General features: G+C 35.5%; 1 protein-coding gene across 2 annotated transcripts; it reads left to right on the forward strand.

Moving 5' to 3' along the window:
- Window positions 1-2,855: 2,855 nt before the first annotated feature.
- LOC107015337 (cell division cycle protein 27 homolog B) lies at window positions 2,856-25,512 on the forward strand. Of its 2 annotated transcripts, none has more exons than XM_027915784.1 (16): window positions 2,856-3,115; window positions 3,325-3,397; window positions 3,496-3,605; window positions 3,734-3,780; window positions 6,042-6,148; window positions 16,708-17,003; window positions 19,160-19,315; window positions 19,933-20,143; window positions 21,100-21,314; window positions 21,408-21,473; window positions 22,337-22,456; window positions 22,877-22,953; window positions 23,708-23,827; window positions 23,964-24,183; window positions 24,271-24,552; window positions 24,922-25,512. In XM_027915784.1, exons 1-16 carry the CDS (start codon window positions 3,011-3,013, stop codon window positions 24,970-24,972), a joined length of 2,256 nt encoding a protein of 751 aa, XP_027771585.1. In that variant the 5' UTR covers window positions 2,856-3,010; the 3' UTR covers window positions 24,973-25,512. The 2 variants fall into 2 exon arrangements, with proteins under 2 accessions (XP_027771585.1, XP_015071065.1); XM_015215579.2 differs by having other exon boundaries at window positions 2,872-3,115; window positions 6,051-6,148; window positions 24,922-24,998.
- The last annotated feature ends 32,215 nt before the right edge of the window (window positions 25,513-57,727 follow it).

Below are 57,727 nucleotides of genomic sequence, written 5' to 3' on the forward strand. Positions count from 1 at the left end.
ATATCCAAGTCAAATCATTAAATCAAAACTTAGAAAATTAGAAGCAAGAGAGGAGAAAAGAAAAGCTCAAGAATCCTAGTTCAAGAACACCACAAGCTCCAGCAGTTCCAGCCTCGAAACTTAAGTATTTTTCCGTGGATTTCGTCACCAAGTATGTGAGATTTCACTAGTGGGTTCCTTTCACCCATTGGGTCCTTAGTTTCAGTCAGTTCTTGATTCTCTTATCATGATTAAACCTAGGGTTTCTAGAACTTTGATATAACTTCATGAATTTATTAAATATATGTTCCAAATCAGATTATCATGTTATTACTCAGATTATCGCATGAATTTCAGAACCCTAGCTTTGTATTTCTTTAGTTCTTGAATTACACATGCTAGGTCATATATTTCAGACACTTCAGATATACATGCCTCAGTTATAAATGCATAATTACCAGATTAATTGTTGCATTCTCAGTTTGCATGTTCAGTTTCGAGCTATCCAGTATTTACAGAAATTCAGATATAATCAGTTAATTTACAGAATTCATTGGGAGTAGCATAATACCGAGTTGGACTAGGGTTTAGCGTACCCAATAGTCCCAGAACTACTAGCCAAGTAGGTTGTAAGTCCCCTCTGTGGGCAATCAGTTTAGTGATCACGCCAGCATGCCTTTATACCTTTGGCAGGGTATATTGGGTCCTCTCGATGGGGCGTATACATCGGACTCCACATTTAGCTCATGTGGTTTTATTATCGGTTATTAGTAGCTCCCATAGTTCAGTCAGACTCTCTGCATTGACCATTTATCAGTGTATTCAGTATCAGTTTCAGCATGTTATAAATTGGTCATTGCATCCAGTTAGCTCAGAAATCAGCACATCACGTTCAGATTATTATACTTGTTTTTGTGCTTGTTCAGTTATGTTTTATTTCAGCTTTACTCTATCCTACATGCTCAGTACCTTTCAAGTAATGACGCATACGTGCGCTACATCTTCTCGTGATGTAGGTTTAGGTTCTCAGCATCCAGATCACGCATAGATCGATTTCCCGATCTCCAGTTCAGCAGATTTAATGGTGAGTCCTCATTCTCCGAGGACAACAGTCATGAGTTTCATTTCAGTCTTTAGTCATTTAGTTTCAGTATTTGCTAGATTTAGCTGAGGCTGTCCCAGTATTTCTAGTCTAGTTTAAAGGCTATTTTCAGACATAGTTAGATTCAGCTTAGTATTGAGTTAATATTTCTTTTGTATTAAACTCATTGTTTTCAAATATCTCAGTTATAGAATATGGGTATTCCCCATCTTTTCATTTTAAGTATGCTTTAGCTTTCGCAACAGTTTATTATCTTTAGTATGCTCATGATCATGCCAGCAGGGTTAGCTTGAGATCACTTGTGGTCCTAGGTTCCGTGTCCGCGTCTCTGGGGTAGCTCGGGGCGTGACACGACTGCAATTGCTGCTTTGAGATTCATAAACGAAATTGATTGTCCAACAACAATTCCATCGCTTTTGTAACTTTCATATTGCACTTCGCTGACCCAAATTCCTGAATGCCTCAGTAAAATTGATATTCATCATGTAGCAGAAAAAAAAACAGAAATTTATTTGAATTTCTCGTTTTCTCAATGGATGTTCATAACCTTTTCGTCAATGTAGATGATATAATTTTGAAAATTTGATATTTGTAACGTGTTACTCAATTACCTATTAAGATATGGAGTATTTAGGATCAGTTAGCCGTAATTTAAGCTAACTGACACAACATAATTAATTATTATATTTTTCCCTTTTTTAGCTCAACAGTTATTTATTTACTGTGTATCATTTACTATTTATCAGATGGTAGCCATGTATCACACGTCGACCTTTTAAGGGATTTTCTGTAAAATGTAAATTAGTTGGGATAGATTGTAATTCTTATCTTACACTATAGGATTCCTTTAATTTTTACTTGTTTTATTGTTAGTATCAAAATAATCAGTTGTTTGATTTGAAAAATTATTTGACTCATTACTACAAGTCATAAATTATCTGTAAAGGTTAATAAAGAGTCGAGCTCAGAAAAATGGACAAAATTCATACTAAGAGGGTCGTTATATGAGGGGGAGGGGGAGGGATTACATTCCATTAATAAGGAACAATACGATAGCAGGACTTTTTTTAAAGGTAGTATGATTTAATATAATCGTAGAAGATATCACAACAAAAAATTCCTAAAAATAATATTTTAATATTATCTATGCATCGCATCGGTACGTACAACAGTGATGACATATAAATAGAAACTGAGGGAGTATTTAGGAATGACAGTGAGGCGGGGCGAGGTGAAACATTATCACATTGTCACCCACATTTACCCGGCCCCATCTTCACACCCTCCGCCCCGCCCCACCTGACATAAGTTTTTATGTTTTTTCTTCTTTTTTTATTCCATTTTATAACACTGTGTCACTAATTAATAAATTTAAATAGATTACAAACCCTACATTATAATATTTTATAGATAATTAATAGGATTAATTTCTTTTTTAGCTAATTTGACTAACTTAACTTTAGTGATAGAGCTTGTTGTTGATGTAATAACTTTCTTTGAAAACAAAAAATTTGGAATCGAATAAACTTGACCCATTTTTATAGAAAGAAAAAATGATTACATAGTACTAGTATCTATTACAACAAAATTAGTAATAGGACCAAAAACATAATGTATTAAGAAAATAATTTGTTAAACCCGTAACCCGTTTTGGAAAAAATTTCAAAAGTTTATTTTTGAACTCTCTCCGCCCTGCACGTAGACTGCTAATAGGACAGATCCGCCCCGCTTGAGGTGAGCTCTATTGCCATTTTATTTTCAGTTATTTTTATTAATAAAATTTTGGTGAAGGGTGGAGAAAATGTCGCACCCTTTTCTGTCAAATTGAAAAATTGAATCTCTCTCTCTTTCTCCCTCTTCCCTCCCCCTCTCCCTCTCCCTCTCCCTCTCTCTAACCTGGGCTCTCTTTGAATTCGAGTTCAAACATCAATGGAAACCCTACTAACTGAGTCTGTGCAAAACAGCCTCGGCCATTTTATGTACCACAACGCCATTTTCATGTGTGAACGACTCTGTGCCGAGTTCCCCTCTGAGGTACTCCACCCTTTTTTTTTTGTTTTCACTTCATCAGTCTTTGTAAACATATGTATTACTCAATTTATGGTTTATAGAGATTTTAGGTTGTGTTCTTGGACTTCACTTTTTTGTTTCTTGTTGCCCTTAGTGGAATTTGACTCAAGAATGTAAGGGTTTAACGCATTTGTGTTGAAATCTCTTAAGTTGTTCAATTCTATAATGCGCAGACAAATATGCAGCTTTTAGCTGGCTGCTACCTGCACAACCAACAGGCTTATGCTGCATATCATCTTCTCAAGGGTATGACTGCATTTTTGTGTTGCAATATCTCTTTTTTTCCTCCCTATTATCTTCCGATTATGCTCATAATCATCCCTTTTTTAAATTTTTATATGAAGGGACAAGTATGGCTCAATCCCGCTACTTGTTTGCACTATCATGCTTTCACATGGGTCTTCTCACTGAAGCTGAGACAGCACTTTGCCCTCCTAATGAGCCAACTGCAGAGGTAGAGTCGTAAAACCATCCTTCCAAATATCTATCCACTTTGCAGATTTTATGGTATTCTCATCTCCACTTCGTGTTACCCATTGACATTCTTCTTTAATTTATATAAGCTAATTGGTTCTTGTGTAGGTTCCAAATGGTGCAGCTGGGCATTACCTTCTTGGTCTTATTTACAGGTTCATATTTTATATATTATTTATTTAAGAGAAATATTAACTTCTAGCCTTGCTTCTTCATTCTGAAATTGGTTTGATCTATCTGAATAATGAAGCTAATGCTTTACTATGACAATGAATTTTGGTTGTTTTCTAGTTATAAGCATCAAATTGTTAGTGCACATGAAAGATACTTCGTGCTGATAAAGGTCACTATCCTGTATTTGCTATTTTATATGATGGATGAGAATGTAATGGAATAGAACTGTCATCTATTCCTTTTACTTTAAAGTAAATAATAGCATAGACGCTGCATCATCAGATGCTTGAACTATCGCCAAACTTTATTAATTTTAAAACTTGATCCTTCTATGCTTATGTGCAAATTATTCTTGTATTGAACTGTGTATGATGGAGAAGAATGGTAGCATAGACTCAACATCATTTTCTTTTTCTTTTAAGTCAATAATTTTATGGAAACTGCACCATGAAGTATTTGAACAATGCCAAACTTTATTTACTTAAAAGATATTGATTCTTCTATTCTTATGTGAAAATTAACATTTCATTGAAGTGCAGAAAGTGTTGTATGAATTAATATGATTCTTTCATTATTTTTTCTTGAACATCTTTTTGGCTAAATACCTAGATAGCACCTTAAAATTTGCACTTTTTGGAAGATAAACATTTTAAACTTCTCTAGTATCCATCTAGACACTTTTACTTGACTGAAGTGTGTCCTGTGAACACTTGTATTTTTAAGACCAAGTGCATGAGATTCACTTGGCAATGACATGTAGTGAACCAATTACTAAGTGGTCTAGCTAGAAAGCTAGTGTTGCACCGGAAGCATATTTCGATGATCGAATAAAATTAAAAACTGATAGAGATGTAGGCTCAAAATGTTTTAGCGACCTCAACGAAAAAAAATTCCAAAAGGAACTGATCAGGTGGAGATTGTGTTGTGGGCATCCAACGAAAGTGAGACAATTCGACCTCTTTGATAAAAAAAGAACCCCAGTGATGCGAGGTAGATGACTCACCTCATCATGGAGATTTCAAGAAGAAGAAAAAGCTTCTTTGTATTTCTTAGTGAATATACAATCCATGAGAATGAGTACTTATACAATGAATCCTAAGACTAAATTAGGAAAGACTATCACATAATCGATTCCTAGGCAATTACAATCAATTATATTAAATTCCAAATTATTCTACGCCTATAATTAAGCTATCAGTATCAATCAACACTTTATCTTGGACCTTTCTGTAAAATAGTTTGTTTCGCCGGCGGAACATCTTTCTGATCAAGCTCATCACAGAAATTGGACACAACCTTTCTTCCTTCATTTAAATTTGGAAGTCTGTTTTTAAGTTCGAAATACAACAATTTTAATATTTTTATTGCTCTCTCTACACGAAAATATGAAGTGTGTTTTGCTTTTGGTGTTTCCTAGTCTGGAGCTTTGTCGGAAGCCATCAGAAATGATGATGCCGACGCAATCTGCAGAACATTAAGTTCACGACCTTCTAGATTTCTTCTTAGGGAAATGGAACTATGTAATTTGTTTCATTCAGATGCTTGCCGGAATGGGAAAGAGATGGGTTGAAATATTGGGTGTTTTTTCCAGATAATTTTTGGAAAAAGGAAGAAGGGAAAATATACTTGTATTCAAACAATACATTTGGAACAAGTTCAAGTGTCTAATCATTCTGTAACTTTATAAGGCTATCTTACAAAAGGTGTCATGTTAAAGGGGCTCCCCTATCTATGTATTTGGCCATTCTTTTTTTGTTTGAATTTCAGTGTTTGGGACTTGGTCATTATAGTTGAGGAGCATGTTTTTTCACCACAATGCATTCATGTTTTGCCAAAAAAAACCAAACTGGACATTGACATTTTGATGCCCTTGATCTTTGTAGGAGAATAATCTCTACTGCCTTGTAACCACTTTTTTTGTTGGATACATTAGTGTAGCAGATATGCATCTCAGATCATCTAAGAGCGTGGCAGACCTCATAACCCCCTCTTTTTAAGATGATAATTCCTTTTTCACTTTTTCCTTTAAAAACTTTAAGAAGCTTGCCCTCAATTTTTTTTGTGGATTTTATATTATTGATAAGTTATTCCCTAAGGTTGAGTATATTTTTCTGTTTCTTTTTTGCCTTAACCTTTTGTTAATCAACAATTGATGGAGCTTAAGAAGAGTTGCGATGGTGATGTATCTTCTCTTGTAAAAAGCCTGGATTGCACTCCTCCAAGGTACTAATGAACTGGATAGTTATTTCAGGTATACAGATAGAAGAAATAGTTCCATCCAGCATTTCAACCAGGCATTGTTATTGGATCCATTGCTATGGGCTGCATATGAGGAGTTGTGTATACTAGGTTTGTGCCAGAGTAATTTGAGCAAACATTTAAGGTCTATTGCAATATTTTGCTGTGTTTTCATTTGTTATTGCGACAACATTAATAATCAATTTTGTCCCCAAAACAATAGTAACACAATGTTGGAAGCTGACTTGTAGACCAGATATCTGGTATTTAAATGGACAAAGGTAGACGGTTGGACCAATCAGCCCCCGAGCTTTGAAACCAGAGAGTAGACTTCTCAGTTATAAAAACTACTTCAATAATCAAACTACTTCAGTAATCAATTTTATTAACTTTGTGACTACCAGTAGAACTTTCTTTAAATTTCGTAAGCTAGAATTTCTTATACAATTTGTAACTGGATTGCAGAATTTAAGTAGGTTTTAAGCCTCAAGTGCTAAAAAACACTTTGTTAGTGTTGGAGCTGAATTTATGGACAAGTACATCTGTTTGGATAGAAGTGCTGAAACTGACAATAAGGTGTTGATAAAACATTTTGTTTTGTTAAAATGTTTGAGATAACCTTGAGCTATTACTAATCGGTTAACAGCAGACCACTCTACCACTGAGCTACAGTAAAATGAGTTGTAGTTACAGTGAAAAGCACTTTACAAGTGTTGGAGTTGAATTTATGAATAAGCACATACATGTTTGGATAGTAGTGCAGAAACTGAAAATAAGGTGTTGATAAACACTTTGTTCTGTTAAAATGTTTGATTTATCCTTAAAGCTATCAACACTGAAATGTGTTTGTAGTTAACAATCTTTTTACAACAACAAACCTAGTGTAATTCCACTAGTGGGATCTAGGGAAGGTTAAGTAAAATTTACGTAGTCGTACCCCCTCCTTTTTGGGATAGGTAGACTGTTTCTGATTGACCCTCAATGATCCTCCTCCTTTGTCGGGGGTAAGGCAGTTCCCCATAGTATAGCCCCAAGGCAGAAAGACCATCAAAATCATGGGATATGGTGTTAGATGCATGATCCAAATATGTTATAATTATCAAAGAATGTGTGAAGACATTACCTCAATGTTTCTCCTTGATCCTCAATATTTTTCACCTTTTCCCCACAGGCTATGCTCTCAAGATCTTTAAAAATAGTTGTTTGCACTAGATTTTCTTTTATAACACAGATCAATTTGGTATTTTATAATTGTTGCATCTAAAAAATCTGCCCTCATATATTCACTTTTTTTTGCACCCGGTATTTTATAATTGTTGCATCTAAAAAATCTGCCCTCATATATTCACTTTTTTTGAACCGTAACATATCAAATGGACTCATAATTGGACGAAACCACTTTCTATGAGACACAAATAATGAATGGATCCAACCATAAAGTTAAATTATGATTTGGACCACATATTGGTTGTACTAAGGGCCTGTTTGGAAGGATACCCTGGTAATTGGATTTGGTGTAACTGATATAATTACACTTAATTGGTTGGACATGTAATTACTTGGTCAGCCGGTAATTGGTGTAATTGGCAGGGTAATTACACTCTACAATTCACAGGCAGAGGCTGTGAATTGCTGGTAATTACATGGTTTAGTTACCAGCTTACTTTTTAATTTCTTTTTTTTTTATTATTTCTATTTTTATTTTTTATTTTAATCTTTTTACTTTTATTATTTTAAGTTATTTTATCATTATTATTATTATTCTAAAAGTTTATTTTTTATTTTATATTTTAATATTCATTATCTTATTGTTCTCAACCTTGCTTTACGTGATTTTATGCAATTTCGATCATCTATTTCTTTATGTCATGCTTATTTTATCATTAGCATAATTTTATTGGTATTCTAATTTTTTAAATTAAAATATAATTTATTGTTAAGTAAGGTTATAGACTTACGGTTTTTTTTAAAATAAAAATTAATCATATGTTTTATGCTATGTTGAATTTGCTATAAGAGTACTCTTTTTAATTTTTTGCTTTGAATTTATAACTTGTGCTATATTTTGAGTTTCATTTGTTTTAGTAATATTGAATTTACATTGCACATCATTTTTCTATTAGACTTGATAGATTATCTTTTCGTCAAACTTTTAGTAATTTATGGGAATTTATAGATTAATCTTTTCATCAGACACACATTTCAAGATGTTCGTAGAAACTTCATACTTCTTTAGTTTTTATAATCATTTCAATTGAATATATTAATTTGAAAAGATATAAATCAATTATTTTTTCATAATATTAGTTAGAGAATATATGTTTATTAATTAATATAATTTCAAAAAAGAATATATATCTTAAATATTTAATGTAATGTCATTTATAAAGTTCTTATTTGTCTAGTATAAATTTGAAATAATTAATTTTTATTTTTAAAATTTAATATAATTTTATGATTGCAATTATTCATCCAAACAAAACATGTGTGATTACACTGTGACATCCAAATAGGATTGTGTAATCACAATGTAATTACACTATGACAACCAAACAGGTAATAGTGTAATTACTATGCTAGTAATAACTACCCTAGTAATTACACCAGTTCCAATTACTAGGTGGCTTTCCAAATAGACCCTAAATGAGGGGTTGGATTCTTTAATTGTTTCTAAAAATGCTATTTATGCAAAATCTGTTCTAGTTGAACCATCTTAGAGTCTAACTAAATTTTCTAGCCAAGTCCCTAATAGTTATCCTGAGCTAACTTGTAGATCCTCTTATGTGAAATATATGAGAATATTATTGAATTGTGTATCTATGTTACAAAGAGATCTTAGTTATAGACACTACAATACAATCCTTTATCGAGTAGGATACTATATGCTCCCTTAGTCCCATTTTATGGAGGTAATTTGACTCGGGATAGAGTTTTAAGAAAGAAAGAGACTTTTAGAATTTGTGGTCCAAAATGAATGATAGAAATTTGTGTGGCTGTAGCCTGTAAATAATCATTTGTAACTTAAGATAAAAGTGTTCATTTTTTAAGTACGGTTGTATTTGTCTATTCTTATCGAATACTCCCCTCAAGCTAGTGCATACAAATCATATGCACTTTGCTTGTTAGAGATGTAACTAATATGGGGATCGGACAGGGACCCGATAAAGATATCTCCAAGTTGATCATTCGACTTCACAAATTTTGTAACAATATATATCTATAGAGTAGCTTTTCTTTGACGAAATGACAATCGATCTCAATACGCTTACACCTCTCATGAAATCCACTTCTAGTCATGTCAAACTCCTAAATTACTATGCTCAACTTCCCATGCCAAGCTTAAGAAGATCGTTCCAGACTATAGAGTGACTTGCGCAATCGACATATTGGGCTACTAAACTCTCCATAAGCAGCAAATCCAAGTGGTCGCTCCATATAGACTACTTCATCCAGATCACAGTGAAAAAAGTACCATTGTAATCCACCCCAAATATTTGAGTATAACCTTTTGGCAAAAGTGAATCTAAAGCAAAGAGAAAATGCTAGAAAACTCATCTCTTAGATTTTGCACAACATTGACAAAAGTTGAAACTACGCAAATAGATCTGAGTCACCCTAAAGATGCACGATGCTAGCAAATCGGTTAAGAGAAAGTAGTCACCAGAATGATACAGGATGTTATGCAAATTAGGTATGAGAAAGTAGTCATCGAAAAGATGAGACAGTGCTATATAAATTAAATATGAAAAAGTAGTCACGAAAAAGATGGCATGATGCTACACAAATTAAATATGAATAAGTAGTCACTAGAAAGATGACACGATGCTACACAAAAGAAAGTAGCAACCGAGATGACACATAGTGCTACAAAAATCAGATGTGAGAAAGTAGTTACTCGGAAGATGGCATGGTGCTATACAAAATTAGATATAAGAAAGTAGTCATCAAAATGATGGCACGGTGCTACACAGATCAGATATGAGAAAGTAGTCATCAGAAAGATGACACGATGCTACACTAACACAGATAGATATGGGGTTGACACAAAACTCTAGAAAGTCGCTGGGCATTGACGCTTATGACCTCAGTGCTTTAGTTTTGTTCCCTTGAATATGGGGTTCATACGTATATCATTGGCCCTACTTTTGTGAAAATAACCAATTACCAGACATGCAACATATATGGGTCATAGGTGCCCGCTGGCAGCAGAAGTTTTTTTTTTCTTTTCTACCAAGATCATAGAAGCTCCGATACTATGTAAAAATGTCACCTGCGCCTAACTCAACCTATAAAGCTAGCCTATGAGGGGATGTTTGTCCAACTTCATATCAGGAAACCAATTTCTCATCCCTTTGCTGATGTGAGACTTCGTAACACTCCCATGCAGCCTCAACTGGAGCTTGAGCACTTATGAATGGGGGGGCCCAACGTCGGTGAACAACAATTGGGATGAGTTGTACTCGGATACCTTGTGAGAAATATATGAAAATAATATTATTGAATTGTGTATTTGTATTATTACATAGAGACCTTATTCATAGACATTACAATTCAATCATTTACCAAGTAGGATACTATATACTATTCCTATTTTTACTCTAAGTAGGATTTGTATATACCTATTCCTATTCTAAACTCTACAAATGACCTTCATGAAAGGAAGGCAAATTATTTACAAACTACTTGATAGGCAACATTCACAAACTTTTCTCCAAAGTGCTAACAGAAAGGCTGGAAAATGTGATGGCTAAATTGGTACTCTTAACAGACGACCTTCATTAAAGGGAAATCATGTATGCTGGCGTAGTAGCCAATGAAGCAATAGACTCAAGTTGAAGCAAAAGGAATTAGGTATTTTGTGTAAGCTAGACATGGAGAAAGCATATGATCATGTTAATTGAGGATATCTTATGGACCTAATGGAGAGGATGGGTTTTGGACAGAAATAAATTCACTTGATTGAATAATGCATATTAAAACTGTGTTTCTCATGTCTTATGAATAGCCCAGAGGCGTGTCTTTTTAGAGCACAAAGGGTCTCAAGACAAAGGATGGTTAAAACAACAAAATCTGAAAGGATGGCTAAAAGGTTCTGATGTTGCTAGAGCGGGTAGATACAGCGTAGAGATAACCCATCATCAATATGCTGATGATACACTCATATTTTGTGATGCTGAAGAAGAGCAACTTAATTTTTTTTATGGTGATTCTAGAGCTATTTGAAGGAACATCTGACTTGCATATTAATCGGAGGAGTTTCTTGTATCCCATAAATGTAGTGCCAAATATGGAGATGTTGAATGCAATGTTAAGTTGTGAAATTGGTGCCTTACCTTCCATGTACTTGGGAATGCCTTTGGGAACTAAATCTACGTCCAGTAAAATATGGAATATTGTGATTGAGAAGTGTGAATAAATGGCATGGAAGACTCAATATCTATCTCTTGGAGTAGATTGACTCTTTACAAATTTTGTCCTTGATGCCCTTCCGACTTATATGATGCATGTGTTTACAATTCCCACAGGAATTATGAATAGGTTGGATAAAATCAGGAGGAACTTTCTCTGGGAAGAAAATAAAGAAAGAAATGGGTGCCACTTGGTAAAGTGGAGACACTATTAGCCAGAAAGCGATATGAAAGATTGAGAATCAAGAATTTGAAAATACAAAGCAAGGCCAAGGCAGTTGAAATGAAATGAGATACCCGTCAGAGAGAACAAATTGTGACAGATTGACCGGTGCTATGTCAGAATTCTCATTCTTCATTGATGAAATGGAGATGGTTGATCCTCCATTATGTGGAGGCTCTTTCACCTGGAGAAAGGGAGAAATAAAATTGACAGATTTCTATTGTGCAGAGTGGGGAGATAGTTTTACACAGATAATTCAAAACAGTTTCCCCAAAATTGCTTCAGATCATAATCCTATTGTGTTGTCCTGTGGAGATGATGGGTGGAAAAAGTCTTACTTTAAATTTGAAGCATGGTGGTTTGAGGTGGAGGGGATTCAAAGAGAAGGTGAAAGATTGGTGGGAGTCTTTTGGTGTGACTGGCAGACCAGGTTATATTTTGGCTGAAAAGTTGAAATGTTGAAAGTTAAGCTTAAGGAGTGGAGCAAAAATAATAAGGGGAACTGGAGACAAAGGAGGGAAGATATTCTCAATCAAATTTCTAACTGGGAAACAATTCAGGAACAGAGGCCCCTCACAGATGAGAAACTGCTGCAAAGGACACATCTGGGCATGGAATTTGAAGATGTGGCAAGGAAGGAAGAATTAGCTTGGAAGCAAATATCAAGAATCCTATGGTTAAAACAAGGTGACAAGAACACACGATTTTTCAACAGAATTGCAACCTCTCATAAAAGATATAATTGGAAGTAGATGGAGTTGTTAGTTAGGACCAAGCTGTGATCAAAGAGGCTGTGCATAATTTCTATAAAAACCTATACAAAGAGGGAAAGCTGAGTCGAGACTGCAGGATGCTACAATGATCACTGAAGAAAAAAAAAGTATGGCTCCGAGACCTTTTGAGGAAGAAGAGATAAGGGTATGTTTGGACTTATCTGCAAAGGAGAAAACCCCAGGTCCTGATGGATAGCCGATGGTATTTTTCTAGACTTTTTGGGCCATATTGAAGGAAGACATCACCAATACAATTCAAAATTTTCATTCTAATCAGATTTTTGAGAAGAGTTTTAATACAAACTTTATTGCTTTAATCCCAAAGAAACCTAGAGCATCAGAGTTGAAGGATTTTACGCCAATCAGCATGGTGGGGGGAGTCTACAAGATCATTGCTAGATTGTTGGTTGAAAGGCTAAAAAAGGTGGTGGCAAAATTGATCAACAAACATCAAATGGCTTTTATAAATGGGAGGTAAATCATGGATGCAATACTCATTGCTAGTGAATGCATTGACTCAAGAATGAAGGGAGGAGCCCTTGCTCTAATGTGCAAATTGGATATTTAGAAAGCCCATGACCATGTGTATTGGTCTTTCCTTCTAAACACTCTCAGACAAATGGGATTTGGCAGCAAATGGATAAAGTGCATTGAGGTGTGTATAAAAACAGTGAAGTTTTCTGTTCTTGTGAATGGGAACCCGTGGTTTTTTCGAATCAGAAAAAGTGCTGAGACAAGGTGATCCTCTTTCCCCTTTCTTGTTCATTTTGGTGATGGAAGGCTTTGATAGTATGATGAGGATTGCAACTCCAAACGGATAGATTAAAGGCTTTCAGGTCGGAGATAGAGTGGGGGAAGAAAAAGAAGTGTGTCATCTTCTCTATGCGGATGATGCTATCATCTTTTGTGAACCTACAGCTGAACAGATTAGCTACATTAGAGTGATTTTGGTTTGTTTGAAGCAGTTTTAGGGTCGAAGGGAAAAAGTAGTCTCTTTCTGGTAAATGAGGTCCCTCAGATTCAGCAACTAGCAAATATATTGGGAGGCAAAAGGGAGCATTTGCCTACCATATACCTGTGCATGCCCCTAGGTAGCAAACACAAAACAATGGAGATATGGAATGGCATTCTGGTGAAAACAGAGAAGGAACTTGCTAGATGGAAGGTAAAATACTTATCCCTAGGGGGTAGATTGATCCTCATAAACTCCGTTCTGGACTCTTTACCAACCTATGTGATGTCCTTGTTTCCAATCCCAGCAAAGGTGGTGAAAAAACTAGACAAACTTAGAAGGAGCTTCCTATGGAAAAGCATAAGGAGGGAAAGGGTTATAACTTACTCAACTGGAAGAATGTTCTTCTTAGCAAAGAAAGGGGGGGTTTAGGGATCAGAATTTGAGGCTGCAAAATGGAAGTCTTTTGATGAAAAGGCTATGGAGATACACCGAGGAAGATGCAGCTCTCTGGAAGGAGGTTATTGTAGCAAAATATGGAGAATTAAATCCCTGGTGTACAAGAATCACCTCCGAACCATATGGGGTCGGGGTACGGAGGACAATCAGGAACCTATGGCCACAAATGGAAAAAAATATGTATATTAAGGTGGGTAATGGAAACAAAAATAAAATTTGGAACGATGGTTCGATAGACCAAACCTCTCTCAGAGAACTTTTTCCAGATTTGTTTCTAATCTATGAGAACCCTGATGCTAGAGTGAGCGATTGTTGGACAATATAGGGATGGGACATATCTTTAAGAAGACTACTTAATGACTAGGAGGTGGAGAGGGTGGCGCACCGGAAAAACTAGCTGGAATGATTATAACTACAACAACAACAACAACAAACAATGATTATAACTACAACAGCAACAACAGACAAGAGACAAGATCCTGTGGAAACATAGCAAGGATAGAGACTTCTCAGTCCACAATGCCTACAAAAGAGGATTAATGGGGATGACGGGGGGCCTGGAACTACTTTTGGAAGTGTGACATTCATACAAAAGTAAAGTGTTTCACCTGGTTAGTGATAAAGAGAGCATGTTTAACAGTAGAAGTTCTACAAAAGAAAGGCAGACAACTGGTTTCTAGGTTTTTTGTGCAACTTGACAGGAGAAACAAATAACCGTTTCTTCCTACATAGTAGTAAGTTTACTACTCAAATTTGGAACTTGTTTCTCAACATCACAAGCATGAACTGGCATTGTCCAGATTATACATCAGATCTGTTGAGCTATTGGATTAGGAGGGGAGGCAGTAAGAGTCAAAAGAGATGGTGGAAGCTAATACCATCACTGGCATTGTCCAGATTATACATCAGATCTGTTGAGCTATGGATTAGGAGGGGAGGCAGTAAGAGTCAAAAGAGATGGTGGAAGCTAATACCATCATGTGTATGGTGGTCAGTCTGGAAAGAAAGAAATGGAAGATGTTTTGAAGATAGATCCAATTCCATCCACAAAGTTTAAATGGAATTGTATAGTATCTCTACTTTTTTTTTTTGGTGTAAACAACTTTGTATAGATGATATAGACCAGATTATAGATTTGATAGGAAATCTGTAATTGTTCCTTTTTGGAGGTAGCCATTATACCCTTAATGCTGAAGAATTCAACCTTACCAGTTTCACAAAAAAACGAAAGTACAATAATGAGAATCAACTTTTGTGGGGGAAAGAGGAGGAAGATAATACTACACCTTATGGAGATTTGTGTCAGAAAAGGAGAAGCCTATGATATCCACCAGAACATTATGGAATGAACTCATGCCCAACGCCAAGATTAAAGTGTAAAATGGGAAAAAAGACCGACTTCTAGAAGGATGATTGTCATGAGATAGGCTACATGGAATAACTCTTCCCACACGTCACTTTCTAGCCCTACATTAACAAAGGACTATAGCAGCCCATTGAACGCCTCAAGAATGGAGCTTAACTTTCAGAAATAGCTAAATCATTAGGAAATCCAAAGGGTGTCTGGTATCTTCCGAACAATTGAATTGTTCAGTGATTTGAGGCAGGACAAGATGTTTTATGGTGGCAAGGAAGTAATGAGATCTTTCAAGGTGAAATTGTTTATAATAGGTTGAATCACCCAACTCAGCAAGCAATCATTTGGTCCTGTAATTGCACCTTGTAAACTGAAATACCACATAAAGTGGCTTGTTTTGTATGGTTGCTAGCTAAGGAAGCACTACTGGCTCAAGACAACTTGTTCTAGATGTTTCTTTTGTGGTGATAGTGCAGACAGAGTTAATCATCTATTTCTTCATTGCTAGATCATAAGATAGCTGTGGAGACTGTTCTTAAATCTCAAAGGCATATTATGACTATGTCCGTAGTACTTCAGAGCTGGGAGGAAGCAGGTCTGCGGACTGCATGCTAAGAACAGAAGTAGATGGAGAATTGTTTCTACAAGCATTTGGTGGGCAGTATGGAATGAGAGGAACTCTAGGTGTTTTGAGAACATTGTAAATACTGAATTTTATGCGGAGGATCAAACTGAATTGCATTTTGATCTTATGTTTTTGGTTTTATCAGTTACAGATCAAATTGAATTGTATTTTGATCTTATGTTTTTGGTGTAATCAGTTATACTAAAATGATACTGTCTATTATTGATGTTTTAGGTTCACCATAGGAATAAGATTAGTAGAATTTCCAAAAATGGTTTCAGTACAACCCATGAATTGTTTTGCTCATGATGAAATATATACACATTTACCAGTTTCCGAAATTAAATAAAATAGCTATCCTGAGCTACGAGAAGTCTCGGAACATGATTTGGATTTGTAAAACTAAAAACGGTCAGGTCAACACATTGGGATTGTGTAGATTCCATTGTTTTATTTTAGAAAGGTTTTACTATTTGATATAATCATAATGAAATCATGAGAGATTTTGTTTTCAAAGACAGAAACATATACTTCATCTTTAAAAGTAATTGGAAACAAATGTTGTATTTTCAGCTAATTGTTATACTTTGTAATATTTTCTGCCTAATTTTGGGATATTTCTCTTGTTTGCCCGGATTGTGAACTTAGGTGGTTTTGGAGAACTTAGCTATATAGAAAACGAACTTGACTGGTGTTTTGTCCTTGAAAACTTAGCATAAATTTCCATTGACTTAACAATGACTGAACATACATTTACTTTTTTTCCAAATAATATTTCGGGTTATTTTCTACTTCATGAAGGTTATATTGATTGCCATTGTTATTTAGTTATGATTTTATATTTTGCATCCTTACTGTTGGGTGACATACCAGGTGCTGCAGAAGAAGCAGCTGCAGTTTTTGGCGAAGCATCTTTACTTTGCATTCAAAAACAACACATAGACCAAGGGAACCAATCTCAAAATTTACAAGCATCCGCTGATGATCAGAATGTAGCTTCTAAGAATATTGTCTCAGACGACATCAGCCCTAGGCAATCAAAACATACACACAGCAATAATCTTCGAGAAATTTCTGGAAATTATAATGGAGCAGCTGCTATCCAGAATTTAGGTGGGGTTTCTACTAACATGTCATTCTACAACACTCCCTCGCCAATGGCATCACAGGTAATTTGATACCGACTTGTAAAACAGTTTTTGTTGTAAGCCCTTAATTGATTTTAAACCATAGCCAATTATTTTCACTTGAAGAGTATCATAGTAGAACTTTAAAATGGTTACACCTTAATCAGAATTCTCACTTTTTGATACTTTATAATAGTCATGTCTGAACCTTCTAACTTGACCTCTTTCTGGTACGTCCTTTTATACATGAAGATACCTTAGCGTGCCACAACCAGGATAACAACTTCTCCTTTTGTTAACCCTAGAGATAGCTGCTATTTACTCAACAAATCAGGTGATTGTCTTACTTTTTAAGATTATGCTGCTGCTCATCGGTTGCATTCTATCTGCAATCAAAAATCTGGTCTCTAGTTAACCAGTATTTGTTCCAATTGGATCTCACCCGAATCGCCCCATCTATATTTTTCTCTACATTGTTTATATAATGCGGTTATTAGGCTTACATCCATAGTTGTTAGTTTGTCTGTTCAATGACATTTTATCTTTTGTCTTTTATATATGGGAAATAGGAACTCTTTTCTTCTGGTGCTAACGTAAAAAGGGTCATTGGTTGTTACTTGCTATCACTGTATGCATTGCAGTGAAGATGCTTAATTTTTATTATTCTTTAAAGATTGCATAACTTTTTCCCCTTGAACTCTAATGATGTAGAATTAGACATAGACAAATTTATATATATATATATATATATATATATTAGAGCAGGGCCCATCTCACCCGATATTGGGGTTCCCAAGAATCAAAATTGTCCACGCACCAGATGCTAAGCACTGGGCGTGAGGTGGGGTGTCAAAGAATGATAAAAGTCCACATCGGTGGTTAATGAGATGGTTGGACTCCTTATAAGGCTTGGGCAATCCTCCTCCCTCTGAGCTAGCTTTTGGGGTGTGAGTTAGGCCTAAGACCTAATTTCACAATTGTATTACCGATGTAGCACAAAGGTTGTACCCAAGTACACCACCAAAAGTTCAAAAACCAAGAGAAGTCCGTAATCTTCTATTGCAAGCTATCTATGCACTGTCATAAGGTTTCCACATCATTTACCAAATCCATCCTAATCCTACTAGAACAAAATATTACAGTCAGATTTGATCTTTAGAGTATTGTTAGCTTGACCAGCAAAAACTCTTCTATTCCTTGCCTTCCATATGCACCACCAAAACATGCTGTAATTGTATTCCATTTAGTTTTCAAAGGCCCAATAAGTCTGAGGTTGATCTTGGCATTACTCAGTTCATGTCCAAATACTGTAAAACATCTGCCATATTTGTTGTGCTATTGGACAATGCAAGAATATATGATTGATTATCTCTGTTGTTATTACATATATACCATTTGCTACATAACTGGTATCCCCTCCTCTGCAGATTATCCTGAGTGAGACATGCTTCTCTAGATTGTCCTTTGTACCAAGCAATACACCATTACCATTCTAAAATAAATGGTGACAATGTATTTGTTAGTTAGATCATAGTTTCTTAGATTGAGGAAGAGGGTAGCAATCAGAGAATTTGACTCTAATTTAAAGCAGATTGCAAGTTTTGAAGAGGACAGAAAATATCTAATTTATTGTCAATCCGATGGAGCCTAAAATGTCTTCTCCGGTTTAGAACATAGTTGGTGACTTTCTAATGATATCTGTATAGTTTCACAGAGCTATGTTCTTGTTAATTGAAGTGAAATTAATAGCCTTTTTAGCCTAGCTTCTAAAATGAGTTTATTTTGAGAAGTGCTTTTCTAAAAAGTACTTTTGTTGAGAACCAGTTTGTGACTTTGCTTTATGAGAAGCAGTTTGTGTTTGACCATGTTTTTAATAAGTTCTTCTAAGTGTATTTTCTCAAAAGTGCTTTTCAATAAAGCACTTTGGGAGAAAAGCTATCTTTTTAAACTGCTGCTACTCCCCGAAACACTTATTTTCACCTCATTGCTTGGTTAAACAACTCATTTTTTAAACATACACACTTTTTTAAAAACAAGAAGAAGCACTTTTGGCCCTCCCAAAAGCTTGGCTAAACAATATGTAAAGGTGACAAAATCTTCTATATTAAAGAATCAACTGACATTCTTATATGCACTTTGGCAACACTAGAATTTCTTTTTGATTTTTCGAAAGATTGTAAAATACAATTTCTTTGCAGTTGTCAGGAGTGGTTCCACCTCCAGTTTGTAGAAATTTTCAGCAAAATGGAACTAATGCATCTGTGGCTGGTGCTGATAACTCTCCACGATCAACTGTCAATTCAACCATTCAGGCCCCTCGGAGAAAGTTTGTTGATGAAGGGAAGTTAAGAAAGGTCTGCAGTACTATAATACATAGGTTTCAGTCATCTAGTCTATTATAATATTAAGTTCTTCTTTCTCTGTATAATCTCTGCAGGATTGTTAGCTTTTTTATAGAAACTTCCCACTGAAGTAATGTCGTACTTCCTCATATTCCATTTTAAGTATGTCTATCAATCAGGATGCCTTTATATGATTCTTCACAAAGTGAAACAGCTTTTATTCTAAGTTTTTCGTGATAAAAAAAGTTTCACAAAATGATCTCATAACAATTTGAGTGTTAGTTTTCTCTTTTGTTGAAATTTGGAAGTGAGCTTTTAGTGTGTGAAGCTTTTGGTCCAAGCCTGCTGTCCTTACCAGTTTTCACCTGTAGAAGTCAGTTGTTAGAGGCTAGGCTCTTATTTTGTCTTATTTGACCTCTTTTGGTTAAAAACGAGAATGTTTTTACAAACTTTTAGCTTGTTGAACTATGGTATTGATTTTGTTCATCTCCTTTATTTTGTGCATTTGTTCAGTTTTAACTTTTAATCTCTAAACTTCCCTATACATTTCTGGTGCTTTATATGGTGGATTTTCATTGTCTCCACTACCCCTTTTTTGGGTCTGAGTCCACTATCTCTTGTCTTTCCAGATATCTGGGAGGTTATTTTCTGATTCTGGCCCTCGACGAAATTCAAGGCTTTCGGGAGAATCTACTGGAAACACAAATTCAAATGTATCTGCAGCTTCTGGAAATGGAACCATTCATTCTTCCAAATATTATGGTAGTTCGAAGCTGAGCTCAATGACTTTACGTTCCATGACAAGTCGAAAGACACAATCTTGGGAAAATCATGGTGAAGGTGATTGATATTTTTGCCTTTTCTCTTGATAATTCTGTTGTCCATTGTATTTTTAACCTAGGCGTTGTCACCTTTTTAGAATAGACTCATCATAAATATTTTATGTGAATCCTAAGGTTTGGTCACACAATTGCTTGAAATGAAGTATAATTACAAAGAAGTGTTGACTTTTGACTGTAGCCAGTCAACATTAATGCGTGAAACAAAACGGAGTGTCAGGCAACTTTTTTCTTCCTTCCCCCCCTCTCTATGCAGAAGTGATAGTGCACTTGAACAGCAGTTGGGTGGTCATATGCTGACATCCAGGCCTGCATGGAGCTAAATTTGTATATTAGTCTGCTACAGAAAAAGAAGTCGGGTGTGGTTTTTTCTGGAAACTTTCTATTATCTAATAAGGACACATCATCTGAAGATATTTTTACTAAACTTAAGGGAGGCACGAAACTCCGACTGTGCTCCAAATGGATTGCTTTTGTGTTATATGTGATATTTCTGAAAATCTAACAAAATTTTGTTGTTGTTATATTGGAGTCACTTTCATGATCCCCTAAATTCGAATAGACTTGTGTACACTTTTTTTATTTAGTGGTTCCGTCACAAACTTCAGGAGATAGTTTTTCTCCCTCTATTTTTTTGACTTTTTTCTTACCTCTTTTATTATTCGTCAAAGTTGAAACTTTACTTCTGTAGTTCCCGAGTTCTGGTTAACTACAATTTGGATGTGTGGGATCACAATTGATTAATGCATTAATCATTTGAAAGAATTCGAGAGTACAGATAAATTGTTTTTTTCATCTGAAATTACTGCTATCAACCAAAGGAAAAATGAAGAAAGCTGAACACCAACAGCTATGTTCGTATGGAATTTCTTGTGTTTGTGCATTGTTGCTACCTAAGAAAAACATCTACCTTTGAGATGTGTTTTTATTCGTAACTGTGTTAGGTCTGCATCTCAGGGACTCGCAATGACATTTCTGATGATTCTCGGCTAAATATGACTGTGTCACACCCTTCTGGTGATGCTAGACCTCTTGAACAAGAAGGGCCCGGAACTTCTGCTTCGGGGGTTAATGTAAGCAGCACATCTATCCTCTCAGGTGCTTCAGATATATTGTCCCTTTTCAGGATTCTTGGGGAAGGCTATAGACTTTCTTGTTTATATAGATGTCAGGTATTACATTTTGATTCTGAATGGATAAATTTCAGCATTTATTTGATGCTCTGCATTGATTTGGTTGAAATATGATGCTTTACGGTGGAACAGGATGCACTGGATGTTTATAACAAACTACCACACAAACATTATCACACTGGATGGGTTCTTTCTCAGGTAAAGGTTCTGTCTTTCTTGATCACTTTTTCTCCAGTCCTTTTGGAGGCAATGTATGTACTTTTATATTTCCTCCGTTCAAAGTCCTGTTAATCTTAAGTTTTCTCTTTATGCTTGTTTAGGGAATCAAAGGAGATATTCATTCTTGTCCTTTACTGTTTATTTGCTCGTCTCTAATTGAAATTGCTTCCAGTATGTAGGTTCCTTCAAACTTAGCCGGACATGCTCATTTTTTTTTTTGTGGTTAATTTCTAACTTGATCTTCATGATGTATAAGTTCCATGTTTAGACTAGTTACATAGTTATGGATACGTACTAGAAATATCGATTAGATAGCTTTATTCGAGTACACAACAAGAATATTAAGTGGCCTGGAATAGATATGCATGTCTTCTTTATATTCATTGATTGTCAGAGAGCACTATTTTCCAAGAGTGGTCTTCTAGGATCTTTATTCTACCGTGTGAGGTGCTGAAGTAAGTCCTCTGAATAGGACAATGAACTGTCATTTGGACAGTCTAGATTATTGATCATGATTCAAGGCACTGCATCGCATGGTCCGGAGAATATCTACTTTTGCTAGTATAATTTTTAGGACCATTTTGTACTATGTTTGACGGTCTTTAGCCCTTTCTACTTGTGGTGGGGCACGGGCTTCTTTCTTTTTACATATCCCTTGACTTAATCGGCTCTTCTCTTGGTATCTCTTGGCCTAACTTGCTCTTTAGTTTTCTTGGTATCTGTTGCTTATCAAATATAAAAGGTTCTCTTGGTATCTGTCTACTGTGGCATGTCATGAGCAAATTAAAATGCCAGATTTATCTGTCTATATGTGGCATCTGATGTGCGTATTTGAATGCCAGATTGGAAGGGCATACTTCGAAATGGTTGATTACCAAGAAGCAGATCATGCATTTGGCCTTGCTCGTCTGGCCTCACCTTATAGTTTAGAAGGAATGGACGTGTACTCGACAGTGTTGTTTGTGAGTCTTCTTTGCTCTTTAAGTGGTTCAATCAGAACATGTATGCTTTGCTGTGAGGAAATATTAATTGCCTTTAATTTTACCATCTCTTTGGGTGGTGGGGTGGTGATGCCCGACGGGTTTGATGAAACTTTATTTGATCCTTGTTGCGTCAACATTACTATTATTTGCTTATATTCTATGATCATTATTACTATTATTTAATAACAATATTTTTTTTGTTCCGGTATTTTTGTTGCTTCCGGTTATTGTTCACTAATTAAAATTATTTCTTGAAAGCATATTTTTTCAACCTTTGGTAGTTAGGAAACTGGTTATATATGGTTATCCTAGTAGTTCTTATGTCCCAAAAGGGTCCCAATGTTTATGTCCTCTCTGCCTTTTTTTCTTTCCTGACAAACTATTTGATTTCAATTTTAGCATCTCAAGGAGGATATGAAGTTGAGTTATTTGGCGCAGGAGCTGGTATCAACTGATAGATTAGCTCCTCAATCTTGGTAAGTCCTGCAAAATCCGAAGATAATATTGTCTGATATAGATATTTCTGGAGCTGTTTATTTCTTTTGTCCAGATATGTGTGGTTATTTGGGCTTATTTGTAACATCTTATCAAGTATTAATTTATTTACTCATGAATGGCTGAGAATCATTGATCAGTCCTTCGCCATGTTTGCTGTTTTTGACCCTTGATCAAGTTGTTAACAATGTGACTCCTTATGTTTCTGATTATTCTTAACCTGCTAGACGCATTATGTTGATTTAACAATTGGAATTACAACTTCTGTCTGAAAATCCTGACTTCTGTGTTTGCACTCGAGGTGTAGATAAATAATCGAGAAGTTTTACCCAATGGCTTGATTTGTTCCTTTAAAAAATAAGATTTATGTAAGGATTGTTAAAAACTGCTATTCTTTGCTACTTGTACTAGTAGAGAAAATGCCTCAATAAAGTGGAATATGAAGGGAGACCTTTTCATTCTAGCCTGGAATTTAATCTCCAGAGTGCATGTTGAAACATAACGTTTGATATTACTATGAGGCTATCATCTGCTAAATTACATGCATCCACACATTTAAAGTTGGATATAAGTTCTGTTTGTGGCGCTCTTGTGCCTAGTAAGGCTTTGATCTTTCAAGGCGCCAAACAGTGTTTCTTGCTGTTGCAAATAGTAGTTGGAGCTAAGCAGGAAAACCAATATCATCTGTTCTCTTCATTATACCATAGTTTTAATACTTTATCGATGGTATAACAGGTGTGCTATGGGGAATTGCTATAGTCTACAGAAAGACCATGAAACTGCTCTTAAAAATTTCCAACGAGCTGTACAACTAAATCCTAGATTTGCCTACGGGCACACCCTTTGTGGTCATGAGTACGTCCCATTCCTCCCCTTTCTCAATCATTCCCTTTATTGGTCAAACGTGAGCGTGGAATATCTTTTTTTGTTGATTGTAGAGAGGTGTATTGTCAGTTTCTTTATAAGCTTGCCTTGCTGTCTATTTTTCCAGATACGTTGCTTTAGAAGATTTTGAAAATGCTATTAAGAGCTACCAGAGTGCACTTCGTGTGGATGCCAGGCATTACAATGCCTGGTATGGGCTTGGAATGATCTATCTCCGACAGGAGAAGTTTGAATTTTCAGAGCATCACTTTCGAATGGCTTTGGGTATAAATCCACAGTCTTCTGTTATCATGTCATATCTAGGCACTGCATTACACGCTCTGAAGGTGTAGTAGTTTCCTTTTCTGATTTTTATGCTGAAACATGATCTTGCCCTTAATTTAGACTCTAATCTTCATCTTATGGATGGACAGAAAAATGAGGAGGCATTGGAAGTGATGGAGCTGGCTATAGTAGCAGACAAGAAAAACCCCCTTCCAATGTATCAGAAGGCTAACATCCTTGTGAGCACGGAAAGTTTTGATGCCGCTTTAGAAGTCTTAGAGGAACTCAAAGAGCATGCTCCTCGTGAGAGCAGTGTCTATGCTTTGATGGGTAGGATATATAAGAGGCGTAATATGTACGACAAAGCCATGCTTCATTTTGGAGTAGCATTAGATTTAAAACCATCTGCAACTGATGTTGCAACCATTAAGGTAATTGCCCATTTGCCCACAGATGCACTTAATGTGTGTATATACTGGTAATTTTTTTCAGCATGTCGAGCATTATGGTTTCTTTTCTTCTTTCGGCCTTTTTCTTATTCTATCATAGTTCTATTTCTTACTTGATACCAGAAAGAAAATAGTTTCAGACATCTACCGGAATCACCTTCGATGTTGTCTTTTAGTGCTGGAAACTTTGTGATATCTTGCCTTCTTTTTTCGTGGTCTTATTCTTTCGTTCTTTACCCCTTTGTTTCTGAATTATAGTAATGCTTGTCTACTGAAGAGATTATCACAAGACTGATTCAAATTATATAAGCTGATGTTTGTCCTTCCCACTGTTTCCACATATTCTATCAGGCTGCCATTGAAAAGCTGCATGTACCAGATGAGATGGAAGATGAATTATAACATATCTGAATGAACTGGAAAAATGAGAAGATGAGGCTGTAAATTATCCAGCTCAAAATATACAACTACTTGAAGTTGTTGTATACTTGTCCTTTGGAGAAAGCTCCATGTACAAACAAGTCACTGAGAAAACATGTTCCTTTGATGTAAATCTTTTGCAGCTCGAAAGGATTTCATGGTTTGTTCGTCTCACACCTGAGTGTGAGAACATTGTATACCAAAAGAGGTTTATGCTGAACGTACACTTTTCATTGATCTGTGATTGGCGGTGTTGGAACCCCCAGGACTTTTTTCTCAGATCTGATGATAATCACTGCTATCATTGTACATAAATTTGAAATGATGTTTTAAAGGTGTGTAGTGTTATTACTTGGGTTTAATCATCTATGAATGATAATATGAGTAGTTGTAGTAGGGCAGTTGGAGCCTTTTGCTTTCATCGAATTATTTGAGAGCAACTTTGATTGTACGTCAGTTTTGGACAAAAATTGGCAAATAACCACTTCTAACACCTGTTTGAAACATTAGTGCTGCTGTTTATTACTTACTCTGTTTCAATTTATGTGTGTGGTTAATTTGATGAGCTAATAGAAACAAAAACTTGGTTTAAAATGAGTCACATGTTGGTGGTTGTAAAAGAAAAATGGATTTTTTAAAGTTAATTTGTTATTAAAAATAGAATTGTCATTATTTTTTATAAAGATAAAAAAAAAAGTGAGTTATATAAATTGGAATATCGAGGATAATAGGAGACAACCTATAAGTAAGCGAAACACTTACATTTTTTTTGAGAGAGCAAAATAAAGGGAACTATTGCTATTATGTTATGTATATTAATATAAAACATAAAGGATAATAGTTAAAAAGTACTATTTAACAATAATAATTAGTATATACTAGATGGTATTTTACAAATTATTTTTTTCTTATTTTGTTTTGGTATGTCTTATTATAAGCGATAATAGCTTAAAAAGTATATTACAAAACAACAGTTATCTGAACTTAAACTATCTTAAAATTATGAACTTTCTGATTTGAATGTTAAATTAGTATAACATCCTCATTTTTATTTATTATTTTATTAACAAGGCAAATATTACAACCAAAACCTTAAAAAGTGTCCTACCACATCCAACTACTTTACCATCCAACTACACTCGAATTCACTACAGACAGTAGTTTAACTGCACCATTCCTCTAACTAATATAATTTGCCTATTATGACATCCTCGATAGAGTGTTGTTTGTACTATTGGGCGACTTAGTTCATCTGCACTTGTCTTCTTTCCTTGAAATACCCGTTGCTTCCTTTCTTGCCATACATAATAACATACAAAACTTGCTAATAACATTATGTGTATTTGCACTTTTATTGGGTTACCTGCTGCTTGATAGTTGATTCATGACATCCCATTACAAGACTTTGAATTTGTTACCACCTGAGTAGTTTAGTCCATAAAGACGTTACAAATTCACAGCCAAAGAAAACATGCTCAATCCACTCTGTACTTCTTTTACATATAGGACAAACAGTGACATCTGTGATTTTCCATTTACCGAGCCTATTACGTGTGTATGATCTTCCATTTACTACCAGACATTCTTAGTTTTTTTTTTTCAAAAAAATAAAATTAAAAGTCTCATTTAATCATTGATATGCAAAAAGTTACAATTTTTAAATTCTTGAAAATACCACGAGGCATCAGGAAAAGTCTCTGCTATCCTTATATTTAAGGAGGAGCTAGCTTTAGAAGCATCACCGACTGTAGCAAAGTTTTGACACCTAAAAAAAATGGTGGAATATCAGAACTTCCAACTTCCTTTAGAGCTTATGTTAGACAAATACTGTCATAATTCTCACCCTTCAAATACTTCATCGAAAAAAGAAGAGACCCAGATTTGGAAAGCGATTTGTGACATAAAAAATGAGGTGGAGTCTCCTATTGTAATTTGCAGTTTTGATAATTTAACAAACCAGGAGACTTTGTATCGGAACCTTCTCCTTATGTCAATGTGTTTACAAATGATAGGCTATAAAAAGTACAAATTGGTTGGTGCACTGTGCACAGTATCCAACTGTGGCAGAAACCCCGACCAATGGCATGTCCTCGAAGGTTATGCCTATCCTTCATAAAGCTTTCCTCAATAGATACAACCTTTAGTTTTTGCATCTTGAAAATACACAAGCAAAGACCAATCTTTTGTGAAGTTTTATCCAAAAGAGCACAAGGACTTGATAGAGTTGCATTTGTCACAGTTGTCTTAGGACTCTTACTTCAGTGCTTATATTGTAAATCTGTTCCTAATATATAAAGTAATCAAATTGTTTTTTATGGTTCTAAAAGGTCTAAATAAGTTAGACTTAACTGTTTTAGTGGGTAGTGTTGTATCTGCTCAGTAAAATTCTAAGCATCTAGGAGTTAACTTATTTAGTGGAGTCTTAAGTTATCTAGGAGTTGATAGCTTAGAGGGCAGTGTGGTATCTGCTTAGAATCGGTAAGTAATAGGTGTATTACTTAGTTTGGAGATTGAGAGGTTAATCTCATTGGTGGTGTAATTTGTGTTTCACTTTTGCTTTAGAAGATTAGTGAAAATAATTGAAAATCATATGTCACAGGTCGTGGTTTTACTCCCTTGAGCAAGGATGTTTCCACATAAACTACTTGTGTTTTTCTCTCTTATTTGTTTACTAGTTCTTGAAACGTGCGCTGCACGTTTATCTTCTATTACAATCTAAAATTTATGTAAGTCTGATCTCAATAAATATTTATCACAATATATTTTTATAAATACGCTAAAGCTTGTATTTGATATGTTTCTGAATAAAACTTACTTTTGCATCCAAAAGTAATTGAAAAGAATGATTTCAAATATAGTCTTCTAGACTAAAATATCTAAATATATTTTTTTTCTATACAAACACAAGGGTGACAACTAATTCTTTTCATTTAACTTTCAGTTATTTGTTTGAAATATAAGATATGTGGAATTATGTAAAATTAATTAAGATAATATAGCAGCTGATGATATGTGACATATCAAGGAACTCTTGCTCCAAATCTAAAAAGTGCATGTAAACATCACTAACTTGAATGCTTTTTTTTTTGGTACACTTTGAGCTGGTACTTAGGTGAATGCATAAAAAATAGGTAAGCCACATAATATTTAAATATGACCATCATTATTATCTAAAATGATTTTCTTCCAAAGACTGTAGCTAGCTAGGTATGATATGAAACAGGAAAAAACTGAGCTCTTATAAAGTAAATGGAATAAATTTAATGACAGAAAGAGATGTAGCACCTTTTCGATGATTAATTTACATAATTAACATAATTAAGTGAAATGACAAAGAAAGGAAGAAGAGAGTTTTCATCTCACTTACCCAAAGTATGTAAATCAGTGAAAACGCGTTGAATTCCTTCAATAATTGCATAACAATTAAATATCAAAAGAGAATTTATCAAAACATGAACATGTATTAGTTACTTACTATGTTTGTTAGAAGGTCAACTTTGTGAAAAGATGAACCCCAAAGATATTCAACATCCATTTCAATCACATGCAAGCTCCATATGAAGTTTTAGAATATACACATACATTTTTCTCCGATAAAAAATATATATAATGAAAGTGATTATTGATCCGCTAATGTATTTAGAGTGAAATGAAAGATTTATTTAATAGTCATGCATTTCTCTCATAAAGTCATACAATACCGTACAACTCTTCATTCACCCTCTTTAATAATAGAAGAACAACTATAGGTAATGGGAGAGTAATTTAGATTAGGAAGAAAATCAAAAGCCAAAAAACTGATGAAACAATATGATAAAGTTATTATTTAATATTTAATTTATTAATAATTTGTAACATTTTAATTAAATGTAGGGGTAAAACGGTAATTTGATTTTTTCCTAATATTTTTTTAAATTTATAGTAAGGGTAAAACCGTAATTCAACTTTTAACTTTTTTTGTTCCCACTTATAATAGTACTAGTTCCGAAACGCGCGTTGCACGTTTGTCCCTAGTTGAATTATTATATAGAAAATTTTGAAATTAAAAATATTAGTTTTACCAATTTATATTTTATTCATTAAATAAAATTCATAATAATCGAATACTACATTTATCATCAAGCAAAAAATATGGAAAATTAATAATATTAGTATAGCATCAAATAATATGAATATATCTATATGATTTATCCTTAATAAACTCTCATTACGCTCTAAGTACACCAATATGTATCTACTTAAAGAAACTATATTAGTAAGGAAAGGATAAAAGAAAAAAAAAGTATAAAAGTACATTTAAAAACGAATATAAAAGTCATAAATAAGTAAATTTAGGAAAAATAAAAGTAGACTTATAACATTCATAATTTCATAGTAGATTAAATAAAGAAGTATAAATCGGGAAAGAATACAAAAAAATTAAACAGATAATAACAAATACAACATTTATATCCTTCTTAAGACTTTAATTATAACAATATATATAGTAAAAAAAGAAATACATGAGGAGTAGAGTTCTTGATGATACCTTCTCCTGTAACAAAAAAAAACATCTAAAATAGTAAAGATAAAACTATGTTTTAAAATACCACTCTAATTTGGATCAAACAAATAATAGTATTTAAAACAAAAAAAAAACATAAAAATTACCTAATGATTCACATCAACAAGAGGCAACTGATAAAGAATAATTACTTTTTCATGATACACATATATAGCTAAAGATTATAGGATAAGATGAAAAGGTGAAGAGTTGTTTAGTTAATTTTCAGAAGTGACATGGGAGAGAGGAAAGGTTGATTGTTTTTACTAATAATTCAATACATTTAATTATACTAATTATAAAGAAAGGATAACAAATTTATCCATTTAACCACACTAATTATAGAGAAAGAATAGAGAATTTTTATTTTTTAAAAAAGCAATTCCTGACAATTTTCTATGAAATATTTTTGTCTTTCAAAGTTTGACTTTACACCTTTCTTATTTTTAGTATTTAGTATAATATAATATAATTATTACTTAGTATTTAAACAGTGTCTAGATGCATGTATTTAAATATGATTATTTAATATTAAATTAATTATATATTAATATTTAATTTAGTTTAGGAATAAAATAAGGGCAAAATGGTAATTCAACTTTTAAGTTAGAAGCTTCTCACTTATAATAATATATGATATGATTCTTCAATACTATTCCTGCTGTGTCAAGAGACCTGTTCCATTGACTGATAGTGAACGTACATATTCTATCAATTGGTTTTAGAGCAGGTGTTGTCTAGCTGGTTAACACCAAAAGAGAGATTCCTATAGAAAGATGCTGCTCCACTGAATCTGGAAAAAGGACAATCGTCAATAAGACCACCTCGTTTCAACGACCAGTTCTTTAGCTGGTGGAAGACAAGGATGCACGACTTCCTAATGGCTGAAGACAGTAGCTATCGGATATGTGCTTGATGGACCCTTCATCCCAACAACGTAAGTGAAGGATGGTGAAATCACAAAAGTAGTTCCCATGACCCGTCAATAGTACAACGAGGTGGACAAAAAGAAGATCGAGAAAAGTTACAAAGCTAAGAAGCTGCTAGTGTGTGGTATAGGTGCTGAAGGCACAATCGTATTTCGGCCTGTGAGTCGGCAAAAGAAATTTGGAATTGTCTCAAGACAGGTCATGAGGGCATGGAGAAGGTGAAGTAATCAAAGGTAGATTTGTTGACCACCCAATATGAGAACTTCACTAATGAATGAGGGAGAAACTATTCATGACACATACCAAATTCTCCTCCATAACGAACGAGCTACGTTGTTTGGGAGAACCCATCAATCTGAGTAAACAGGTCAGGAAGATTCTTCAAATTTTTCCCAAGTCATGGGATAGAAGATGGATGCCGTTACTAAAGGAAAGGACCTGAAGGTGCTGACAATGGATGCCTGATTAGCAACCTTCAGACTCATGAAATGAATAAAAACCAAGACACTTCAAACAAGGAGATAAATAAAAAATAAGTCTCTAGCTCTTAAGATCTCATCAAGTGAAATCTCTAATGAAGAGGATAATATGGATTATCTCACCAAGGGATTCCAAAAAATCGTGTGAAAACATCGAGGTTTTCGAAAAAGAGGGACCCTCTCTGGGCTGCTAATGCAAGTGACTTATGTCAAAAGTCTGGAAAGGATGGACACTTCATGAGAGAGTGTATGATGCTTAAGGCTGAAACCAAGGAGTGTCAAAGTTTTAGGTGTACTTAAGATGAAATGAATAAAAGTTGTAGCTGACTATGTTGTGAAGAAAGCCTTCGCTGTTTGGGGGGACTCTTCAAGTGAGTCAGTATTTCACTAGTCTCCGGACGTCATGGACGTTTCTTGATGTCTTGACTCTAAAACTTCCTAAATGGTTTATAAACATTATTTTATGTCTTATAACAGTGTTTCAAGTCTTATATACTCATGTGAGGCTCTAGATTAGGTTTTGGACTTTCGGAGTGTTACATTATCCCCCCCTTAGGAACATTCGTCCCCGAATGACACTAAAATCTTTTGTAGGGAAAGGATAGACTCAATACTAGAAGCCCAACAAACAACAACATATAACAACATGATTTATAACTCAAACCAACATAACAACATGGAATTTACACATAGCAACTCAAAACATGAATTACACATGTAAGATCTCAACATCACAACATGAGGAATTTCCTTCTCAACATCAACATCAGCTCAATACAACACAAAAAGTCACTTATGCCAAAAATCCTCTCAAAACACATCAACATGATCAATATTATTTCATGAAGGCAACATCATACCAAATACACAAATAAGTGCAAATCAAGTCAAAATAGCATTTTTCCATGAAAACTTATTTTAGCAAAAACTTTTACCATAATTATGCATATCTTTGCAAAACAAGTCAAATTCAAATTTAATCATTACATTAGTTATTAATAGGAAGAACTAACCTTAATTAACAAAGAGATTAGGATAACGGGACTTCATGTCGGCTTCCGCCTCCCATGTTGCTCCCTAAACTAGGTGGTCCCTCCATAACACCATTACGGAGGCCACCTCTTTGTTTCTCAACTTCTTCACTTGTCGATCAAGGATTTCCACCGGAACCTCTTCATAGGAGATGTTCTCGTACACACCTAGGCATTCAATAGGAAGAATGGACTCAGGGTCACCGATGCACTTCTTAAGCATGGAGACATGAAATACCGGGTGAACCGAATCTAGTTTACTAGGTAATCTCAACTTGTATGCAACCTTGCCAACCCTTTGTAAAATTTCATAGGAACCCACTTAGCGAGGACGAAGTTTCCCTTTCCTTCCAAACCCTATCACCCTTTTCATGGGTGAAATTTTCAAATACACCTTATCATCTTCTTCAAATTCTAGGTCTATTCTCTTATTGTCGGATAAGACTTATGTCGGCTATAGGCTGTTTTCAATCGGTTCCTTGTCATATGAACTTTATCTAAATCTTCATAGATCAATTCTGGACCAAAGAGTGAAGACTCGCAACCTCGAACCACCCAACCGGAGATCTACATCTCCTACCATACAAAAGCCTCAAAAGGAGCCATAGATATAGTCTAATGGTAACTATTGTTATAAGAGAACTCAACCAAAGGCAAGTGTTCATCCCAACTTCACTTGAAGTCAACAACACAAGATCTAACCATATCCTCAAGGGTTTGAATAGTACGCTCCGCTTGACCATCCGCTTGAGGATGAAAAGCGGTTCTTAACTTCACTTGAGTACCTAACCCTTTTTGGATTGACCTCCAAAAATCAAGAAGTTAATTGGGAACCTCTATCCGAAATGATGGATAAAGGGATCCTATGAAGACTTACAATCTCATTTATATAGATTCTTACATAATCTTCCGCCGAATAAGTAGACTTAACGGGGATAAAGTGAGCGAATATCGTCAACATATCCCCAACCACCCATATAGAGTTATTTTGCCTTCGTTTCTGAGGCAAACCCACTATGAAGTCCATATTAATGTCTTCCCACTTCCAAGTGGGAACTTGTATTTCTTGAAGTAAGCCACTCGACTTTTGGTGCTCGACTTTCACTTGTTGGCAATTTGGACACTCTGCAATAAATTCCGCTATGTCCCTTTTCAAGCCATCCCACCAAAATAATTCTCTAAGGTCGATACATCTTAGTATAAGCCAAATGAATCGAATAACGGGAACCATGAGTTTCCTCTAGGATCCGATTTCTCAAATCATCCACATTGGGATCACATAACCTCTCTTGGTACTTCAAAACACTATCTCTCCTAAAGAGAATGACTCATTAAACTTACCAAGAACCGATTCCTTTAACTCCATCAATGATGGATCAAGGTGTTGCTTAGACTTCACCTCAACCACCAAAGACGTTCGGAGTTATGATGGACCATAAAACTACCATTAGGAGAATCTTCCAATTGAACTCCCAAATGAGGAAACCTATGAACATCTTTCACTAAGTATTTCTTGTCTTCTTCCATATGGGACACACTACCCATGGTCATACGACTTAGAGCATCCACAACCACATTGGCCTTGTCGGGTGGCAGTAAACACTCATGTCGTAATCTTTCAATAATTCCAACCACCTTCATTGTCGGAGATTTAACTCTTTTTGAGTAAACACATAGTGAAGACTCTTGTGGTCGGTATACACATCAAAATGAACACCATATAGGTAATGCCTCCATATCTTTAAGGCAAACACCATGGCCGCTAATTCAGAATCATGAGTTGGGTAGTTCTTCTCATGAACCTTGAGTTGTCTAGAAGCATAGGCTACTATCTTCCCATTTTGCATAAGAACACAACCCAATCTAACTCGGGATGCATCAAAATATACCACAAAATCCATGTTACCCTCCGGTAAAGTCAACACCGGAGCGGAGGTAAGCCTATCTTTCAAAATTTGGAATCTTCTTTCACATGCCTCCAACAACTCAAATTTCACACTTTTTTGGTCAATGTAGTCAAATGAGAAGCAATGGACACAAAACCATCCACAAACATCCTATAGTATCCAGCTAAGCCCAAGAAACTTCTAATGTTGGTTGGAGTCAGTGGTCTAGGCAGATTTCTAACCGCCTCGATTTTCTTTGGATCAACCTCTTCATTCTCACTAGAAATGATATGACCAAGAAACGCCACCGATCGCAACCAAAACTCACACTTGTTATACTTGGAAAAATGTTGGTGTTCCTTCAAGACTTGTAACACCACTCTCAAATGACCCATATGATCACTCTTATTTTCCGAATACACCAAAATATTGTCTATGAAGACAATCACAAAAGAATAGTTTTGGAACACCCTATTCATTAGGTCCATAAAAGCCGCCGGGGCATTTGTTAATACAAATGACATAACTAGGAACTCATAGTGACCATACCTAGTTTGGAAAGCCGTTTTGGGGATATCTTCACCTCTCACCCTAAGTTGGTGATAACCCAACCTCAAATCAATCTTCAAAAAGTAACTTGCACCTTGGAGTTGATCAAATACATATTCAATCCTAGGGAGAGGATACTTGTTTTTATAGTGACTTTACACATCCTAAGGGACCCATCCTTCTTCTTCACAAACAACACCGGAGCACCCCATGGAGAAATACTGGGTCGAATGAAACCTTTGTCTAACAAGTCTTTGAATTGAGCCTTCAACTTTTTCAATTCTGCCGGAACCATCTGATAAGAAGAAATTGAAATGGGTTTCGTATCCGGTAATAAGTCAATACAGAAATCAATTTTTCATTTGGGAGGAATTCCGGGAAGATCATTAGGAAAGACCTCCGGAAATCCTCTCACTACGGGGACTAACTCAATAATCTTTGACTCTTACAATATGGTATAAATACCCATTAGAGATCATCTTACAAGCCTTTAGACAAGAAATTATACGACCTCTTGGAATATAATTTCTCCACTTCCACTCTAAGACGGGTTCTTTAGGAAAATTAAACTTGACAACTCTTGTTCTATAATCAATGGAAGCAAAACAAGCATGCAACCAATCCATTCCCAAAATGACATCAAAATCAACCATATCAAGTTCTACTAATTCAACATGGGTAATTCTATTGGGCAAGATTATAGGACAATTTCTATATACCCTTCTTGCAACCACCGAATCACCTACCGGGGTAGTTACCATAAAAGGTTTATTTAAGATATCGGGAAAAGTATAAAACTTTCTAGCTAACAATGAAGTAACAAACGACAAGGTAGCACCGGGATCAAGTAAAGCATAACATTTATAGAAAAGACTTGTAACATACCGGTCACCACATTGGGAGAACTCTCTTGTTCACCCCTAGAGAGGAGAGCATAAAAACGATTTTTTCTTGGAGCATCAACATTAGAACCACTTAGTTGAGCTTGCCCACTCATCTTGTCTTGCCCCTTCACATTCGGGCAATCTCTAACCTTGTGACCACTTTTTCCACACCCAAAACAATTGTCCGTCCCAACTAGGCATCACCTATATATTTTTAGCCACACTTTACACAAGTAGGCTCATTGCTTGGTAAACTAGTACATTTTCCCTTTTGAGACTCTATAATCAGGAGCCTTGGGAAATTTGGAAGGGACTTGATTGGAAAACCTCTTCTTGAATCTAGGCTTATCTTGAATTTCCAACCTTCTCTTTGAAGAACCACTTTCATAAGACTTGGGCCTTTTGGCCTCTCTATTCTTCCTCCTTAGTCTACTTTCTTCCACTTGTTGAGCATGAACCATCAAATGAGAGATATTTATATTATCATGAAGCATAGCTGAACGACATTCTTCTACCAAGTCATTGGACATTCCCGTGAGAAAGCGACTCATCTCATCCCTTGGCTTAGACACAAAGAATGGAGCATACTTAGAAAAATTAAGTAAGCTTCAATGAGTGATCAAGTCCACTCATACCTCCTTGACGAAGGTTGATGAATTCTTCCACCTTTGCTTCCCTCAACTCTTTAGGAAAGAACCTATCAAGGAAGTCCCTCTTGAAGATCTCCCATGTCACTGGACCACCTCTTAGCACCCTATTGTCCCTCCATTGAGTATACCAAGTTTGCACCACATCTTTGAGTTGATAGGAGGCCAACTCGTCCTTTTCACTCGGAGTCACACCCATAGTAAATAAGATCTTGTATACCTCATCAAGAAAATCTTAGGGGTCTTCACCCGCTTTTGACCCAAAGAACATAGGAGGGTTCATCCTAGTAAAGTCTCTCAAACGAGAAGCCATAGTGCTAGCATGTGGAGGCATACGAGGTCCAACTTCCTGATTCACTTGTGCCGTCATAACTTGGGACTTGAGAATTGGCGACATTAGCTTGAGAAGTCATGGCTTGGGCCAAATTGAGAAATTCAACCTTATCTCTCCATCCGTCATAGGTGGAGGAACAAGTGGAACTTGATCACCCATAGGAACTTTCTCAAGTGGAGGAACTTTATTGTCTTGTGGAGGATCTTGGTTGCCATGAGCTCCCGCATCAGCAATCCCTTCTTCAGTGCTTCTTGCCGTCAGCCCTTCTAGTAATCATACCTATAACCAAAATAAGAGGTTTAGGTGAAAAGAACACATAAACTAAGACTTTAGAGGCACGATATAGGAATACGAGAAGATGAGGATTTCCTACGTATCACATAGTCTCTAATTCATAAGTGTGGTGCGCTTCACAATAATGAATAAAAATCTACATAGACATGGTTTAGTGAGATAACCATCCTAAGGATATTCAACCTCATGCTATGATACCAAGTTTGTCACATTTGGGGAGCACCCCCTAGACGTAACCAGCGTCGTCGTCCTTGGACAGGACTAAGACAACCCTGTTAGCATTCATCATAACATATCATAGGTTAGAAATGCAAAAAAAATTAGAACTTTTCATATACATCTATATAGTGAGTTTTACATAGACCTCTCGCTTAAATATCATATGTACATAGGACGTTTACTTAGACTCCTCTCATAGGATTCTTACAAAGGCTTCTACTTTTAATCAACATACACAATATACAAAGATAGTCTAATAGGAAAGTGTTATATTTAAACCATCTAGAATGAGTAGAACATTCGGGCATAGCCCATACTTCATTACAACAAAAGCCTCATATAGGCTTATACAATAAAAGTCTTCAAATGAAAGAGAAGGAAACTAAATGTCTTTAGACTATGACAACATCAACTAGCTATATAGTGGCATCACCCTCGGAATGGTGAAGACTACCAAACTTGGAGAATGAGAATCCAAGTCTTCTTCAAATGTTTTTCTAGAAACTCAACAGCTGGAACCTATATAGATTGTAGAAACATAGAAATATGGGTTAGTACACCAATTGTACTAAGTATGGAAACATGCACATAAAACATTTGAAATCATGCTAAAGGGGATATTTGTTCAAAACCATGCAAAGTTTCTTTGAAAAGCCTTAGGCACAACCAAGAATCTATATAAGCCAATAATCACATATTCCTTAAGATAAGACCATATACAACACAAGACCAACATCATCAAGTAAAACCAAGTCAACATGTGTAATAGCATATTTGAGTACATAACCAAAACAACTCCAACATCATGTTATAACAACAAACATGCATAAGATTTCCTAACATTACATCATATGTGAGACCTTACTCATAATCACTATCAAGTCTACAAGTGCAATGACCAAGTAAAGACCCATAACCTCACTCAACCAAGTAAACGAAACAAAGGATCACAAGCAATGACTAACCTCACATAACATAGCATCAAGAGTAGTCATCATCATATTTAGCAATATAGACCAATAACATGTTCATAGGTGAAACTAACATCATATAGGATCATCAACATGTAAATTCAACATACGCATAACTTTTACTTTATAAGTACATAAGAACAACCTTCTAGGACTTCCCTCAAGGCCAAGTAGTGCAATGTATAGGTAGAGTCCCATATCCTTACCTAGACTAAGTCAAAACCCTTAAGTCACCCTAGTTAGTGTCCACTTTATTACTTCATTTTACTTTCGGGAACACTTGCATTAACCGACATAGACCACATGAGCTGATTGTGGAATCCGATGTCATGAAACCCTACACCGAAAGAAGGTGGTCTACTTGCCAAAGTAGTACCTAAGATGAACATAAAATCTAGGTGGATTCACAAGCTACTATTCCTATGGAGGAAACATAGTTCAAGAACTAGGAGACATGTTTGAGACCCTCTTATGCCTTTGGCATTATAATCTCTATCTCATGAGTACAATAGTAAACCTACCTTCCCTAATTGGGAAGGGACACTCCTCACTACTAGTTCACTCGGTGCTGAGCTAGAGTCCCTTTTGAAATGTCTTTAAGTTTTCCTTTAATAAATCATATCTTAGTTTAGGTTATAGGAGACTAACCCATTGTATTGTCATAGTCATTTTCTCATTAGGAATTGCAAAAGAACATCCTTTTATCAATATAACCCTCATATGTGAGATTAACACATTATCATCATCATGCCATAATAAGGCACATAGGTATTTCACAACCAACATTATATCATTACATCTTAATCATAATATGACAATTCACATTATCAATACATTTCAATTGAATCATCATACCAACACCTACTTAATCTAATCACAAGATATGCCTTATTTAAACTTCATCACCAAGTACAAGTCATCACAATTGAAGTAAAGGTTCAAGATCACAAAGTCTTACTAATTCTCCTTAAAAATCCATCATCCATGACCTTACCACCAACCAAACAATTTCATCCAACAATAGGTGTAATAACATCATACAATAGTAATTAATGCAATAACTAAGTCTATTGCATCAACATGAGTTCATAACCTACGATTAGGGAATTGGGGTCAATTCATCACCTCTTCCACATACTAGGTTTAGCATGAAGAACTACCATATTTGAAAAATAATACATCATAATATAACCATAATAATTATTAGAAATAAAGAAAAATACAATTTGAAAGATCAATTTTGGATTAGAAAGTAACCCATGTTCATATCATCTTTTGGAAATCAATTTGAAAGAACCCTTTGGGGAAAGGAATACCAAAGGTGAAAGTTTCCAAAACCTTTTTAATCCTTTAAGTTTGATGTATGAAAGTGAAGTTCTTGCTTCCCTAAAACCCTTTGATCTTGGTCTTCTATGGAGTTTTCGTTGGGGAGAGAAAAAGTAGAGAGAAGGTAGAGATATTTTAGTTTGGGAATTGTTGGTGTTGGGTTAGTTTAATTAGGCTTAGGTATTTATATAGGCCCTTCATTAACTTAATTAGACCTCCATTATATCTTAATTAACCTACTAACTAATTAAAAGAACCCACTTAAAATTGGACAACCCTTAACAGACTTGATCTACGAGACCCGATCTATGGTTCGTACGTCAGGCGATGACCCTTGCACCCATCGTCCTGCACAACCGTAGCTTGTGTGAAATACTGGTCATTTTGACCAGTTTGATTTTTGATAAGTGTGGGACTATGGAGAAATTGACTCCCTGTCACTCAAACGTCGCCCCGTAATTGGCTTCGTAGGTAGCCACTGCCAATACATCCTTTTGGGGTCAAATCCGAGGACCCTTAGGGTAGTCCTTCGGGAGTCTTACCCGGACACTTAGACCCTAAACATGCTCTAACACTGGTTTGACACCTTTCCACCAAATTTTATCATATTCTGACTCCTAAAACCCCATGAAATAGGCTAAGGCACACTAGCACTTATTTTACTAGTCTCCGGATGTCATGGATGTTTCCTGACGTCTTGACTCTAAAAATGCTTAAAGGGTTTATAAGCATTATTTTATGTATTATAACAGTGTTTTGATTCGTGGATACTCATGTGAGGCTCTAGATTAGGTTTTGGATTTTCGGAGTATCATATCTAGAGCCTATCATGAGTGTTATGAGTTAATAAGGTGTTAAAATGATAAATAAAAGCATTGCAAGTCAGTTTGTAGAGTTTGGGAGTCAAACATCAAAGAACGACCAAGATGTCCGGAAACTAGTCTAAGTTTAACTAGAATGTAGTAGAGATTTGTAGTGGAGTTTTAGGGTATGGTATGAGGGTAGAATTGAGTATCAATGGTTCCTACAGATAGACTGACATGTAAAGGTTCAAAACGTTCAAGTACTACTCCCCGAGGACCACCCTAAGGATCCCCAAAGAGGACCCAAATGTTCTCTAGGAAAGCTGCCGGACAACCCCTTTTTGAAGGCTGCTGCACGTCGCGCCGGTCAAATTTTGCCCTGCAATGCGGGGCCAACGTGAACCATTCTGTCTAAATCCAGAACCAAGATGTGGAGGTGTCCCCGCGACACGCAGTGACTGCCCATATTTGGTCGCGTCGTTTTTAAGTCAAATTAGACTTGGTTAAGAGGTCCAATAAGTGCAGGTTTATTTTGGGTACTTTGGGGATTATTTATTGATGATTATCGAGTCTTTTTAAACCCTAAAAAGTCACCAGTTAAGCTAATCCCTCAACTCAAAACAAAATCTCTCCATTCCTTCTCTCCAAACCCCCCATTGGTTAAACTTTGAAGCTCCAAGGATGAAGACCAAATTTTCCAAAATTTTCTCCATCAATTTCATTAGATTTCTTCAATTAAGGTATGGTATTTCATCCTTGATTCTTCTTCCATTCAAGTATCCAATTCCAAAGGCTTTTCAAAGATAATAAGAACATAAGAAAATCCTATTTTGGATTCTAAGCGTGGGTTCTTGCATGAAAAGTTTTAAAACAATGTTTTATGAAGAAACTGATGTAAATTGAATGTTTTGAGATCAAAAACACCATGAAACCATGAATTCCTTTAATTCCTATTTTTGGATCTAATGTGGGTGAATTGATCATGGCTTGATCTTATTGAATTCATGTGTAAATTATATTGGGCCATTGAATTGTGTATTGATTAATATAGAATTGTTTATGGCTGCCTTATAATGTTGATATCTATATTGATTATTGATGGATCATTGATTTGATTGAATTATTGGCTTATTCTTATGTATATCGTTGTGCGTAATATCTCTATTACGTGAATTTGTATTTGAAAGCCTAAAGGATGGTGATTATGGCTATGTTAAAGTGGTGAATTGACCTGATTACTTATTTTAGTATTGAATTGATATTGAATTATATTGATTGATATGGTCCACTTATGGTGGCAGTGCTTATATGTTATATATGTTATGAACATGTCCTTGTCGGTATTTTTATGTGAATTATAGTGTTATCATGATATGGTATATGTGAAAGTATAAGGTTAAGGTTCATGCGATTCCTATATGATCTTGCATGGGTATTATAATAATATGATTGAATGCATTGTCGCTTTAGTTGATGATATATGACGTGAAGGACTAAGGAGAGCCTTTGGAGGATGATGTAGTGTCTTGTGTGGTAGACTAGTTGTCCCTGCTTGGTACTTGAAAATTTATCTAAAGAATGGAAGTCTAGGATCAGTAGACCTAAGTTGGTGCCCTTCCTTGAATAATTAAATGAGGTATTCTAGAGCATGTATTGAACTGGTAGACAAAAACATGGTGCCCCTTCTTGATAAGTCTAGAACCCTAAGTGAATGTGAGACCTTGAACAATGTAAAGAAGGTTAATGATGACTTTTGGATCTGTAGGCTTAAGGTGTCACATTCGGGGAGCACCCCCTAGAAGTAACATGGTGTACTTGACCTCTCGGAGGTCTTATACAAGTCCATAGTTATCATTCATCTAATTGTCATAATAAATTTAGCGGAAAATTTAAAACTATTTATAGCACATCATATACAAGAAACATCACTTCCACATATATATAAAATATAAGTCATATTACATAGTTAGACTCTAAATCTCTTTTGCCATCTTAGACTCAACGTCATAAAATAGATTAGGGACACGACCCTTTAACATCATAACATAATATGTAAGATATTACAATACATTGAATATAAACATGACATACGAAATCCTTGGAACATAAGGATTCCTTTCCTTGAGCTTGGGAATCACATATCAAGCTCTTCACCACATTGACATCCTTTAAGCATCCATAACCTAAACTTTGTGTAAAAAGGTAGAAAAGAATGATGTTAGTACGATAATGCTGTAAGTATTACAACCATGCAAAAACATGCATTTAAAAGGGACATTTTACTTGAAACCATGCAACATGCCTTTTTATGGAGATCTCATAAAACTTTGTAAGACCCCAAAAAATGACCTAGGTGAAGCTAGAGCCCAACATAATTTTCGTGATGGTCTAAAGTTCTAAAATGTTTTATAATGTGGGTTTTAGGTAGTGTCTAAGAGTTTAGGTGCATTGGAAGTCAAACATCAAGGGACGACCAAGACGTTCGACGATTAAGTGACCTATGTGCCTCATATGTGGTTTTATGTGCTTAGGTTTTATTAATGATGTAATAAGGTTATTATAAGAGTTATTATAGTTTATATAGTCAGTGTGTTGAGTTTCTTGAAGTTTGGAGGTCAAACGTCCAAGAACGTCCGTGAAGTTCGAAAGGTTTGCCTTGAAATGACCTTGTGTGTCTATGCATGTTTTCCAAGTTTTACGTGTTCGTTTTGGATGAAACTCATGTGGTAGGTCTTAAACTCGTATATAATCATATTTGGGTTGGAAACATCCGGTTACGACTCCACATAGGACCCACAAAGGGGCCATAAAGGAGGACCCTAATTTGGAGCTCAACATTGCCAAGCAGTACCAATCGACGACCCAAACGACGGCCTGTCGACCAGGCAACGGTCCGTCGATGGGTGGCGTGATGGAGCCTGAAATATTTAAGGTTTAGGAACAGTAGGATCAACCCACGATACCCCATCGACGTCTCACCCACGGATCATCGATGGTGGGGCGTCGATGGTGCTGTAAACTGCCTGCCAGTTTTCTGTTAAGGCTTTGGGTTTTTGGGAAATTCACCCCAAGTCATATAAAATGTGAGGACGGTTGTTTGAGTATTTATGGGTATTTTAAGAGTATATAAGTCATTAAACTCTAATTATAATCCTAACACCTAAATAAAAACACATTCCCTCCCAAAGTTTCTTCAAAAACCTCCGTGAGAGTTCAAGGTGAAGATGGAGCTTGAAGATGGTTCTTCAATGGAGTTTATTGTTCAATTTTTATTGGGTTCTGCTAATTAGGTAATATAGTTCTTCATCTAAGGCTCTCTATTACCTTAGATCCAATTTAAAAAATGATTTTCAAAGATTTTAAAAAGATGAAAAGTCCAATTTCTACTCTAAGTCTTGGGTTCTAGCATGAATCATTTTGAAACACTAATATATGATAATATTTATGTTTAATTGATATTTTTAAATGAAATTCTCCATGAACGCTTGACCTTCACAAAAATCTCTCAATTTGACTAAAATATGGGTTATGTGATCATGCTTTGATATTGATGAATTCATGTGTAGATTGTTATGGGCTTTTGATTCATGTGTGGATTAGGATTAATTGGTTTATAGGCTGTTTCAGTTTGATCAATCGAGTATTGTATAATCTTAGATCTTTTGACTATCAAGCCTATTGAATTGATATTGACTTGATGCTTATGAATTTTAATGTAGTTTTCTATGGGCTATTGAATAAAGTAAGGATTGTATTCAATTAATGTGTAATTGGTATTAGATTGATAAATCTATATTGAGTTGACTTAGATTCACTGAGTATTATGGTTTATGTATTGAATTAATGTTCATGGCCATGGGTAAGGGCCTTATGGTATCGAATTGTATGAATTAGCTTTGAAATCAAAGTGGTAAGATGGAGTGGGGGGTATGCTGCCATAATTCCTTTTATTTTATGTTAATTAGACTTCAATTATGTTGTGATTGGTATGGTCAACTTATGGTGGTGGTGATATGTGAATTGATGTGGCCTTGTCGGCGTTACTTTATGCAATATGATGATCATGGCCTTGCCGGCACTACTTGGAGTATTCTGATGATTTGTGTAGTTGATTTATGTGAAGTATGAGCATATCTATCTATATATGAAGTAATGTGAAAGTATGTGTTCTTTCTATGTATGTTAGGAAATCATGTAGACTATGACTATGTGCTTGTATGTGTAGTCTTAGGGTTGATGCATGATTGTTCCTACTTGAATATATGAGTCTATAATAGTTATATTGATGATGATATGATAGTGTATAGGATGAATTCAATATGATAATGGTTATTCCTAAGTGACTTAAGAATGACATGTAATATGTATTAAAGTGAAGTATGTGGTGTCTTGTCTTGGTTGACTTGTGTCCTTTGCTTGATGTATGTATGAAAGTGATATGTGATGTCTTGAATCAGGATGCTAAAGCCTCTTAGTATTGAATGTATGAAAGATATGTGACCTTGAATGATTTTAAGAGGTTCTTTATGTGAAACCTTGAACCTAGTGGTAAGGTTATGAATGTTGAAGTCGAAAGTCGTAATTGTATCCTTCAAGTAAAGGAATGATGGACTTAAGGTTGATTTGCTGGAACGACATTAAATCAAACCTTAGGAAAGTAATCATGAGATTCTTGTCGCCATTGGAAGGTAGGCCTAGAGGACTTCTTTGGTAGGGTAAATGTGATTGGGTTATGAACTAGATATGGAACCCAATTGTATGAACCTTTAATGTGAATTACTCTATGAGAAAAAAGGCTAGCACCGAGTGAGTATGGTAAGGGAAGTAGTTCTAGTCAAGAATGAGACTAGATTAAAAAGCATACCCTTCATGTTCCTTAACCATGGCCTACATGGGATGTGTCTTAGTTCTACCATTGGCAAGTAGAACAACCTCATCGGAGTAGGATAGAACTCTGGATTCTATGTCTAGCTATCATGGTCTATGTCGGTTATTCTATTCTCATCATGTGGGATACTTACTAGAATTAGAGAAGTTCTATGAAGTTTAGGTGGTGGTATGGGACGTTATCAAAACATTGCACAATAGGCTTTAAATGTGTTAGTTAGAGTTCCTAGGTCTTGTCCAAGACCATTATTGAATGTCCTTTATGTGCTGAATGTCTTCTAATGAACTAACAAATGTAATGACTTAAGTTAAGAAAGTGTGTTTAATGAATAAGTACTTTCCTAGAGTAGTTAAGGGTTGTCTAGTTAAGGCATGAAGGGGGCATAGGAATGGTCACTTCATATCTTACCTAGATAAGTCTTAAGAATGACTCTAGTAGACATGATTAGGTAGTCTTGAAGAGGTCAATTATGGACGTTATCTTCTTCATTTGCTTAAGTAAGTCTTTTGATAGCCTTTGGTAGGAGAATGTCACTTTCATATGTTTGATGTCTTGTAAATGTATGTTGATCTCATTATGGGTTGTCTTAAGGATCATTTAGGTGTTCTTAGAGAGGGTGTATGGGCGGTCTCTCTTTGTGTTACTTAAGTGAGTCTTAGGATGGCTTAGTGAGGGAATTATATGCTAAAAGGTGTGCCAAGTGAAGTGAAGGGACTTCACTGTAACAGCGAATAGAGTTCACTGTACAGTGAAGTGAATTCACTGTAACATTTCCTAAAATGTGATTATTTGCTTAAATGATTTCTTATATGTTTCTAAGTTTTTAAATGTTGTTATTATGCTTATAGTATGATGTTTTAATCGAAATTCATGAAAAGCATGTTATTTACTAAATGTCCTTTTTCATGGTTTTTGCATGGCTTCCATACTTAGTACATCTAATGTGCTAACCCCTTATTTTCCCTTTTGACTTAAGTGTAGGGAATTGGAAGTCTTGATGTGCCATGGAGGATGGATAGGTTCCTAAGGCTTGAAGATGAAGCATTGGCGAGTCTTCATCGATTCGAGGACAATATCCACTTGTCCCTTATGTCATAGTCTTTATTTATTGTCTTCTATGAGATTAGTCCCAAGTGTTGTATACTCTAAATTTTGATGGTTCAAGTAGATGTTGTAAAGGTTTAATGTTTTAAAAATGAAAGTCTTTCGCTTGTGTAATGTTTATGAAAGAGTTTTTCATCTGTGAAGAAAGTTTTAAATTCTTACCTATTTTAGTATGTTTATATTATGCAATGAATGATACGAGAGGCTTAGATGAGACTTCTTGAAGTATAATTTGCTGTGTGAAGACACAAAGATGCTCTAACTTCTAGGGTGTACTTGTGGGTCATGATAAGCTTGGTATCAGAGCATCAGGTTTAAGGAGTGCCTTAGTTTTCTCATGAACCACATCTAGTAGGTTCTTGTTTATAATGTGAAGTGCGCCACATTATAAATAGGAGGCTATTGGGTGGTAGGAAAAGTTTCACTTCTTTAATCATGTAATCGTGCCTAAGAGATTTGTATATGGTGTCTTTTCCCAATTTCCCAATTGTTTTGGTCCCTAGAGGGCGACATTATGAAGTTTGGGTTGAGGGAGAGAAAATATGAGATGTGACTTGTTAGATAAGGTGTGATGGAAGATGGTTTTGACCTTAGATTGGCATGGTTACCTTTTGAAGGGTAGTTAAGTTTGAGAAGAATGGTGAGGTATATTGTTAGAAATATGAAGGAGTGGCTTTTGATATAGTTGGAAGTTGTTTAAGACCCCAATCATAGGAACGGAGGTGATGAGATTTTAAAGATTAAAGGTGAGTTTTCCTAGTAAGGGAGATGTAGTGGTTAGATGATGAGACCTTTGAGAGTCTTTAGTTTTTACGAGGTAGGCCTTGGTAAGAAAGTATTAGTAAGGTTTAAGGTGCCTTGAGGGAGTTCCTTGTAGAGATATTATGTTGACCTTAGAATGGGTTTCTCCTAAGTGGGGGAGTATAGTGAAGGTATAGTTGTTCGGAGTGAGGTGCCCTTAACTTTTCTTTATGTGTTTATTCAAGCCTAAAACAAAGAGTTCTTGGTAATTTTGTAGGAGTCTTTTGTGGAAGGTGAGTTCCAATTATTCTCCTCATGATATGCATGTTTTTATTGAAGTTTTGTTGCATTGGAAAATGAGTTTTCATGCATGGTATCTTCCTCATGATTCATGTGCATCTAGTGTAGGTTGCTAATTGTTTCATGTAGTTGAAAAGTGAGCATGTCTAAATGATTTAATGAGATTGATTTGTAGAGCATTTGTAAGTAATTTCTTTTAGGTGTTGTATAGTTAGATTGTGAAGCATATTCACTGTAAAAGACCACCTGCTAACTGTGACATTTCAAAAAATTGACTATTTCATTCTTTGGTAGAAAATTGTTTTAATGTGGTTAGAATTGATGTATATGAGTATAATATTGAGTATAAAATGAGTTTTTGCTATTTGGAATGAATCATGTGAGTTTTGTAGCATGATGAGTTATAGAATGCCTTCTAGTTTCTTGTTGTGTTGTGAATCTGTAGATTTTGTGAAATTAATATTTTCTTCTTAATTATGTGCTATATGATATGGTCATGAGTTGATAATTGAATCTCTATTCATGGAAGTTTTCGGAGAGTGGCAAGTGTAATTCGAGGACGAATGTTGTCCAAGTGGGGGAGATTGTAAGACCTTGAAAAATGACCTAGGTAAAGCTAGAGCCCAACATGGTTGTAGTTATTGTCTAAGGTCCTAATATTGTTTATAATGTGGGTTTGAGGCAGCGTTTAAGAGTGTAGGTGCATTGGAAGTCAAACGTCATGGGACGACCAGGACGTTCGACGATTAAGTGACCTATGTGCCTCATATGTGGTTTTATGTGTTTAGGTGTGATTAATGATGTTATAAGGTCATTATAAGAGTTAATATAGTGTATATATGCAGTGTGTCGAGTTTCGTGAAGTTTGGAGGTTGAACGTCCAAGAACGTCCATGACGTTTGAAAGGTTTTCCTTGAAATGACCTTATGTGTCTATGCATGTTTCGTCTAGTTTTACGTGTTTGTTTTGTATGAAACTCATGTGGTAGGTCCTAAACTCGTATATGATCATATTTGGGTTGGAAACATCCTGGTACGACTGAACATAGGACCCACAAAGGGGCCCTAAAGGAGGACCCCAACTTGGAGCTCAACACTGCCAGACAGTGCCAATCGACGACCCAAACGATGTCCCGTTGATGGGTGGGATCGATGGAGCCTTAAAGATTGAAGGTTTAGGAGCAGAAGGAGAAAACCACATGACCCCATCGACGGAGCGTGGTCTCACCCACGGACCGTCGATGGTGGGGTGTCGATAGTGTTGTGAACTGTTTGCCAAGTTTTGGTTAAGGCTTGGGATTTTCCGGAAACACCCTAAGTCTTATAAAATGTGAGGACAGTTGTTTTGAGTGTTTATGGGTATTTTAAGATTATATAACTCATTAAACTCTCATCATATCCCTAACACCTAAATCAAAACACATTCCCTCCCAAAGTTTTTTCAAAAACCTCCATTAGAGTTCAAGGTGAAGATGGAGCTTGAAGATGGTTATTCAATGGAGTTTCTTCTTCAATTTTCATTGGTTTATTCTAATAAGGTATTAGAGTTCTTCATCTAAGGCTTTCTATGACCTTAGAGCCAATTTCAAAGATGATTTTCAAAGATTTCAAAAAGATGAAAAGTCCAATTTCTACTCTAAGTCTTGGGTTCTAGTATGAAACGTTTTGAAACACTAATATATGATAATATTGATTTTTAATTGATGTTTTCCAATGAAATTATCCATGAACCCTTGACCTTCACAAATCTTTCACTTTGACTAAAATATGGGTTATGTGATCATGCTTTGATATTGATGAATTCATTTGTAGATTGTTATTTTCTTTTGATTCATGTATGGGTTAGGATTAATTGGTTTATAGGATGTTTCAATTTGATCAATTGATATTATATATTCTTAGATCTTTTGACTATCAAGCCTATTGAATTGATATTGTCTTAATGCCTATGAATTATAGTGTAGTTTTTTACGGACTATTGAATAAAGTAAGGATTGTATTCAATTAATGTCTAATTGATCTTAGATTGATAAATATATATTGAATTGACTTAGATTCATTGAGTATTATGGTTTATGTATCGAATTGATGTTCATGGCCATGGGTAAGGGCCTTAAGGTATCGAATTGGATGAATTAGCTTTGAAATCGAAGTGGTAAGATGGAGTGGGGGTATGCTGCCCTAATTCTTTTTATTTTATGTTAATTTGACTTCAATCATGGTTGTGATTTATCGTCCACTTATGGTCGCGGTTATAGGTTGATGAAGCCTTGTCGGCGTTACTTTATGCAATATGATGATCATGAACTTCTAGGAACTACTTGGAGTATTGTGATGATTTGTGTAGTTGATTTATGTGAAGTATGAGCATATATATCTGTATATGAAGTAATGTGAAAGTATGTGTTCTTTCTATGTATGTTAGGAAATCATGTAGACTATGACTATGTGCTTGTATGTGTAGTCTTAGGGTTGATGCATGGTTGTTCGTACTTGACTATATAAGTCTATAATGGTTATATTGATGATGATATGGTAGTATATAGGATGACTTAAAGATGATAATGGTTATTCCTAAGTGACTTAAGAATGACATGTGATATGTGTTAAAGTGAAGTATGTGGTGTCTTGTCTTGGTTTACTTGTGTCCCTTGCTTGATGTATGTATGAAAGTGAATATGTGATGTCTTCACTTAGGATGCTAAATCCTCTTAGTATTGAATGTATGAAAGATATGTGAGCTTGAATGATGTTAAGAGGGTCTTTATGTGAAACCTTGAACCTATTGGTAAGGTTATGAATGTTGAAGTTTTAAACTGTAATGGTGTCCTTCAAGTAAAGGAATGATGGACTTAAGGTTGATTGTCTAGAACGACATCATATCAAACCTTAGGAAAGTCATCATGAGCTTCTTGTCGCCATTGGAAGGTAGACCTAGAGGACCTCTTTGGTAGGGTAATTGTTATTTGCTTATGAACTAGATATGGCACCCAACTGTATGAACCTTTAATGTGAATTACTCTATGAGAACGAAGGCTAGCACCGAGTGAGCATGGTAAGGGAAGTAGTTCTAGTCAACAATGAGACTAGAATACAAAGAATGCCCTTTATATTCTTTAACCATGTGCTACATGGGATGTGTCCTAGTTCTACCATTGGCATGTAGAACAACCTCATCGGAGTTGGATAGAACTCCAGATTCCATGTCTAGCTATCATGGTCTATGTCGGTTATTTCCTATTCTCATCATGTGGGATACTTACTAGCAATAGAGAAGTTCTATGAAGTTTAGGTTGTGGTATGGGACGTTATCAAAACATTGCACAATAGGCTTTGGCGGTGTTAGTTAGAGTTCCTAGGTCTTGTCCAAGACCATTACTTGAATGTCCTTTATGTGTTGAATGTCTATTAAATGAACTAACGAATGTAATGACTTAAGTTAAGAAAGAATGTTAAAATGAATAAATACTTGCCTAGAGTACTTAAGGGTTGTCTAGTTAAGGCATGACGGGGGCATAGGAATGGTCACTTCTTATCTTACCTAGATAAGTCTTAAGAATGACTCTAGTTAGGGAAGATGATTGTTTATGTGGACATGATCCAAACTTAGATAGTCTTAAAAATTATTTAGGTAGTCTTGAAGAGTTCAATCATGGGCGTTATCTTCTTCATTTACTTAGTACATCTAATGTGCTAACCACTTCTTTTTCCTTTTGACTAAAGTGTAGGGAATCGGTAGTCTTGATGTGCCATGAAGGATGGATAGGTTCCTAAGTCTTGAAGATGAAGTATTGCTGAGTCCTCATTGATTCGAGGACAATTTCCACATGTCCCTTATGTCATAGTCTTTATTTTATTGTCTTGTATAGGATTAGTCCCAAGTGTTGTATACTCTAAAGTTTAGATGGTTCAAGTAGAAGTTGTAAAGGTTTAATGTTTTAAATGAAAGTCTTCCGCTTGTGTAATGTTTATGAAAGAGTTCTTCGTGTGTGAACAAAGTTTTAAATTCTTACCTACTTTAGTATGTTTATTAAATAATGAATGATACGATAGGCTTAGATGAGACTTCTTGAAGTCTCATTTGCCGTGTGACGACACAAGGATGCTCTAACTTCTAGGGTGTACTTGTGGGTCATGGAAAACTTTTATATAATAAGCATTGTACAATTTACATATTTCATATAGGAAAATTCTATGGTCACACATCATATAAAACCACACATTGCATTTAAGCATATAAGTCACCACTTTAAAGTAAGCACCTTTACAATTACAGTGAACATATTTCATTTTACTTTGAAATCTCTCCTTTTACTTTAACTCCTTATCTTCTCAAGTTACCCTCTAGTGATGTTGGGTACAATGTATAGACTACGTCCCATAATACTATCCACACTCAAATATCACTTTAAGGCCACTAGGGAATCATGCATACAACCTTCATTAACCCAACACATGCATTAATAGAAGTATTTCATATAATAAGATACCTAAGTCACATTTGACCCAACATGCTTTAGGGACTACATAGATGGACTCATTACAAGACTATATAAAAGTCAAGATTTCCAGCATAATCATTGCAAGGTAATAGTCATATTAACATACTTGGACTTCACCTCATAAGAACCACGTAGAACCCTACTCATAATCACTTCCTAAGTCTAATTGTGCAATGTACATGTGAAGTCTCATACCCTCACACGTACTAAGTAAACCTACAAAGAGACTACAAGCCTTAACATGCCCTTCATACATCAACAAGACAAACATAGACAACCTCTTTCATGTCAAGCAAGACCTGATCATCTAGTAAATATGACTCATACTATGTGTATAAGGTAAGGACACATCATATAGACTCATACCATGCATATTATCACAACAAATAACAACACTACAATGTCATGCATAAGGAACATAAACATAATCATATACATTAGAACAACTTCCTAGAACGCCCTTCAAGATCTACTTGTGCAATGCATAGGTGAAGTCTCATACCCCCACCTACACTAAGTAACTTCCCTTAGGTTATCCTAGTTAGGGTCCAAGTCATTTACTTCCATTGTCCATTTTACTTTAGGGAAATTATAGCCTTAGCCGACACTAAGACCATGGGTGCTAAACATGGAATTTGGTGTTGTAGAGATTTACACCAATAAAAGTTGTTCTTACCTAGCCAAGGTAGAACATTAACACATACTAGCACACTAAGTGATATCACTTGCTAGATCCTATGTGGCAAGCATAGTTTATGGATCTTGGGGGCTGTCATGGAAACATCACTCTATGCCCTTTATGGGTTATGAGGCTATCCACCCCGTGAGGACTATGGTGAACCCTACTTTCCCTCCTTGGGAAGGTGCCACCCTTCATCTACAAGGTCACTCGGTGCTAAGCTAAGTTCCCTTTTTTTAAAAAGCCATTATTACATTACTTTATAAAACATAGTCTTAGGATAATTAACCTCTCATATGCTTAGCTCATAGGTTATAGATGAGAGTTCATCAACCTAAGTCATGTAAGAAACCCTTTAACATGGACATAGCATATTCAAAGAACCTTCTAGTTTTAGGGTAACCTTGAGAACACCTTTCAAGTGCCCCTCTATTGACTGGATCATCATACATGTGTGTGTGTATACATATATGTGAGCAAACCTTTCACATAAACACATTAAGGCCACACATGTTCATTCATCAATGCATAAGTGTATAGGTGTATCTATATGAGCAATCCTTTCATATAAACACTTTAATACATTATACACATTCATAACATAACCATGCTTCATATTCATATACATAGAAAAGCAAACCTAGGAACTATCCTATCAAGGCACACATGTGCAATGCATAGACAAGGTCCCATACCCTTGCCCATACTACTACACCTATCAAGTCATCCTAGTTAAGGGATACATATCATACTTCATAAACATATGCTTAACATTCATAGTAGTAGACATTAGTGCATATGAGAATTATCCTTTCATTCGAGACCTTGAACGTAACTGCTTTGATAAGCATTCATGAGGTGTGTGTGTACATTGGACCACCTGTTCACATAATGACAACAATCCTAAAATTGAGGAAGCCACCTTAGAAATATCACAATACATATTTAAGTCCCTTGAACCATAGACAACTCATATATAGAGTAATAGGAACTATATACCACACACCAACCATCATAGCAAAGAAGGTACGACATATTCATCATTTACGTCTAGGACTCCTAATCATGCTCAAGACAACATATTCATATAGGAGTACATAGGTAGGGATCATACTACACAACAATATTCAAACATCAACATGTATACCACACCTATCCCTAACATAGTCGTTTGAATATAGAGGAAGAATCATCAATATAACCTAGATCATAAACTAGCACTGGAGACTAGGGATAATACTTCACATTGTGTGAACATCGTAACCACACGTTCAAGATACAATTGCCTTCAAGGCCATGATCACAAAACATAATAGCATAATAACAAGATAAACACCGCCACCATAGGTGGACCATACCACACAATGCCATACAAGGCTACATCAACTAGCAATTCCATAAGAAGAGTAGAGAGAATAGGGCAAACTTAAAATTTCCTCCAAGCTTTGATCATCATGATCAATTCCCATAAATAAACATAAATACATGTATAAAACAGTAGCTAGAGGAATCATTGCATAAACAAAATCATACTTCAATTTACCATAGAATCGAGATCACATTCAAGCTACATTGGCAATCTAGAGAAGATAGGAGAATTATAGACTAATCTCATTAAAAACATCAAACCTTGATCCACATGGATCAATCATCAAAATTTCACCATCAACATACAATTTAGACATTAGATATAAGAAATTCAACATGCTAGATTCATAATTCAATCAAGACAAAGTCAAGATAACAATGCCCATAACATAGGCTAATTTGAGAATTGGAGAGAACATGGGTTCATCGTGAAATTGGATTGAAATTCATCTTAAAAACAGTAGATAATCATTAATTTATCGTAAACATGATTTTGAAATTGATTTGAGAAAGAACCCATGGCTATATCAAAAATTGGGAATTTTGATCTTTGACTCATATTTGAAAATCTTTGATTGACTCCTTAGATGAATGGATAACTAAGGATGAAGAATAACCATACCTTATTTATTGAAGTCCCACGAGAAATTTGAGAAGAAACCATGAAAATCCACCCCATAGCTTGAACTTGAGTTTTCCCTCCAATGGAAGTTTGAGAGAATTTGGAGAAGAAGAGCGATTTGGGATTTTTGATTTTCTTATTGGGTGGTGGGGTTTTGGCTTGGAAAAGGGGTTAAAAAGGTCATCAAATCAGTTTATAAGCGTCCCTTTAAGTTACCAAAACACCCCCATGCTTATTGGGACTTTTAGACATGTCAAAATTGACATAAAAACGACGCAACCAGATCTGGGAGTGGTATGCGCGTCGTGGGGCATCCTTCCAATTCTGCCCCAAATGATTTTTTGGGACAGTGAGGTGCATGCTAGGCACACGTCGCACAGGGCAAGTCTAAATCTTGGCTTGCTCGCTTATTTGGGCAGCCTCTTGTTTAATGTTTGAGTCCTCCTAGGAGGCCCTTGGGGTAGTCCTCGGGGAGTCGTACTTGGACATTTTGACCCTTAACATGTCTATTAAGATACTAGGGTCAAATACACTGACTTTCCACTCCAAACAACACATGAAAACAAGGCCAACATACAAGGACACACTAGCACGTCTAAAAGGCTAACTTTTGAACCTCTGGGACGTTCTAGAACGTTTTACCTCCAAACTTCATGAAACTTAACACACTGACTATAAACATCATTATAACTCATATAAGGAAATCATGAGCCCATGACACACACATAAGCACATAAAAACACTTAAGGCTCTTTGGTGACTAGTCATCGAACGTCTTGGTCGTCCCTTGATGTTTGACTTTCAAATCATATCAAATCAAGTATACATACTATAAAACACTTAACGAACATATTTTAAACCTTTTATACACATGTGAGGCTCTAAGCACCTTAATTCATTTTCGGGGTCTTACAATATCCCCCACTTGGGAACATTTGTCCTCGAATGACACTTGGAACATCTTAAACACATCAAGGACTCAATGCCAATAGAGCAACTCACAACATTAAAAACACAATATCATAGAAGTCAATGCACCAAAATTGCAAGGAACACAACTTCAAGCCATTTATCACTCAATGCAACACATGCAAGCAAAACCTTTTATTTACTCACTTTAAAAATGCATCACCAACATAGGTTCTTATCATGTTCATAGGAGGAACAACCTTCTCCTAATAATATCATGGTCTTTTACATTTCATTTTATTAGGATCTCATTATGCAACAACCTTTTAGTCACACATATGCAAGTTCAACATCACTTAAGAAGCAATTAAGCACTCGTACTTTAATGCACATAAACTTTAGTCAAGCAAATCAACTAGGATTCTTATCATTTAGTCATAATGCCATGAAGTCCATACTCAACTTTACCATGCTTAGTTATGTTTAAGGAGGAATGTCCTTCTCCTCAACGTACTTACACGTCTCATGAGTTCATACACAAGCAATTCATACAGTCAATTAATTTTAAAATGAGAAATTCTCAACTTTTAACCAAAGCATGCTCAAACTCTTTCCCTAGTGAAGTCAAAATGGTAATGCACACCAATAACATCACAACATTAGGAAGTCATTTCACGACATTTTAATTTATAGCATAACACTAGCCTTCATGATCAAGCATCAAATTGAGAAAGTAATACAATTTATAGGCACCACAAGGAATCTTAGCTAAACATGTCTTCACCTTTCAAGAGTGAACCTACAATCATGCTTTCCAAGACAATAAAATTCACATAATTTCCAATAGACTCTAAATTTTTCATTTTAAAGCGGTTCAATTTCTCATTTTAAGGCTAAACCTTATACATCACAAGTGACTACAACCATTTTTCTTATCTTATCTCATGAAGTCAAATGCACAATTAGCATATTAAGATGCCCAATGAACATGAGAAAACATATATTTTACCAAAATTCTTTTTCAAGTACTTTAGAATCTTCAAAATGTGTCTAACATAGTGTCAATCAAAATATACATAACATGTGAAGAACATGCAATTGATACATTATGAAAGACTCCTATCATGAACAAGCTTACTAAGAATTCGTTAGATTCAAGCTCAAGTAAGAATAGAATGACAAGGTAGAAATATCTACAACCTTAATACTTCATCACCATCCCCCACATAGGGTAAACCCAATCAAGAGCAACTTAACCCAACCTCAAGAGGATCTTTAGCTTAACAACCTTCATTTTTCATCACATACAAGTGATTTCCATGCATTAGAATTTAGGGTGTAAAAGGTATATACTATTCTTGCCACATAGGATCTAGCAAGTGACTTCACTAGTATGCTAGCATGTGTTAATGCTCTACCTTGGCTAAGTAAGAACACCTTCCATTTGTGTAAGGCTCTACAACACCAAATTCCGTGTAGCACACATGGTATTAGGTCAGTTAAGGTTATAGTTTCCCCAAAGTGAAATGGACAATGCAAGTAAGTAAGGACCATAACTAGGATAACCTAAGTGTAGTTTCTTAGTGTAGGTGGGGGTATGAGACTTCACCTATGCATTGCACAAGTGGCTCTTGAGGGAAGTCCTAGGAAGGTGTTCTAATCCATGTGCCTATGTATATGTTCCTTATGCATAACTTTGTAGTAATTGTCTACTTGTTGTGATGAAGTGCATGGTATGAGTCTATGTGATGTGGTCTTGCACTTATATGCACTATATTGGTCTTAATGACTATATTATGAAGGTATTGTTGACATGAATGAAGTTGTCTTCACTTACTTGTTGATGTATGAATTGGATATTAAGGCTTGTGGTCTCATGATAGGTCTACTAAGTATGTGGGAGGTTATGGGGCTTTACATTTACATTGCACTAGTAGATTTAGATTGGTATTGTTGGTAAGGTCTTATAAATGTGAAGTAAAATAAGTATATGTGCATAATGACTAAGAGTTTACTGTAAGGTTCTTACGGTTTTGACTTAAATGTGTCTATGTTGTACTATACTTCTATGATGGTAGGTCATGGCTTATGTATGATGTATGATTGATTCCATGTGTCCTTAAGGTGATGCATTGCACCAAGTATCACTAGAGGGTTACTTGGGAGGTTGATGGGTTAAAAGAAAAAGTTCACTGTTAAGGGAAAAATGCTCACTGTAAAGTGTGAGGAGCTTACTGTAAAGTGACCCCAAATGTGGCTTAAATTCTATATGTGATCTTATATGATGTTTGGCTTTTGAATATGCCTATATGAAGTACGAAAATTGTATAAATGCTATTGTATAAAGGTTTTATGAAGCTTTACTCAAAAAAGGGATGAAGTATGATTTAAAGAAAATGTCCCTTTTAAATGCATGTTTTTGCATGGTTGCCATACTTAGTGCATTCTTGTACTAACTCCATTCTTCTCTACTACACAAAGTGTAGGTTATGGATGCTTAAAAGATGTCTTTAATGGTAAAGAGCTTGATAGATGATTTCCAAGCTCAAGGAAAGGAATCCTTAAGTCCAAGGATTCCTAAGTCATGTCTTTACTGTAAAGTGTAAAATATAGTACTAATGTTTTAAGTTCTAAGGGCCGTGAACCTAAAGTAATCTTATGATGTGGAGTCCAGGATGGCAAAAAGAGACTAGAGTCTTCAATTATGTATGATGATATTATATATATATA

Source organism: Solanum pennellii, chromosome 3 (genome assembly GCF_001406875.1).
Source record: "Solanum pennellii chromosome 3, SPENNV200".
In the NCBI taxonomy this organism is placed as follows: Eukaryota; Viridiplantae; Streptophyta; class Magnoliopsida; order Solanales; family Solanaceae; genus Solanum; species Solanum pennellii.

Bases quoted from the DNA above. Each gene is read 5' to 3' on its own strand.
- LOC107015337 (XM_027915784.1), top strand. From the start codon at position 3,011: ATGGAAACCCTACTAACTGAGTCTGTGCAAAACAGCCTCGGCCATTTT. The intron at 3,116-3,324 runs GTACTCCACCCT...TATAATGCGCAG, and splicing joins GTGCCGAGTTCCCCTCTGAG to ACAAATATGCAGCTTTTAGC. The intron at 21,474-22,336 runs GTAAAGGTTCTG...TTTGAATGCCAG, and splicing joins CTGGATGGGTTCTTTCTCAG to ATTGGAAGGGCATACTTCGA.